Source organism: Crinia signifera, chromosome 9, assembly GCF_055691185.1.
Source record: "Crinia signifera chromosome 9, ASM5569118v1, whole genome shotgun sequence".
NCBI classification, from domain to species: domain Eukaryota; kingdom Metazoa; phylum Chordata; class Amphibia; order Anura; family Myobatrachidae; genus Crinia; species Crinia signifera.
This window is the reverse complement of record NC_139225.1, coordinates 18,882,945-18,954,800: the sequence shown is the minus strand read 5'-3', so window position 1 is coordinate 18,954,800 and position 71,856 is coordinate 18,882,945. Positions and strand designations below refer to the sequence as shown.

Sequence of the window (71,856 nt, the reverse complement as noted above, 5' to 3'; positions counted from 1 at the left end):
ATGACAAAATTGCGGAATATAGTTGATTATGAAAAATTGCTACTTGATATATGAACCCCTAATATCTCCTTTTGTTTTAATTATAACAAAGACCTGTGTCTGATTATTTGGTAACCCTGTTCTTATCAGCTGGGTAGAGGCGTTTATTTAAGCCCCCCTAGTTACAGTGCAGACTTGCTCTGCAGGCACAGTGCTACTCAGTGCACGAAGCAGAGCTGACCTATGTCATATCCAAGGCAGTGGTCAAAAAAGTTGAATTGGTTGCTCTGGGCCACTCCCCCGCGTGATCTCTTTAGAAGGCTTGATACATTGGGCATAATTCAGCTAACCAATTAGCTAAGCTGTTGCACTGCAGGTGGGGCAGATGTAACATGTGCAGAGATAATTCGATTTGGGGGAGTTACTTCATGGTTGCCTACCTGACTCTCTCCTTCAGGGAGAAAATGCTCTGTTCCTGGACTTCCCTGGTAATGTAGGATTGCCATCACCTGTAGGGAAACACCTTTCTTATCAATTACCTAGCTCCCCACAGGTGCTGGCAATCCTACATTACCAGGGAAGTCCAGGAACAGAGCATTTTCTCCCTGAAGGAGAGAGTCAGGTAGGCAACCATGAGTTACTTTCTGTTTCTGTGCAGGGTAAATACTGGCTGCTTTATTCTTATACCCCTTTCAGACAGAAAAATCCCAAAAACCCAGGTATTTCCCGGATACAAAAACCCGGGTAAAACTAGGCAGCAAGGTGCTGACCCCCTTTCACACAGGAGCAAAAACCCGGGTGTTTCCCGTGTCGACCTCTTTCACACAGAAGCCGGATTTTTCCTGCAAAACTCTGTGTGTCATAAGAATAGGACAGTTTTAAAGGCACACAGAGATGAGTTCATCAAAAGTGCGTGGTGACTGCTCACTGCAATGCATTAACCATGGCATGACACAAGGATATGTTGTAAACAAGTTTTATTGTTTTTATATACTGGAAGGTACATGTTACCTCACATGGCTGTCAGTATATTTGCAATGTTTGAGTACACTGTGGCATCTATGACTGTCCCAGTCATCTGTTTGCCGATATCCTCCTCCCCTCTCACTGCCAGCAGCTCTCACCTCTTGCTTCTACCAGTGGGCCATGCTATCCTTTTTTCAGCTCCCTAATGACCTCAGAGGCCAGCTCCATTGCCATGCCCTCCCAGCCAATCAGAGAAGCCTATCCTCACAACCAATCAGCCAGCACCCCACCAGGAGAGCCAATCAGTCCTAACAATGTGTAATAATCCCCAAAACCCGGGTCGTTTCCTTTCACACAGCCGGCGACCCGGGTTTTTGGAATACAGACCCGGGAAAAACCCAGGTAAATACCTGGGTCGAAGTCCCGAAACTTTAGACCCGTGTTGACCCTTTCAGACAGAAGAAAAACCCAGGTCGACACGGCAAGAGCAGGGAAATTCCCGGGTCTTTTTTTCTGTCTGAAAGGGGTGTTACTCTACAATTTAGATTTCAGTTTGAACACACCCCACTCAAATCTAACGCTCTCTGCACCTCTTACATCTGCCCGACCTGCAGTGCAGCATGGTTTTGTGCATTTGCTACAAAAGCAGCTTTGCGATCAGGTCTATATTAGGCCCATTGCACCATCGGTTCTTAGTAACTAGCGGTGTGATGGATAATTCTAGTGCAAGGAGCTTACATACCTGTAGTGTAATAGGAGTCTCTGCTTCAGAATGTCATACAATATTAGGACGACCACGTTCAGAATTTCGGGATTATAGATTTCTTTTTTTTCCCTTTTAATTAGGCGTCATTTATGTACCAACTACAGGCGAGATATCTGCAGAACCAGGTACGGACCGAGAGCAGTAATGTGTTGTGGTATTGTATATTGTGTACAAGTGCTGCCAATTATCCCTGTACTATGTGTAAGCTGCGACAGGGGGTCCGTAGGGGCCACTCTGAGTCTGTACCTGTACTATAGTAAAGCTGCAATGGGGTGTACGTAGGAGCCACTCTGAGTCTGCACCTGTACTATAGTTAAGCTGCGATGGGGTGTCCGTAGGGGCCACTCTGAGTCTGTACCTGTACTATAGTTAAGCTGCGACGGGGTGTCCGTAGGGGCCACTCTGACTCTGTACCTGTACTATAGTAAAGCTGCGATGGGGTTTCCGTAGGGGCCACTCTGAGTCTTTACCTGTACTATAGTAAAGCTGCGATGGGGTGTCCGTAGGGGCCACTCTGAGTCTGTACCTGTACTATAGTAAAGCTGCGATGGGGTTTCCGTAGGGGCCACTCTGAGTCTGTACCTGTACTATAGTAAAGCTGCGATGGGGTTTCCGTAGGGGCCAATCTGAGTCTTTACCTGTACTATAGTAAAGCTGCGACGGGGTGTCCGTAGGGGCCACTCTGAGTCTGTACCTGTACTATAGTAAAGCTGCGATGGGGTGTCCGTATGGGCCACTCTGAGTCTGTACCTGTACTATAGTAAAGCTGCGATGGGGTGTCCGTATGGGCCACTCTGAGGGTGGTATGCAATCCCGGGTTCTGTCATGTTTGCGTTTTGCTCGACAGCAAATTGGCAGGCTGGATTCAATGTCCCACCTGCCGATCGGCAAAAAGCCTTGAGCGCGACAATCCACGGCCATTCTCGGCAAAACGAGCTGACTGCTTTTAAAGTCGCTCTCGTTTTGCCGAGATGCCTGTTCAATGATGTCAGGAAAGACAGCACTGAATAGGCGCCTGACGCTATTTCCCCCGTCAGATATAGCAGCGGGGATTGTATACCCCCCCTGAGTCTGTATCTGTAGTTTGACGACTTACAAAGTTAACATTGACAAAGGGTAAACATGTACAATGTTGACAGTCACAAAAGGGTTGACACTTGAAAAATGTCGACATATGAAGAGGTCACCATAAGTTGTTCAGGGTTTTTTTTTTCTTCAAAAAGGGGAGATACAGTGGAGAGAGATAAAGTAGCAGGCAATCCGTCCCTAACTGACATGTTACAGGCTGTGTTTGGAATAAGTTACTTTATCTCTCTCCCGTTTCCCACTCCCCAGTACATCTGTATTCATACATATTAGCCAGTGGTGTGACCTCTCAGTAAATGGGCTTGCCCTGGGCCTATTTAGGAATGGGGCGTAAGTTGTCCCATTTTTGTCAGTCAGGGCTGCTAGGGGTTAAATAAAGGGGTATCCTGGACTAACTCTTCCTTCTAATTACAGGGGATCGTATTTCCTCAAGTTTTAACCGGATTCATTGCAAATGTCTTCAATGCACTAATTAACTACATCTTCCTGCACGTGCTGGGGCTGGGGGTGATGTAAGTATACTTATAATATACGTATCGGGGTGATTCAGGTTGGTGTGCAAAAGCAAACTCCTTCTTTAATGGACAAAATCATGCTGCACTGCAGGGGGGGGGGGGGATGTAACAGGTGCAGAGAGTGTAAAGATAAAGCAGTCCATATTTTCCCTGCACAGAAACAGTATAACCCACCCAAATGTAACTCTCTCTCTGCACATGTTACATCTGCCCCATCTGCAGTGCAGCATGGTTTTGTCCATTAAAGAAGGAAACCAACCTGAGTCACCCCCATAATCCGGAGGGAATCAGGAGGAAATTAAGGTTTAATACACATACAATACGCATGTAGAGTATTACACATCCTATATACTTTACAGGCTCACACGGCTCCTCACCTCTATGGGGGCGAATTCACGTGTTTTGATCATCGAGAGAGGCTTTTGCTTTTGTACATGTGCCCAACACAGAATTAGGCCCTTTATATGTGGCACTACTGTTCCCAGCATGCCTGTGGTTGCCAAAACCAGTTTGCCTCTCTGGGACTTGTAGTGCCACTGAAATATTTACAGTAAAAAAATATAAACAGCAAAGATTACGATGTGAAACTTTTGCTAAGAGGGAGGGAAGGTCCAGGGGAAGATGTACAAAATACATGAGGGACACCCTCACAATGTGACTTCACTGGAACATAACGCTTCCCAAAGGAATCATTACGCCGGGTACACAAACCTGGTAGAACCACAGCTGACCTATGAAATAAGACTTTAGCCTGAAATTGCCTGTTGAAATCCGGAAAACACACTTCATTAGTCAGATATGATTGGAGGAACAGACCTTCCTTAGCGATATCAGTGACCATGGAACAAACCAAGGAACGCAATGATAATGGCCAAGGTTAGAGATCTTGGCATGGGCACACATCTGCCAAACACGGACAGCAGCTGGGCTTATGTCATGTTGAATGCAAACACATCTATGGGCGTAATACCAATGTGTGCATGAAGGGCACAGGGCCCACTGAATCACAGGTGACCCATACTGACAGTATGCTGTCTGGGATTGCACCATAATGTAAATGAACTGCGTACTGATTTCTGAGTATCCTTTACTATAGCCGTGAAGCCACGCCTCCTGCTGCAATCCTGGTGCGTTTGCTCCTGTTGTCTGCATGAGTAGGGCTGGCGAATGTGCCATGTCGTCCCTATGTCACATTTATGACCAGCTCAGCATGCTTGTGAGTCAGACGTCATTTCCGTCCAGCTCTAGGAGTCGGAGTGTGTTTCCGAGGCTTCAGCAGGCAATTTCAGGCAGTTATCGGGGTCATGATTTTTAAGCGGAGTTACAATTTAAAATGGATTTTTACAGATTATGGTATATTTGAGCTACAATGTCTAGGTCGACCACTAATGGTTGACAGTCAATAAATAACAGTCAAGAATTAAGGATCAAATATGGTTTGAGGTAACATGTTTAAAAAAGGGGCAGACTAGATGGGGCCAAGTGGTTCTTATCTGCCGTCACATTCTAGGTTTCCAAAAGGTCTACAGGGTTCAAAGGTCGACAGTCAAAAGGTCGACAGGGTCCAAAGGTCGACATTCGAATGTTTAACTTGGAAAAGGTCGACATGCAGTTTTTTGGGTCGACATTAGGTCGACATGGACACCGTCTAAGTGTACCACGTCCCCTCGCATGGCACGCTTTGCTTTGGGCTCAGTACCTTGCGGGGCTCTGCATGTCGACCTTTTTATGTCGACCTTTTCAACATGTCGACCTTTCTGTCTGTTGACCTTTTGTCTGTCGTCCTTTGGACCCTGTCGACCTTTTTGACTGTCAACTATTTGACCCTGTCAACCTTTTGACTGTCGACCAAAAGGGGTCGACCTTTTGACTGTTAATCTATCTTGATACCATTTTTACATTGTATCTGTTGTATGTGGGCATGAGTACGAGGAACTAGTGAGGTCACTGTCTATGAAGTATCAATGAAAATGACAGCAATGGTGATAATTCTGTCTCTCCCCCCAGGGGCTCGGCGTGGGCTAATACTATCTCTCAGTTTACTCAGGCGATCCTGTTATTTGCTTACATCAGGTGGAAGAAGCTTCATGTGGAGACCTGGGGAGGTACTGACCGCTGAATCTGATGTTATATAGCACTGATTGGCTGGTACTTTATCTCCAATGGGGCCCCAACACATTGTGGGGCCCCCATACATAGCTGTACCCCCAGCGTAGGGTGCACTGTGGCATAATAATAACTGGGGTTCTGTATGGTACAACACTACAGTGTATGTAACACATGTGCAGTGTCTGGACCATTACAAGCATATCACATTGACAATTGTATTAATAGGGGCCCTCACAAGTTCGTTGCCCCCTCAAACCTTAGTCCGTCCCTGATGCCATTAATAGGTGGGTGGATGAACAGCAGGTGCATGGCCGTTGCAGTTTATATGGGGAGCTACGTGATTTGCTCTGCTTTGCCGTTTCAGCTTTTTGACTTGTATACAGCAGAGAAGGATAATCTTGTATATACCGTTATTACATGTTTGTGAGTGACTCAGTATTTGGCAGCAAGCGCGATGAGTGAAGTCCCTATTCCAGCGCATAAACCGGGAACTGGTTCCGTGCCAGGCGGCAGTTACAGAGACAGCTGACCTCCATACACAGACTGTGAGGAACCGGCTCTCTAGAACCGGTCTCTTTAACTCTTTGTTAGGTAGAGAGTTGCAAAATGAATAATACGTAGTAATGCTATTTTAATAGGTACGTCAATAGTGAACGTTATTAACTTTTTATTAAAATGACAGTTGGGGGCTGATTTATCTATCAAAATTGTATATCTTGGAGCTTTGATAAATACCTGCCTCAGTAGATTAACAGACCGGAGTTGGCCATATTGCGCTGTCTCTTTCACCAGGGACTCATACCAAACATTAGAATCACAGTATAATGTTACACTATATCACGTCTTGGATTCACTGATTGAGACATACTTTAATTACCTGTGTCTGCAGGGTGGACCTCTGACTGCTTTGAGGACTGGGGGTCTTTCACCCGGCTTGCAATTCCCAGCATGCTCATGCTCTGTATCGAATGGTGGGCATTCGAAATTGGGATCATACTGTCAGGTTAGTGCACAGAATCAGTTGTTTTCTTGTCTGTCTCTCCGTGATGTTCTGTCTTTTTTTTAATTCTATTCTGTCTCTGTGACTGTGTCTGGTCTGTCTCTTTATGATATTGCATTCTTCAAAAGGCTTAGTTACATATTGCGAAACGCGTGATTGCTGTGTGTATTGTTTGAGGAAGTCAGGATGGGTAAACCTCTTATGAAGCCTTATTTTTCTATGTGGGTGTAATTCAAGGTCGATTCTTGTACACGTCCCACTATCAGCTCTTCCCAGTGATATGATACTTCTGCAGTTACATCTATAATAACACGCATTTCACCGTATTTAGCTATATGGAAACGCACAATCATACAATACATTAGTGTTTTTGGTTCATACTTTAGACCAGTGGTGTCAAACTCATGGCCCTCCAGCTGTTGTGGAACTACACATCCCAGCATGCCCTGCTACAGTTTTAGCAATCCATTATATAAAATCTGTGGCAGGGCATGCTGGGAAGTGTAGTTCCACAACAGCTGGGGGGGGGGCATGAGTTTGACACCACTGCTTTAGACTATACCTTTAATTACACCTTTTATGTTTTATCAGTTTAAAGTGTAACCGACAGTTATACGTACTTTATCTCTCCCGTAGGAATAATTGGCGTGGAAGACCTTGGGGCTCAGGCCATCATTTACCAGATGGCTAATATCGTGTTTTTGGTAACAACCTACTAATGATGGCACACGTCTGGCTGTTTGGCAACATTATAGTAACAGACCTTTTTTTCTAGAATATTAATCATGAAACGCGTTAGTTGCTTAGATGTTACCCTATAAGCGATACTATCATACAGGAAATTTGTGATCATTTTGTACATATGCTACCCTAGCTGGGAACATGTGAGTTATGAAACGAGTTACGAGGTCACAAATGTTACCATAGTAGAACAGATATTGGTCACGAAACGCGTTCAGGTGTAACCCTGAAAAAAGACTGGAAATCTGTTATCATTTACTAAGCCTTAGAGCAGTGGTTCTCAACTTCGGTCCTCAGGACCCCACACAGGGCATGTTTTGCAGGTCTCAGTCACAGGTGAAATAATTAGCTCCACCTGTGATCTTTTAAAATGTGTCCCTGAGTAATGAGCGCACCTGTGACCTGGAAAACGTGAACTTTGTGGGGGTCTTGAGGACTGAGGTTTAGAACCACTGCCTTAGAGAGAGATAAAGTACCATTTAGTAAGCTCCTAACTACCATGCTACAGTCTGGATTTGAACAATTAGTTAGGGGCTGATTTGATTGGTACGTTATCTCTGCCCACTTTAGCGCTCTTCATAGCTTAGTCCATATCCCCATATCTCTCTCTCCAAGCTTTGAAACATCTCCCCCAAGAAAGTGAGAATTCGGAGATAGGTGTGAACAGGTAAATGTTGCCCCACAGAGCCCCTCTCCTTCCCGCCCCTGTGCAGGACTGAGAATGCGTTCGCTCTGGGAAAATCACTCACCAGCAAATGATTTTCTCCCTGTCCGCAGCGCTGAGTAAGTCTAGACACTCAGCGCTGCGAAGGCCGTGGGGAGGAGGAGGCAGCTGATGACATCACCAGCCGGGGGAACCCCTGCTGGCGAATTACTGCTGAATTACTGCTCCCAAATGGTCGCAGGGTGTCAATCACCCTGGGGCCCTTAGTCCAGTGAATACCAATTAGATGGCTGATAAAGGCATGGCGATACACTGTATACATATACAAGCGCCAGTATTGGTGACTTGTGCTCATTGGTTGGGGACAGCCCAAGGGTTCAGCTTACCAGGCAGAGTAATATTGTGGGTTCTCCGTTCCGCAGGTGCCGCTGGGGTTCAGTGTTGCCGCCAGTGTCCTTGTAGGACAGGCGCTGGGGGCAGGTGACATCACACAAGCCAAGAAATCCATGGTGGTGGCCCTAATAATGACAGGTACTAGAAATGCTGCATATGGTTCTGGGTAACTATAGACATAATGTTCTCGTGTTCACCTTGGGTAGGACAATGGTTCGGGCCGGGTTATTTATAAAGGCTGGTAGTCCTTACAGCTGCAACTAGCAGCCAGTCATCCAGAGTAAATGGGGGCTAATTCTGAGTGGGGAGCAATGCAAAACAGCACCGGGAACAAGTCATGCTGCGCTGCAGGGGAAGCACATACGTACATTGTTCTTGCATGCAGGGTAAATACTGGCTGCTTCTGCATGTAGCCTACAATTGCTGGACAGCTTTATTTTTACACTGAAATGTAGCTCGGAGCTAGGATATGCCCCTCCAATACCAAGTGCTCTGCACATGTTGCATCTGCCCCCTACAGTGCAGCATGGTGTTACCCAAGTGCTTAGTTACTGGCTTCTTTTGCTTACATGCAGCCATGTCCTCACTGACACATCACCCGTCTCCTGATATATTCTGTGCTGCTGGGCACTCTGCTCCCCCCACTATATAACTCTCAGTCTGTGGCTTCCTGCTGCCTTCATTCCCCTCCTCACATCATGTCACTGCCTCTGTCACATACAGCCCTGTCCTCACAGACACATCACTCATCTCCTGATATACTCTGTGCTGCCTTCGTTCATATTGGGGACACAGATTTGCATGAATAAGTAAGTGGTGGCCCTGAAGAGACACTCCCCAATCCCTCCTTGATTACTGTTGCAGAGATCTGTGCCCTGGCATGCTGCATTCTGCTCATCAGCCTGAAGGACGTGATTGCCTACATCTTTACCTCAGAGCAGTAAGTCGGCCATTTTGTTTCCATTATTCAGGGCAGTGGAATAAGTCGCTCCCTCCACCATAACATTGCTGTACCAATACAATGTGAATGGAATGAGTTCTTGTCCTTGTAGATGGGTCATAGATCTGTGGTCTTGGAGATTTCGGAACATGACATCTCATGGGCAGGGCCAGTGTAAGGCTTTTCAGCACCCTAGGCAAAACTTGAACCTACTCCCCCTCCCACACCCATACTGCCACCAATACCCAATTTCCAACCCCTTTAAGGCATACTTGCCTAACATTCCGGAATGGCAGGGAAGCTCCCAAAAGTCGGGTGGTCCTCCCAGCACCACGGAAACATGGGCAGGTCACCTGATTTCTCTGGAGGCCTACCTTTGCCACCCACAACAGAGTGCAAGGAGGGAGCAGCAAAGTAGGGATGTATGCCTCAAGGGAACGTATGGAGGTGAGGTCTTAGAAGTTCCACAGCAGCCACCTGCATTAAGTACCACAAGGATCCTTATAGACATCCTTCATTATTTGATAGGCAGACTTGGTGGCGCTCCCCCAGATACTGGCGCCCTAGGCAGCTGCCTAATGGTAGAGCTGGCCCTGCTCATGGGGGCCCCTAACGAGAATTGGTGTGGGGCCCCCCTGAGCCAGCTCCGTCCCTGCTCAGAAGGAAGTGGGGACCTGGGGTGGGTACATTTCCCTGGACCAGCCTGTGCTATAGGACACTGCCCAAAACCCATTAACTCAGCAGAGGAGAACGGAGCAGCCTTGGGAGGGTCGACCCACCAGCCATGGCGCCATAGTGACCGCTGTCCCTGCAATGGCTGGAGATTGGGTTTGCACTCTCCAGGTACAGGGGGCCACAAGTGCAAGCTACGTATAGGTCTAATTACCACCTCAAGGTGTGCGTCGGCACAATTTTGCACCGTACTTGCCAACTTCATAAAACGCCTCTTCGGGAGAAGCCCGGAGAGGAGTGAGAGGGGGGTGGGAAGAGGCTAAGTTTTGGGGGCGAGGCCAACGTCACTAAGCCCCACCCCCATGACTGGTAGCTGTAACAATATGTGGGTCTGGGGATAGTGGGAGGGGCTAAAATGATGCAAATCGTGTCATTTTAGCCCGCCCCCTCCCAGCGGATCTGTGAAATTCTGAGTTTTATACTGCGGGGAAGGAGGGAACTGGGGCTGTAGCGAAAATGCGGGAGACTTGCCCACCTTTCCGGGGGGCCTGGAGTGGGACCCGATTTGCCTTCCCTGGGCAGCAACAGCAGCACACACTTCTACAGCAGGCTCAGCATGAGCGTCTCACTAACAGCGTGAGAGCTCATGCTGAGCCTGCTGTCAGCACAGCACATGCTGTAGGTGTGTGCTGCTGAGTTTAGAGTTTTTAGAGTTTTCTTTCACCCCCTGTAAACATGTTGGGGGCGTGGCATAAGTGTGGGAGATGGCCACACCTTCCACACTTAGGCCACGCCCCCAAATTTTCCCGGGACCCGGCATTCCTCTCGGCTGCCCTGGACCTGGTGACCTACGGACGAATCTCTCTGCTCTCTCCATAGGTCTATAGTGACCCTTGTCAGCTACGTGCTTCCCGTCTATGCCGGAAGCCATCTCTTCGATGGATGTGTGGTAAGTTCACCGCTAAAATATCCAAAGCTGTGTTCCACTGTGATGTCCCCAACAGCTATGGTCAGCCAGGCGCCCACAGTTCCAAGCAGCAAACCGCTCTATACTAGCGTGTATATCTCCTCCAGCATCCCAAATCCACCAAGTGATAGTATTGCGCTTCTTCTGAGACTCATTGGCATTATTATATACCCCGTCTCATTGCTGTTGGACTTTGACCCAAAGACCCGCCAGGTCACACACGCGTTGTCGCCAGGTCACACACGCATTGTCGCCAGGCCTTTGCTGCAGCTCAAATCTTGTTTGTAAATCTACTTTTCAATTGCACCATAGGCTACGTGCGGGGGAATTCTCCGCGGTACCGGAAAGCAGAAAGTTGGAGCCATTTTTAACGCCATTGGCTATTATGTTATTGGCCTTCCCGTTGGAATCTCGCTGATGTTTGCAGCTAACATGGGCATAATAGGTGAGACGTTTCTCTGGCACTACTGTGGTTATATGGCCCGCGCCGCAAGTTACTGCGTTAATAAAACTGTGCAACATCTAACCCTCCCCACTAGTGCCTATCCCCCATAGCCCACCACCTAAACCTAACCACCCACTCACTGCAGCCTAAACCCTAACCTCCCCACTAGTGTCAGAACCGAATGTAGCACATACATTTATGAGATATTGCATACAATCATTCGATTTCGACCACATCTGTTTGATAAATCAAATGATTGTATGCACAATGTGTGTACCATGCGGCGCCATGCACGGGCCCGCCAGGCGACACATAATATCTCTCAAATTGCAGGAGCGATCGCATGTGGTTTTTAACCACATGTGATCGCTTGACTGCAGATGGTTGGTGGTGGGTGGAGGGAGCGCTTTTGGTGGGCGTCGGGCTAGGGGAGAGGGGGCCAGAGGGAGCCCTGGCGGCATCCATCGGAGTAGTGTAGCATTGTGAAGGAGCGCTGGTGGGTGGTAGGGGTCAACGGCGGCAGAAGAATTTGAAAAAAACAGTTTAAAACACTGGGCGGCTCTGAATCTCACATTTTCTCTCAGTCAATCAGAGGGCGCCCCATGTTTTACACTGTTTTTTCAAATTATGCCACTGCTGCTGACTCCGCCTCCCACCCTCTTCCAGCCCCCGATATGGCATGCCACATTGGGTGCTGGAAGAGGGCACTTTAGGCACCATAAGATGCGATCTGATGTGAGTAGTAGTAGTAGTACGTTTATTTATGTGAGGTCCTATTGCATCCGATCGCATAAGTGTCGATCCCCCCCCCCCTTCCCTGGGCCTAACTGTAACCCACCCCAGCATTTTTAAGTTCACCATTCGGGCAGTTAGGGTTTCAGCGTCAGCTTCCTCATCAATGTTAGAATTTCAAGGGGGTCTCCTCTCTTTTGTCGGATGCCTGCATCGGTATATAGAACACCAGGATCCCCACCACAGGGATGCTGAACGCATCCCTACTACTCATCAGTGTGTTTCCATGGTGATAGTAAGTTATTAACATCTGTCTGTTAAAACATCTGTCTGCCTGACATTGGCTACTGAAAACTCAGATAAACATCTGAGTTTTCAGTAGCCAATTTCAGGCTGATTTCCAGCCATTTCTACTTTTTAACAGGATTATTTTCATTGCACAATTTTATATTTGACTAAAACACACCAGTATTGATGGGAATAAACTTGGCGATGAATAGGAATGTGACAGACAAAAGCTGAGCTATCAGCGCGTCTGCCAGTTACCTCGCTGCGTCTTCCCAGATGACCGCTCACTGTTTCTCCTCAGGGTTCTGGCTGGGAATCCTGCTCTGCGCACTGATACAAAGCATCATATTCCTGGTATTTGTGTTTAAGATCGACTGGAAAAAGTCTTCGCAAGAGGTCAGTTTTCACCACTTTCTCTTATGGGTCCTTAAAGCTGTAAATGGGCTTTTAGAGGAGCTCAGGTTTACACCTCCAGTTGTTCGAGCAGCAAGAGAATTGTATTCATTCTGTTTCAGGCACAAGAAAGAGCCAAAGAGAGGAGAACAAAGACACAAGACCTCAATGGCAAATCAGTTACGTACCAGAGTGACACCACAATGGGTATGTGAGCCAGCACATGATTGTCTAATGTCATCCATGTAATTTATGATATGAGAACAGACAGACTCAGGGCCGGGACTCAATACATAGGGATCTCTGTGGGCATAACTATAATGGGTGCCTTTGCTATGGGGCCCAGAGCCTTAGGGGGCCTGGACCCAGGTTATAAAGGGGCATACCTATTTCCCAGATTTGCCTGCTAAGCAATGGGGTCTGATTCACAATGCTACTGACACGGGGGGGACGGTACTGACCAGGCCGCTTGCCTCCAGGCCGCATCCTGCACCGCCACGGGTCCATGAGCAACCAGCCCCACTAAGTGACGTCACCCAAGAGCGACCAGCCTGATTATAAAGATGGGTAGCGGCATTTCCCAAAACAAATATGGCCGCAAGTATCTTCCCCATAGGATGATGTCATCTCTCCAGCGCCCGCCGGCCCTGGTAGCACGGTCGGTGGCCCAGCCAGGGAGGAAAGCGGACAAATCTGGACCGGCCCACCGGGAAATGGCCCAGTTTCCCGGTGGGCCAATCCGCCTCCTGGTGTACCCCCAAGACCATGGTGACTCTCCCCCCAATCTCCTATCTGACCCATTGTCCCCAAAAATATTTCTGACCGCATCTCCTCTTACTTTATCAACAACACCCCTTGAGACACATCCACCTTCACACATTGGTGTGCCTTTAAGGTGGTCATCTGAGGTGCGGCTCTCCAAGCCAGTGCTACAATTAAAAAACAAAATGTCCAGAAACAGGCAGACCTAGAAAAGTTTAAAGACTTAGAACGTAAAAATCAATCCTCCCCTTCCGTTACCCTACGGAAAGAGCTTTCGAAAGCTCGCAGACAATTGCAGAAGATGCTACTGACTCAGACTCAGTCGTCCTTGAATAGACTATGCCAAAAATGTTACCTATCTGGAAATAAATCCGGTAAAATGCTAGCCCATACATTGAGAATGCAACATGCAAATAATAGAGCTTATCCACTCCTAATCCAATGATAAACTTTTGAACCCGCAAGATATTTCTAACCAATTTGCTAGGTACTACTCTCAACTATATAACTTGATTTAGAAACCCCTCAACCTTCTAAAACCTGTGATATATATTTAATTGATGAAGGGTTAATTCCGAAATTCTTTTGCCGGAATGGATCCGGCATTCATTATTGAATGCAGAAGCCAAATCCGACGTCGGATTTGGCTGCTGATTGATGCTCACCCGGCCAGCGCGGGGACCGGTGAGCGCGGCGGCGGGAGGCAGCAGGAGCCGGGACAGTAGTGGTAGGTACGGGTGGTGGACGGCGCTGTGTAAGCTGCTCCTGCTCACCCGGCGCCGTCCTCCCTGCCTCAATCTGGCATCTTTTTATGTCAGATTGAGATTAAGGAAACACGGCTATTCCATCAATCCACCTGCGTTTTGGTGGAAAAACCAAACATTTCGACCTTCCCGGTAAAAAACAAATGGCATAGAATAGATCAGAACCCCTTCAGATCTATTCATGTCGAAAACTGCTGTCTTTTCGGCAAGACGGCAGTTTCGACACTCATTGAATATATATAACAATTTTTACATCACTTTCCGCAAAACCCTTATGCCCCATTTGACTAATATTTTGAACAATATCACTTCCTTAAGCTCCCTCCCCAAAGAAATGTTGGAAGTACAGATAGAAACCCTACCCAAGCCTGTAAACGACCCAACCTATTGCCAAAACTACCGCCTGGTAGCTCTACTAAACGGAGATACCAAAACTTATAGCTCTCCGAACCCGCTGGTTCTCTTAGGGATGATCGTGGGGCCTTCTGCTGCTGACCTGACCCTCTACCATGACGATTGTAAACTAGCCCAGATTAAAAACTTTCTTCGACACGCGCTCAGAGTTAAGGTGGGTGTGTCCCGTCGACAATCTTTTTAGGATACCTAAACCACTCAGACCTGATATCCACTTGCTCCTCCCCTCCACCCGTGTCTCTCTCCTGACATGGGATACCATGATCGCTAAACTCCCTACATCGCAACTCCCACCTCTCTCACTGGGATCGATATCTAAACTACTACCCAATCTATGCCCCATACATTGGATTGCCTTAGGAATGTCTAAACTAAGTGATATTTTAGATGGCCGGAGTATACTACTTTTTTCATACCTTCAACAAAAATTCTCCCTGCCTGAATCTGAACTCTTACATTATTTCCAAATCTGCCACTGTCCCTACTCAGACTAGTCCACTAACCTAGCTTCACATATATACTCGCCTCACCCTATCGAATTCCAGAGGGGATATTACATTTCGGTACAGAAGAATTCTAGACATGCCAGATACCCCTAAATCAAATAAAGAAAAAAAAATGGGGAGCTGACTTGGGTCTAACTCTTTCAGATTCCCAACGGAGTCAAATTTTCCTCTCCTCCTATTCCATGTCAAGAAGCCTGAACCCTACCGAGATGCACATATAACTGGTCCACAGGCTATACTTGACCCCAGACAGACTAAACTCCTTCTGGCCCACATGTCCTAAGTTTTGCTGGAGACAATGTGGAGATATTGGTCATATATATATATATATATATATATATATATCATATATTGTGGTCCTGCCCCCTTATTATTTATTGAAAGGAAGTATATGACCTAGCTAACGAGGTCCTAGATAGCTCATTACCCCCTACCCCCTCAGTAGCGTTACTCAATATGTTTCCCAACATTGTTCTGCCTCAGAAAAGCTATATTCTAGGTCACATTTTTTAAAAACCGCTCCCCCTCCGCTCTCGAAAGTTATTAAAAAAAAAATTAACTTTAACTTTACTATGGAAACAGAATATTTACCATACTCTTATTCAGCCTCTTCCCCGTTGGTTCGTTGGTCTCTCTCTGGCACGATTATGTCACCGATGGGGAGGGTTCACTGAACTTCCCCAAACTATCCCAATGCGACCCCCTCCAAGTCAGCCTTAATGAGTAGCAATCAGACTACAAACTCTCTGTGATTCTCTAACCCACCACTCTACCACCTCATTTTTTCCTAGTACATTGATTGGCTGTATACTCAGTGATGTCACTGGTCTCTAGTAAATTGATTGGTTGCCGTGCTAGTGATGGGATCATATGCACAAACTTGCTCGCAGGGATCACAATTTTTTTTTTTCTTTAAAATATGAATATGAAGGAATATTTCACTAACACCTTTCTCTTATGCTAAATGCTCCGCAATAATATTGCCACAATTCCCTCCTCCCCCTACACCCCCCCCCCCCCGCTCCCCCCCGCTGTACTATATACTGTGTACGGGAACTGATGTTCTCTCAAATCTTGCTTTCACAGTAGACCCAGAAGAGTCCACTAGGGTGGTACTCATGGACCCAGACAACAGCCAAAGACCAGACCCTCAACAGAATGAGACCCACCCGAGCAACATCACGCATCCGAACAAACTTTCGTCCAAGAGGAAGCTGATTCTGCACCGGTCTCTGCTCCTTATTGGTGCAGTTACTATATTGATGGTCGGTATACTGATCAGGCTCCACGTGTGATCACCAGAAAGGACGTAATGACATCACTGTTACACGAAGTAGAACGAGAGCGATGGTGTCCACGCTGAAGAATTATCCTGCCACAAGTTGGGTCTAATTACCGTTTCAGGAATTGACGTTGGCGCAGGTTGGAGGATATCGGGAGGTTATCACAGCAGAGACAGATTACACCCTGCAGACATGTACTGATCACATAACGCCTTATTAGCTTTTTACGGTTTATTATATCTATTTATTTAGAATGAAAATAAATCACGTGCCAGCTCCAATATTTGTACGGGAAGAGGAGGAGAACGATAAATAATAGTTCTAGAGGTTCTGGCTGAACTGAATACAAAAATAAAATTCTAGTGGACTTATTAATAATAAATACATTGTACAAAGTTCCACTTACAGCAAAGACAGAGAGAGTTATCGCGTTCTGTGCTAAGAACTTCCATTGTACTCTATGGTAAATGTAGCGTTTACTGTAAATGTTTTGATTATCAGTGTTCTTTAGGCATTTACTGCATGGCACTACAAGTCTCATCAGGTTGACAGTTAGATGTGCAGTACGATGGGCCCATCAACCCTGAGGTGGCATGGCCACCCACCATCTGCATTAAGAGATAGAGGACACTACAAGTTCTAGATTTTGGCTCTGCTCCAGAAGTCTGTGATTCAACTCTGTGACTCACCTAAATGTCCCACTTAAAGGTCTATCTTCCTTCTCAACTGGATGTTAAAATGTATGCTAAAATCTTGGTCGACGGGCTCAAGCAGGTTCACTATGGCCAAGGAGATTTCATACCAGGGGAAAACACATGGCGGAACATCAGTATAACAGAGAACTATGTGACTAGTGTTATGGTCCTTTTTGCATGCCCCCCCCCCCCCCCCCCCCTCTAGGGTCTCCAGGCACCAGACAGGGCTTTCCATTGTCCTCTCTGATGTCCCCCATGGTCATTGAACTTGTAGCCTCTCATCAGAATGGATCCCAACATCCCAGGAGTATGAGTGGGAGATTTAACCTTCTAGTGAGGTGTCGGGATTCCTCCACACAATTTTCCACCATCCCTAGTACAGGGGTCTGATAGGAATATTTACAGCAGTCAATATTTCAAGAATGTTGATGACCCACCTGCATAGTAGAGACATTATGGATACAAACAATAAACACAAAACATTTATCACAGGTTGTAATACCAGGATCTGAGCGGCATTTGTGTAATGATTGTGTACCTGACAATGTGACCGGTGAGCAAAGATGCTACTGACCCTGAAATATTAGTAGGCTGCTAGAATTGACACCTGATTTGTGTTTGTCCATTGAACCACAGGGGAACTTATGTTTACTGGAATAGTAAAATTAACAAAGACAATGTATTTATTTAGCCCTGAAGTGCAGTGTTCTGCATTCACAAAGGAATATGACTTAACTATGCTAATAAAATATACCTAATTTGTTGGTCCTTAATCTGCTGTTTTCAGATCCCCAGGAGATTGCACTGGCTCTACTAGCTGCACCACATAAGGGACTAACTCCTCTTCCCCCATGAGGGACTAACTCCTCTTCCCCATGAGTATTGGTTGCTCTTCTCCATGAGGGTCTATCTCCTCTACCCCATGAGGGACTAACTCCTCTTCCCCATGAGTATTGGTTGCTCTTCTCCATGAGGGTCTATCTCCTCTACCCCATGAGGGACTAATTCCTCTTTCACGTGAGTACTGGTTCTTCTCCCCGATAAGGAACTCACTCCTCTTCCCCATGAGGGTCTAAATCTTCTTCCCCATCTCTGGGACTAACTTCTCTTCCCTATAAGTCTATGGATCCTCATCCTCATGCAGGACTAACTCCTCTTCCCCATGAGGGTCTGGCTATATTTTAGTGAAATTATCCCATGGTATCAGAAATGTACTGGAAAAGTGCAATGTGTTAATGGGCGGTTACTGGGAGGAAGTGGTGCGCACATCATATGAATACTTTCTTTAATCATAAAAATACTTTTTTCTAACAAATGGTCAGTGACCATTGAATCAAAAGATTCAATGCCGGATGTCCAGCCATCATTTGATGGTGGGTTTCCGATGTCCATCCCTAGTTATATGTAGCTGGTTGTCTTCACTGATTAATCTCGAGAGTAGGGCAGGTGGTCTCACTGTCCTATATTCCAATTGCTCGCTACATGCTGGACTCTAAACATTCAAATAATGAAACATATGCCAGTGATCACGCCAACGCGCGTTTCACACATCAGGTTTTTCAAGGTGAACTCAATCGTCCTGCCTGAAGGGGATTTGAAAGGAGGTGAGGACCAATCAGGTACCGTTTTGCTGGTGACGTGATATTTCCAGTTTAAATTATTGGTACATATTAGATATTTGCAGGTGGGGAGGTACTGCGCTCACCTTCTAAGGTGCTTATACAGTCTGTGATTGGCCTATAAGCACCCCTTGAATGTCGGGATGAGTATCACTGAGGTGTATCCTGTGGTGTACCAATGGGTTTAATTGCTGCCAACTTGTGATCAATAATATGAGGAAATGCTGGGTTAGTGCAAAGTATATTTATTGATGTGAATAATTAATAGGGAAATGGGGCTGGTTGCTGTGTAACTTCCACTCGGTATGAGTGGTGTCCATTACTGGCGGGTGTGGGGGACGCAGGTATGGACAGTCTCTATCCTGCGGTGGGTCAGGGGGAGGGTGGGTGGGTGGCGGAATGAACAAATAGTCCCGAATAATGTCCAGAATCACTGAGGTATGAAGATGTCACCGGAGGCTGGCGTCCCAAGACACTCCAGTGGTGCAACCAACATACCTTAGTGCTACCGCTGTTGAGGGAAGTATTCTGTGCCGATGCTGACGATGATCCCGCTGGCGTCCTGCTGTCCCGGGGTGGGGACGCCAGTTGTAGAACCACTGACTAGGCTTACCGGGGACAGAGATGCAACACTACAGTAGTTACTTGTTTAGTTTCACGGCGGGAGCCTACACTGATAACCTAGCTGACGCTGCTGCCATTAATCTACACAAGTAAGGCAGCCGTTGGGCTGATCTTAGCGTAGCGCTGCTGCCGGCGCTAAGCTGATGACGTTGCTTACAGAAGTACGGCAGCCGTTGGCATGCTGCCAAGATTCAAACATAGCGTAGCGTACAGTTGCCGCCGTGAAACTAAACAAGTACCCTAAAAAAGATTATCCAACTCTCTAAAGGGAGATATACCTTCACTGGTAGATAGATTCTAAAATCAGGCAGGGAAGTAGATTTCTTTTCTTTAGTTTGCTACTATCAAAGGGTTGTATGATTTGACTGCAATCTTCTAGGCCAGATTCCAGTTCCTCCAGTTGCCGCAATTATTGATTGATAAATACGGCCCTAAGTGCAGTCAAATCTTCAGTTGGAGGAGGGATTCTCAGTTGTTCCATATTGTTCTTGTATTGTTTTCTGGGTACAAAATCATTTTTTTTAGAAGGATTTTGCAGGCAAGAATTTGGATATCCTTTTCACATTCGAATCAATCTGGTTTATTGACGGATGAGGATAAGCCTTTTGGAGAGACGACCAACAGGATATATTCAATATATCATACGAGTGCAATTATGCCCTATATCTTTTTTGCTAATGTCTACTCTACACCAATGGATTATACATAACGGAGTAAACCTGCATTTCTGCAGTACTCCTATGCTCTGTCCGAATGGACTATACATAATAAGGATATCCATAAAACACGTGATTGGCTGGAAATATCACATGACCAGCTACAGGGAAGATCAGAAGATGCAGCTAAAGATTTGTGGGACTCAGGTGTTCAGGTATCCTTTGGAGAATCGGGCGCATTCCTATTATTGGGCGTTTGGGTATGCTCCTGCATTTGGCGCATCCCTGTGCTCAGGCACTCCATTCTTGCACTCCGTCATCTTCCTGCATTTGGAGTGTTCCTGCGTTTGGGTGTTGGCGGTGCGCTCAGGCATTCGGCGCATTCCTGCATTAGATGAGTTTCTGCACTCGGGCATTTGGGGGTTTTCCTGCGCTCGGGCATTTGGGCAATTTCCTGCGTTTAGACGCGTTCCTGTGCTCAGGTGTTTGGGTGTCCAGGCGCTCAGGTATTTGGCATGTTCATATGCGCAGGTGTTTTGGGGTGTTCATATGCCCAGGTGTTCGGTTGCGTTCGGGTATTCAGGCACTCATACCCAGGTGATCGGTGCGGGGGGGGGGGGGTTTGTGGGGGAGAGATGACGGGCGCACATCGCAGCATACCACCAAAGGGAACTCTTAAGATAAATCTTTGTTACAATGGGGGTTATTTTGGTTCACTCTTTCTGACAAATTCCTTCTTAGATGGACAAAACCATGTGCACTGCGGGTGGGGCAGATGTAACTTGTGCAGAGAGAATTAGATTTAGGTGGGGTTTTACTTCAAAGTGAGATCTATATTGCAGTGTAAAAATAAAGCAGTCAGTATTTTCCCTGCACAGAAACAAAATAACTCACCCAAATCTAATTCTATCTGCACATTTTACATCTGCCCCCCCCCCCCCCTGCAGTGCACATGGTTTTGTCTATCTAAGAAGGAATTTGTCAGAAAGAATGAACCAAAATAACCCCCAATGTTCTCTGTGCACAAAATCTTCTGACCAGGTCTGATGGAGAGATCAAGGGAAATGATAAGATCACAGATCTTTCCTAGTGTTTAGGCCGAAATCTGTCTGCCTGCACATAACTGGCACTGGCTGCTCTTAGTCTAACAGTCAATCCAGGAGCAGCAGCAACATCACACAGGGAAGGAAGTAGTGCATAATCCCCCCACCCCCCCTTTCCGGAACGGACGGGAGCACGCATAACAAATATACACTCGCTGCAGTGAGCCGGACAGAGCTGGTCCATTCTGGTCTTCATCTAATCCCCATTACCAGCAAAAATGGAATTGTGATGGTCCGTCTGTATCATTCCTTCTTTATCATCATCTACTTCCTCTTCTCCTTTCCCTTGCGCTTTTATTTTCTTCCTATTATGCTGCTTCTGCTGTTTGTTGTTAGGTTGCAAAATACTGTAAAGGGCCATACACACAGAGAGATTTGTGCCAGAGATTCATAACAGGAGATTCAGCATGAAAGATTTCAAATCTCTCAGGCAACTTCGGGGGAATAAAAAAAAAAAGTCTTCAGATTTGGATATAATAGAAAAATAGGTTCTTGTGTATTAGCATGGCGCCCACTAAGCAAATTGCTTAGTGGGCGATTCTGCATAAAATAAATTGCATCGCATGCGATTTTTGCGTGCAATGCGTTTTTCCTATGTAATTTATTCACTGCTTTTTTGCCCACGGGCTGTGCAATGCGATCGCATGTGATTTTATAGGGTGCGATGCCATTTACTTTACTATAAACTTATATGAGATGCAATGAGATTTAGGCACCCCCCACGAAGCAGGGCGGAACACGTCCACCCGTCCTTTTCATACCCCACTATCCACGTCGGCGTGGAATTGATTTTCTATAGTATGGCAAGCGCAGTGAGCCCCGCGAGGGGATGCAGAATACATGTAACGTAATCCGCGTCTGCTCGCCACACTATATAAAATAAACTCCATGCCGACGTGGATAGTGGGGGTATGAAAAGGTCGGGAGGACGTATTCCGCTGCCGCTCGCTACGCGTGCACAGTGCGAGGGGGGGGGGGGGGAATGGAGGTGAATAAATTACATAGGAAAGTCACATTCCACGCAAAAAAAATGCATGCGATTTGCCTACGGTGCCGCAAGTATGCAAATTGGGCGCCGTGATAATACACAAGTACCTATTACAGTAATAAAACTGCAATGCTTACAGTCTATAGATCAACGGCTTCCAAACCTGGTCTTCCAGGCAGCTTTATCACTCCAGGTTTCAAGGTTATCCATGCCTGAGCACATATGGTTACATCAAATATATTGTTACTAGTTAAATCACCTGGGCACAAGCTTGGTTATCCATAAAACCTGGTCTGTTGGGGTACCTAGAGAGCCGCATTTGGGAACTGGATTGATAGGTGATTTGATGTTGAACCTCTTTGTACGTGCGGACCGTAGTTCTGGGAGTCACCTGTTGGTGTCACTGTCCTCATTCTCCATCAGGTGTCTCCAGGACTGGGAGAACATTCCCTTCATTCTTTCCTTGTAACTTGTGGTTGTGTAAACTACTGAGATCCTCACTGGTCAATGACCCCCCTAAATTATAGGGCAATTTACATGTACTCCACAGATAAGTAATATTGTCAACCGAAGACCTCTTGGTGGAAAAATAGAGTAAAATTAAGATGATCAGCCTAATTTGTTGGCAAAAATATGGGCCTGCCAACCACAGCAATGTAACGTCATCTAGCAGGTCCATAACATTCCTCGGGTTCAAGTCCAGAGCACAGGACCACCCGGGAAAGCACAACCCAACCGCCCCAAGCCTGTTGTCTAACCCAAAATTCACCCCTAGTGCCTAAAACTAACCCCCCCCCCCCCCTCAACCCCTTTCCTTGCCTAACCTTTATCTACCTCAACATACTCACCTTCAGCAGTCGGTATTCCTCTGCTGGCATTCTCATTGATGTTGGGATTTCTGCGCCCGACGGTAGTCGAGAATACCGGCGTTGGTCTTATGAATGCCAGGATGCTATACGCATCCCATCCTCACAAAGAACACACATTGGGGATACCCTTGTAGGACAACACTGATGCGTACATAACCACAAAACACCACATCGTCAGTTTTCATCCAACTCGCTTTTTCTTGCAAGCAACAATATAAAACATATTCTTTAAATCAAACGAGTTATTCTCTGAAGGAGGCAGGTCTCTAACTGTCCATTTAGGCCCCGGGCGGCCAGCAGGTTGGATGTTTCATAAACCACAATGTACCTCAACCATTAAATGCTTACTGGAGTCACAGATTATAGTTGTAGGGTGGCAGGACTATGGTGCTAGCAGTGCCAATAAAAAGCAACCATGCCCATCCAGACACTAGAAAAGAGTGACATCACTGAGTGTTCAGCCTATCCAGTCACTAGGAACCAGTGACATCACTGAAAGTGCAGCCCTTCCTGTCACTAGACACCAGTGACGTCACTGAGTGCAGCCTATCCAGACACCAGTGACGTCACAGAGTGCAGCCTATCCAGTCACTAGGAACCAGTGACATCACTGAAAGTGCAGCCCTTCCTGTCACTAGACACCAGTGACGTTACTGAGAGTGCAGCCTATCCAGACACCAGTGATGTCACAGAGTGCAGCCTATCCAGTCACTAGGAGCCCGTGACATCACTGAGGGTGCAGCCTATTCAGTCACTAGACACCAGTGGCGTCAATGAGAGTGCAGCCTATCCAGTCACTAGGAACCCATGACCGGTCATTAGACGGTACCTAGCTATTGCTGACTCAGGTAAAATGGCATTGAACCCTATAAAATCACATGCGATCTCATCGCCCTGCAAAAAAAAAAGCAGTGAATAAATGACATAGAAAAATCGCATGCGATTTTTTTTACGCAGAATCCGTGCTAATACCCTGTAATATGCTGGCACTATACTGTATACACAACAACATCTTCATGTCTAGTGATACTGAGGAGATCTGGAAAACATGTATGGTTAGGACAGCGGTGGGGAACCACTGGTTTAGACAACTGTTATGTTTACAGATCCGAGTATTACACATCTTATCAAAGCTGCTGATTGGCATTAGTCTCTAAGCCAGGCATGTCCAAACTGTGGCCCTCCAGCTGTGGTGAAACTACAAGTCCCATCATGCCTTGCCCCAGTTTTTCTATTAGGGGATGCTAAAACTATGGCAAGCCATGCTGGGATGTGTAGTTTCACAATAGCCTGCTCTAAGCGATCTCAGGCCAACTATATAGACACTGACACCAGAGATGAGCTTCGGTAACATGTCCCATCTGGAGGCACCTGGTGGAAATAATGACGATCAGCCATTGTTACAAGTGTGTACAGCGGGTACTGCAGACTGATGCCGCTACTCTGTAATGAGTTTACAGTCTTATATGCCCATATATTATATACACCATGTACAGGATATGCCCATATAATATGTACAGCTGTATAACTATTCCCTCATTATGCAGCACGGTAACTGGAGTCCAGGGACATGTCTGAGTAACAGGAAGCTCCGTTAACATCTTGCCTTTGTCCTGACGAATCAGGGGAACCACTGTCATACCTGCCATCTGCGCTGCTCCCAGAGCGTCCCACTACCAGCGCTGCTCCAAGAGAACCCCACTACCCGCCATCTGCGCCGCTCCCAAAGCAATCCACTAACCACCGTCGGCACCGCAACCACATTCAGTACACTCCACTACCCGCCACCTGCTTCTAGAGTGCTCCACTACCTGCCATCTGCACCAGAGCACTACACTACCTGCCATCTGCGCCGCTCCCAAAGCACTCCACTAACCACCATCTGCACCGCAAGCAGAGGTTCACTACCCGCCATCTTGGCCACATTCAGTGCACTCCATTACCCGCCACCTGCTCTTAGAGTGCTCCACTACCTGCCATCTGCACCAGAGCACTACGCTACCCGCCATCTGCGCCGCTCCCAAAGCAATCCACTAACCACATTCAGTACACTCCACTAATCGCCACCTGCTCCTAGAGTGCTCCACTACCTGCCATCTGCACCAGAGCACTACGCTACCTGCCATCTTGGCCACATTCAGTGCACTCCATTACCTGCCACCTGCTCCTAGAGTGCTCCCCTACCTGCCCTCTGCACCAGAGCACTACACTACCCATCTGCGCGCGCTCCCAAAGCAATCCACTAACCACCATCTGCACCGCAAGCAGAGGTTCACTACCCGCCATCTTGGCCAGATTCAGTGCACTCCATTACCTGCCACTTGCTCCTAGAGTGCTCCACTACCTGCCATCTGCACCAGAGCACTACACTACCTGCCATCTTGGCCACATTCAGTGCACTCCATTACCTGCCCTCTGCACCAGAGCACTACACTACCCATCTGCGCGCGCTCCCAAAGCAATCCACTAACCACCGTCTGCACCGCAAGCAGAGGTTCACTACCCGCCATCTTGGCCACATTCAGTGCACTCCATTACCTGCCACCTGCTCCTAGAGTGCTCCACTACCTGCCCTCTGCACCAGAGCACTACACTACCCATCTGCGCGCGCTCCCAAAGCAATCCACTAACCACCATCTGCACCGCAAGCAGAGGTTCACTACCCGCCATCTTGGCCACATTCAGTGCACTCCATTACCTGCCACTTGCTCCTAGAGTGCTCCACTACCTGCCATCTGCACCAGAGCACTACACTACCTGCCATCTGCACCAGAGCACTACACTACCTGTCATCCGCGCCACACACAGAGCATTATAATACCCACCCATCATTATATCCTTACTCCTCTCAGTAGAGGATCTGGATTTACCATATACACTTGTATAATTACTACAGGATGTATATGTGCAATGGATAACCCGAGGGGCCACCGACAGACCCCGATACACAGTCCTGGTCTATAAAATCAGGACGCAGGTTTCTAAAACATGACTACACAGTTTTATTGTGAAATTCCGCTTGCTGAGAGAGTGTATATTCAGACAATATCATCAACATGAAAAGAGGAATAAAATTAGACAGCTTTAAAAACACACAGAAAGAGAGACTGCTGGGCCCAAACCTTGTAGAGACAGAGGAACAGGATGGGGGCGATATGATATGGCACAGAGACATTTAGAGCGCATCGGCACTCTTCTGCAATCCGCTTCCTGTTCCTGGGGCTACATCGCACCCCGACATCAGAGGCTCGAGGCCTGCGCGGAGGAGTGTTCCCCTCTAGGACAGACAGGAGCTGCCTGCGGCCCGCCAGGTGAGAGGAACCAGGACTCCCAGCAGGGTATATGCTGGAGTGCCACAGGCTGCCCATCTCTGCGCTGTAGGAGATTTAGCCCAGCTTGCTCATGTACAAAACATCCGAGACACATATATATATGTATAGAAAGGGAAGATCAGTTTTTGTGAAGCAGAATAAAAATAAAAAATAAATTCTGCTGCTCTGCAACCCAGAACCAGCGCTGATTCCTGGAGAGGACAAGCAGAACATGGCACCGCCGGCCGCCCCATGAAGATGGCACTGCCTGCCCAACTCCTTCAAGTCCTAGAAAACATGGCACTGGAGCCCAAACCCTTTCTTGAAAGTGTCCTGACAAACATGGCACTGCGCACGTCCCCAGCAACAGGGCCCGCAGGACATGGCGAGGACCTTATCCCGGGTGGAGGGGACCGCCTCCCTCCTTGTGAGGTCCCTTCCAGTAAGGCAGTGTGGCTAACATAGAAGGAGAGGTGCGCGGCTTCATCACGGGACCCCCTTCTCAGCCCGAGGTGTAGAACAGAGCTGGAGCCGCGTTGGGCAGAGAGGGGAGCAGGCGGAGTGCGTGAGGAAAGGGGGGGCGGTGGGGGAGGCCGTTTCCATTCGCAATTCGGATGCGCCTTAGAGCAAATCACATGTGTTCTTCTTGCGACCGCGCTTGGCCTGGAGAGCAGCTCTTGTCGCCATCTCAAACACTTCCCGCACACCGTCCTTAGTTTTAGCGGAGCACTCCAGGTAGCCAAAAGCACTGATCCTATTAGCCATATCACGGCCTTCTTCTGGCTTCACCGGCTCCTACGTGGAAAAGCAACGTCAGGCGCATAAAACCAGAACTCTCCTTATGATGTAGTAGTAGTAGTATTATTATTATCCCCCCCCCCCCCTCCTGATCACTCCCTTTCTCTTACCAATTGGACATGCCCCAGACTGCCACCTTCCCTTTACTAATGTCCAGGCCCCCGGCTGTCCCAAGGTCTGGCCACTCCCATTCTGTTCTATTCACACCTGCTAATGGCCAGGCCCATCCCGCCTAACTGAATGTGTACAAAGTGACCGCAACCTTCCCCGTTCTAATGTCCAGGTCCCAACCCTAACATCATGTCTGGGCCCCGGGGCATTCCCTTCTAATTACCATGTCCCAGGCTTCTAATGTCAGGGCCTTGAGTTCCTCTTAAATGTCCAGGCCCTGACCAGACTATTCACCCCTACTAATGCCCAACTGCTGTCTTCCCATACAAATGCCCAGGCACCTGACCAATACGGTCATACCTGTTAATGACCAGACTCCTCCACCCCAATATCCAGGTCCCAACTACCTCTCCTAAAGACCAGGATCCTCCCCCCTAACATCCAGGTCCAAACTACCACCTGCACCTGCCTAATGTCCAGGCTCCTCTCCCCTAACATCCAGGTCCCAACTACCACCTGCCTCTCCTAATGTCCAGGCTCCTCTCCCCTAACATCCAGGTCCCAACTACCACCTGCCTCCTCTCCCCTAACATCCAAGTCCCAACTATTACCTGCCTCTCCTAATGTCCAGGCTCCTCCCCCTAACATCCAGGTCCCAACTACCACCTGCCTCCTCTCCCCTAACATCCAGGTCCCAACTATTACCTGCCTCTCCTAATGTCCAGGCTCCTCTCCCCTAACATCCAGGTCCCAACTACCACCTGCCTCCTCTCCCCTAACATCCAGGTCCCAACTATTACCTGCCTCTCCTAATGTCCAGGCTCCTCCCCCTAACATCCAGGTCCCAACTACCACCTGCCTCCTCTCCCCTAACATCCAGGTCCCAACTATTACCTGCCTCTCCTAATGTCCAGGCTCCTCCCCCTAACATCCAGGTCCCAACTATTACCTGCCTCTCCTAATGTCCAGGCTCCTCAGCCCTAACATCCAGGTCCCAACTATTACCTGCCTCTCCTAATGTCCAGGCTCCTCAGCCCTAACATCCAGGTCCCAACTATTACCTGCCTCTCCTAATGTCCAGGCTCCTCAGCCCTAACATCCAGTTCCCAACTACCACCTGCCTCTCCTAATGTCCAGGCCCTACCACTTTTTTTAGACTAATGTCTCCTTTCCAAACCCCTTCCCCTTTAAATTTCCAGGCCCCGGGCCACTACCTTCCCTTCCTGGTGCCCAAGCTCCAACCCTTCCTTAAGTCTCAACTATTCCTGTCCATATGAGCAGGGAATAATCATCCAGTTTGCCTGCCTGATGACCAGTTCCATGACCTCGGCCTTACTAACGACCCTGACCAATCCAGTCCTTACAGAAACCCACCTAACATCACTACACATACATATATGCATATTCTGTGCTACGCACCTGCTTCATTTTGGCCAGCTCCCGGCGGGTGTGCTCGTCATTCCTCAGATCCTTCTTGTTTCCCACCAGTATTATGGGCACATTGGGACAGAAATGTTTTACCTCCGGAGTCCACTTCTCAGGGATGTTTTCTGAAGACAAGATACATCATTAGTTACCCACAAGTGAGCAGGAGGAAAATTTAGTATAAAAAAAAAATATATATATATATATATATATATATATATATATATATATATATATATATATATATATATATATATATATATATATATATATATATATATATATATATAATTTACACACCTAGGGGGTTTCTTGCACCACCAACATGGCAGGCCTGACCAATCAGTGGTTCTCCATTTGTTGTGAAATTACACATCCCAGCATGCCTTGCCACAGTTTTAGCATACCCCAATAATCAAAACTGTGGCAAAGCATGCTGGGACTTGTAGTTTCACAACAGCTGGAGAGCCAGTTATTCAGACCTGATCACTGCAGAGGCCTGTGGTCAGATAACTGACGCCCCGCCATAGTGAAATCCTGCCCCATGCAAGTCTGTAAATGGCTTGCGAATCGATCACCATTCAGCAAATCTACAAGAGACCGGCTGATCGAGGATGGAGCGGACGTCAAACTCGCATTTTTCCTGATACTCCCCACAATCGGCGACTTCCAGTCAGTCAAACTGCGGCTGGGTTGCGAAAAAAAATAATATTTTGCTGATTTCTGTCACGCATATGCGCTGCGGCCCAGACACTTGTTGTCATTCAATAAATCGATCAGCTTTCAAAAACAACAGAAATCAGGTCTGAATAACCCCCAATGTCTCCCTGGGAAGTCGCTAAAGTGCACAACATGAGACGGGAATATTGTACTCAGATTTAGCCGATTGCAGGTCTGAAGCTGTTTCCTAACTCATGCCTCTTACACCAATATAGATAAAATTCCCATAGACTCACCCAAACTATCGGGACTGTCGATGGAGAAACACATGAGGATGACATCAGTATCGGGATATGACAGTGGTCGGAGGCGATCGTAATCTTCCTGGCCAGCTGTATCCCACAGAGCCAGCTCAACCTGCAAAAACGCCGGAGTTAGGATCAGCTGTAACAGAGCTTATGCTGCGCTCAGTCCACGGAACGCTGGCCTCATGCCTTACCTGTTTGGTGTCAACCTCAATGTCAGCCACATAATTCTCAAACACGGTGGGCACGTAGACCTCCGGGAACTGGTCTTTGCTGAATACGATGAGAAGGCAGGTCTTCCCGCATGCTCCATCCCCAACAATCACTAGCTTTTTACGTATTGCAGCCATTCCTGGGAATAGAGACAGGAGTCGTCACACGCGGCAGTTGTTGGGAGAAAACTCTTTTACCAGATCACCATCAAAACTGACGTCACTTGTACTCAACATGCAAAACGTGCCTGCGTGTAACACAGCGTCCTGTCTTTGCCGCAATGATACACAGTGCCTGTGACACAATGAGGGCGAGGCTAGAGGAAATTGTGAATGTCCTTTGTTTAGCCTTATTCTGATTGCTATTAAATATGTGCTGACAGGTGCTAAAATCATGAAAGGTAGCAGGGCAAATATGGAGGACAACGAACATAAGTGGGGGCCCCAGAACTATGGCTCTACTGAAAGCATGGCATACCAACGCATGGGGGCCCCGGAACCATGATAATGGACGTTACTTATTTTTATTAACAAACACATCCACATTTATTATTATCATTATATATCAGCTTGAAAGAAGTTCCAAAGAGGAAAATTGTGCTCACCCATTATATACAGTACAGTATATTCCTATCGTAAAGGCATCACAATGAGGTCACACCTCCCCTTTGTGACTCCATAACCCACTAATGACATCAGTGATGAGGTTACACACCTTTCTGTGTCTCCAGTATGTCACCAATGACATAGTGACGAGTTCACACCTCCTTATAATGTCACCTGTAGGCTATTGACATCACAGTAATGAGGCCACACCTCCCTTGGCCTCTCCTGTATCTCACGCATGACATCACATTGATGAGGCCTCACCTCCCTTGGCATCTCCTGTTTCTCACTCATGACATCACATTGATGAGGCCACACCTCCCTTGGCATCTCCTGCATGACATCACATTGATGAGGCCACACCTCCCTTGGCATCTCCTGTATCTCACGCATGACATCACACTGATGAGGCCACACCTCCCTTAACATTTCCCGTAACCCACAAATGACGTCACGGTGATAAAATCGGGCCCGGAAACTACTCCGACCCAATTTTGTGTTCATTTGCCCCCGTCTGACCCCGGCTCTATAGCCACACCCACACAGACCATGACGTCAGGCCTACCCCGTGACGTCATCACAGTGTAACCAACACACACAAACTTCTCTATACGGGTCCTCTCACACCCGGAGACTGCCACGCACCGTGCTCCCATGAAGTCACAAACTCCGATTTTACGTCATACGACCCTCGGGCGGGAAACACCCTAATCGCGCGCTCCCGTTTAATCACACAGCCTCTCGCCTGACGGGCACGCTCAGCCACTCCTACACTCCCCCTATACAGAGAATGACACGCGGCCCGAGCTCTACGCTCGAGGAAAGGGCACCTACCGTCAGCTCTGTCCCGCTGCTTCCACCCGTCCGACCAGCCGTGACGTGTCAGCTACCCCGCCTTCTACGCCAATGGCAGCGAGCGCCGCCCAAGACTGGCAGCCCAGCCAGCCAATAGCCGGCAGCCCCCGGGGAGCGTACAAGTGACAGGAAGCGGATGTGATTGACGCTTCAAAAGAGCCAATCACAGGCCTGAAAGCTTAGCCAATCACCGCAGCAGCTTGGTGATGACATCGAGCGGCCGCGCCGGTCACATGACAAGCCGGAAGCATATCCATATATGGGGAATATGAAACCTGTCTATGTGTGATCAGTGGTGGAGCAACCCTAACCTGGGATGAAGTCAGAGCTCAGGTGGGGTGGACACGGCTGTGGTTCCCCTCACTCTTTAGAATCCTGCTCGACATTGGGGGCTCATTTACTAACACTGACCTGTAGTAGCCAATAGGACACAGTCTTATTGTGTAACATGGATGCTAAGCTGTCACCCACTGGTGGATTGGGTCCCACCATGTCCACGCCGAGGCTTGTGGTTGCCACCATGGGTCGCCGCTTTCTGGCTCCGGTATCATGACTTGGTTATGGCATAAAGGCTTGTCAGTCAATATGTTGATACCAAACAGTCGACACAGTCAACTGTTTAACTAACATACATAAGGTCTACATGTTAATGGTCAACACCCACTAAGTGGGTGGCAGGGGGGACTACCAACTTTGATCGAAAAGAGGAACACTGCCACCATATCGAAATTGAGGGTACTCCGGTAGCTAGGCATGCTACGGCAACTGAAGCTCTATAATAAGTGCTTTCACATCGCAAAATGTAGGGTCGCACGCACCAGGACTTTGAAACGGTTCAGTCATGTTGCGAGCCTGCATTCTGCTCTTTTTGGCCCCTTCAGGGACAGGTCAATATTGCCGGTTCGCTGATGTCATTTGGGGGAGGGGCAGAGCATCATCAGGGGAGGGAGAGGAGGCAGCACTTGGATCAAACGCTGCTCCACGGTCGCTCGACCCGATTAACCCTTACACTGCATGGCAACCCGGCAATGAATGAACCGGTGAAGCCCTGCTTTTTTTTTACCAGTTCGTAATGCTGGTTTGTTGAACCCGGTAAGCCCTTTCAGATTGCACCGGGTCGAACCAGCAACAAACCGACATGAACCTGGTAGTTAAGTGCAATCTGAAAGGGGTAGTAGTAGTACGTTTATTTATAAGGCGCCACAAGGTGTCCACAGCGCCGTACATAGCAAACAAAAAAAATAAATTACAAAGGTAACGTGCAGGGTGTGTTGATAAAATACAGCATAAATAGGGGTATAGCTGGTAGAACTAAAATCAGCATCAGTTCTGAAGTTGTCAAGGAGACTGAAGATGAAGTAGAGGAGGGGTAAAGAGGTAGGGTGAGTACGTGAGGAAGGAGGACTCTACTCATAAGAGTTAACAGACTAAAAGGAGGTGGGTGGACGAACGAAAAACAATAGGATAAGTAGGAACGGATGGAGGGGTAGGGTAGGCAGTAGGGTGGCCAATCCCGGGATCGGGATCGGCGGGATCCCGGGATTTGGCCCCCAAAACGACGGGATTTCAATCCCGGGATTGGAGTTTCCAATCCCGGGATTTCGGGATTAGACGGCGCATGCGCCGTCTAAATCCGGGCAGCGTCTGAGCACTCGCTCAGACACTGCCCGGCTTCTCCCATACCCGGAAACGTAGCACTGCACAGCGTGACGAGGTCACGCTGCGCAGGGCACAGCCCGCCCATCCGCCCCGGCTCCTGGCCAGCACCCCGCCTCCAACCCAACAGCTCTCCCAACCCTGCTCCCGGCAGCACCCTGCACCAGCCCGGCCGCCCACTCTGCAAAATGTAAGTAAATAGTGGGCGGCCAGGGCGTTTTAGGCAGCTAATAATAGCGCTATGCGTGTAGGTGGTATAATGGATGCATTTCCCATTAAATAGCCATATTTCAGGCGTCTGTCCGCACTAGGGATGCCAATCCCGGGATCCCGGGAATCCCGGGATTGAGCATTTTTCAATCCCGGGATTGAAAAAATGCCCCGGGATTGGCATCCCTAGTAGGCAGGATAGGAGAAGCAAAAGAGGTTAGGAGGAGGAGGGATAGGCTAGTCGGAAGTGGGTTTTGAGGGAGCGCTTGAAGGAGGTAAGGGAATCAGCAGTGTTAAGAATGGATTGGAGAGGGGTGAGAGGTAGCCCAGAGAGAAGGATGTTGCAGTAGTCAAGGCGGGAGATGACAAGAGAGTGAATGAGAATTTTGGTCGCGTCAGTGGAGAGGAATGGTCTAATGAGCAAGATGTTGCGGAGGTGAAAGCGGCAAGACTGTGAGAGAGCACGAATGTGGGGGGTGAAAGAGGGAGGAGTCAATGATGACACAGAGGCAGCGCGTTTGGTCAGTGGAGGTGATCTCGGTTTCACAGGTTTCTCAGAGTTCTTCTTGGTGGCTCGTCTTTGAAGATCAGCTTTAACCATGTCCATTTTATTTATTTTTTTAAAAAACCTTAGGCATGTTAAGGACCGAACTCACGAGGTTACTGGGACATGGTGGGTTGGCCACTACTTTTGGCCAAAATTATGCAAAGAAACTGAATTGTACTTAATGAAACTGCAGGTATTCAGAATAGAAGTGTTTGGAACAAGCACCTGCACTTATTTTTGGTGTGTGAAGAAATCATCATCATCATCATCATCATCATCATCATCATCATCATCCCTGCTGGAGATCAGTGTGTTTTACTATGGATCATGCTAGCAGATGGAGTAGACCTCTTCATCTGGAAGTGGTAAGACAAGGGTGGCCAATAGGTTGTCACTTTATAGAAGATGCTTAACGTAGTTGGGTTGAAAGGTCGACATATTAGGCCAACACGGCTAAGGTCGACAGGGTTCGAAGGTCAACACAAGGATTAGGCCAACAATGGTAAAGTCGAAAGTCAAAAGGTTGACGTGTTTTACACATTTTTTTGCCCCGAATGTCAACATAGTCACTGTGAAACTGTACCGCTGCACTCGCCATGCTTCGGTCAGAGTGCTACGCTGCACTCGGAACACTATTATCTTCTCCCTCCGCGATATAATGGATGGTAGAGCATGATATACCACCCGTCCGCACAGGTCAGCTGAAAAAACAGGATTTCTGTCTTAAGGTGGCCATACATCTACAGGGATGCGGTATGAAATCCCAACGGTCACAATACAGACAAGGAAAATACCGACATATAGAATGTACAGGTAAAAGAGTCAACATGACTTTCGGTTGACAGGTCGCAAGGTCAACATGGTTTTTTTTCACTTTTTTTTACACGAATGTCAACACAGTCGACATGCACACAGTTGAAAGTGAACCACTTCGCTCGCTATGCTTAGGACATGATGCTGAAGCCATGGTGGTACACTGGGAACATTGGGGTATCCTTCTGGTTTCAGACCAGGCACCAAGGAGTTAACTTCTCCTCCTTATGCCCAGCCTCCAGTTATTTACTTAATAAGCCAAGAGAGGAAAGGAGAAGCAAGAACCCAGACACACAGAATCTGACAAGGCTGTCTTTTACAACAAACATAAGAGAGGTTGGCCGGCTTCAAAGCAATTGATTGGCCACTGGATTAAGACCGCTATCCATCAGGCTTATCTGCTATCTGAGAAGCCGGTTCCCGCATCTATCAAGCATCACCTATGGCAGAAGAACCATCTCAACTCTCTAAACGTAGGGCGGGCGCCCCCTGTACCACCATGGCTTCAGAAAAACGGATTTTACAGGGAAGACAAAAATCCTGTTTTATTCTGTCAGCAAATGGTGGGACGTCCTAAAGTAGTCCCATTACGGGCGGGAATGCTCCCGAGCTGCACTGAGAATGCGACACCCATAAGCCGCAGAGGCAAAGGTGTCAAAATGGTAATATTTAATGTAGGTATTTGCAGAGGACCACGTAGCTGCCCGACAGATCTGCTCTGCCAAGTCCCTCCGACGAAAAGCCCATGAAGATTCAATGGATCTAGTAGAGTGAGCCTTGATAGATGCGGGAACCGGCTTCTCAGATAGCAGATAAGCCTGATGGATAGCGGTCTTAATCCAGTGGCCAATTAATTGCTTTGAAGCCGGCCAACCTCTCTTATGTTTGTTGTAAAAGACAAAGAGTCCTTTTACGGAAAGGTTTGGTGCGGTCCACATAGGCACGCAAGGCCCGAACATCGTACAAGGTGGCAAAAACATCACCGTCCGCTGAATAACTTTCTGCACGAAACGCTAGTCCAGACATGTGGGCAGAACAGCTGCTGGCTGAGGACGTCGGCTTCCCAATTCAACAGACCTGGTATGTAAACAGCTGAGAGCCGGCAGGTACTTCTCCACCCAAAGAAGAACGTTAGTAACCTCAAGCATGGCCGCTCTGCTGTGAGTGCCCCCCTGGTGGTTGATGTAAGCCACTGCCGTGGCGTTGTCATACTGGATTTTTACCGGCCAGCACTGGATGGAGGATCCCTCCTGACGGAGTCCGATAGACTGCTCGGAGTTCCAACACTTTTATAGAAAAACGTGGCTCCTGAGGTGTCCAACGACCCTGAAACAAGAGGTTCTCGACTACAGCACACCAACCCTGCGGCGGGAAGCCCATAAAGGGATCAGTCTGCAGGGTTGTGGGGGCGGGGATACAGGTACCGCTGACCTCCACCTCTGGAGCCTCCATGGGACCTGCTACAAACAAGTGACCGTCCCAGGTGGCGGGTCAGCATGAGCTGAGCCCCACTGCCAGGATCAAGCAGCGATGCCCCCCACGCCGCTTGGTCGAACAGCTGTAATGGAACACCCACAAACGTGTCTACTTACCCATCCTGTGCTGCAAGCGGCCTCCCCCAGTGCCTGAGGGGAGTTGCTGGACGTGGATAACGGACCCGGCGACAGACACAGGAGGAGCATCAGCTCATGAAGCAGCAGGAAAAACCTGGAGGCTGGCCGGGGATGGGGAGGAGGTGTCTCTCCCCTGCACACAAGAAAGTAATTCCTTGGTGCCCAGCTTGAGACCAGAAGGGTACCCCAATGTTCCCAGTGTACCACCATTGGCTGACAGAATAAATGTCGACCTAATGCTTTTCGATCTTCCAACCCTGTCGACCTAAGCCATGTCAACCTCCAGTGGTCAACTTAATGACCGTACACCATGTAGCTGCTGCTGGAAAAATAGGAGAGTCACTCAATGGGAAGAGGAAAAAGGGGAGCAGACTATTTTATCAGTCAATCCAATCTCACAAGTATTTATATCAAATACTTTTCCCTCTAGCCCAGGCATTCCCAACCACGGTCCTCAAGGCACACCAACAGTGCAGGTTTTAGTGATAGCCAGACTTCAGCACAGATGGTTTAATCAGAATCCCTCAGATACTAATTAAGTCACCTGTGCGCAAGCCTGGATATTTACAAAACCTGCACTGTTGGTGTGCCTTGAGGACCGTGGTTGGGAAAGCCTGCTCTAGCCAAAGTTCTCATGGTTGTGGTCCTCTCCCTTCCTACCTTAATTGGGAATGAATAGAGAACAGGATTTTAGTACACATGGTGAATCCTTTTTTAAATGGTTTGCTGCCATTTACATGGTTATTTCATTCTAGGTTTCCATGTTGGACAAGTGTTCCCGGTTGTTAAAGTTTAGGGCAGCACAGCTGGTGTAGTGCAGAGGTTCCCGAACGCGGTCCTCAAGGCACCCCAACAGTCCAGGTTTTAGGTATATCCATGGCTCAGCACCCCCTTTGAAAAAGCTGCATCCCTCAAGCAGTGAAACGCGTTAGGAGTATTCTCTGGACCGGACCAGCTGACATCGACTGGACCCCACTCCCCCTGCCCCTTGCCATTTGGATCATCATTGTCACGTTTTTGCCCAAGCTCTCCCAGCCTGTCCCCCATCACAGTGGAACTCTCCCATCTCCATCTATTCCACAATTGCTGGCTACCATCCCAGCCGGATAGCCATTGTGCAGCGAGTGAAGGAATTGTGGTTGGCTACTTCTATTCAACATCATCAAGTCCACCAACCCTGAGGACACCTGCCCCCCACCTTCTTCAGTTGGGACCTCTAGCGAAGTGGGAAACTGTGGCTATATACCATCTTAGCCCCCGTCATCATCGGGTCATTGCCCATTGTGGCCCCACTGCCGCATTCAATTGAGGACACCCTCGCAATTTTGCACCTGGGATTGGACTATCCAAGACACTGTGTGGTAATTATCAGCCCATTGGGCTCCTTGACTTACTCCATCCACTGTTATACTTCACGATCCATTGGGATTATTTCCAGTATTTATCCCACCAATTCAGCCTCCGGTCCAGATCTATCAATTTTATTATATTAACCCGCTTATTATTTTAATTTTCTCATATTGTGCTATGTATTCATGATTTTTAACGTTATTAAATATTTGTATACCTTTTCATCAAACCAGCGCCATGGCTCAGCACAGATGGCTAAATCAGACTGACTAAGTTACTAATTAAGTCACCTGTGGCCAAGCATGGATATACTTAATACCTGGACCGTTGGGGTGCCTTGAGGACCGCGTTTGGGAACCTCTGGTGTAGTGATTAGCATTACTGCCTCACAGCACTGAGGTCATAGGTCCCAATCCCACCATGGCCCCAACTGTGTGGAGTTTGTATATTCTCCCCGTACTTGTGTGGGTTTCCTCCGGGTACTCCGGTTTCCTCCCACAAACCAAAAATATACTGGTAGCCTAATTGGCTCACAACAAATTAACCCTAGAATGTCTTTGTGTACATGTGGTAGGGAATAGAAATTGTAAGCTCCACTGGGGCAGGGACTGATGTGAATGTTCATATATTCTCTGTACAGCGCCGCGGTATATGAGTGCGCTATATAAGAAATTGTTAATATTCTCTGTACAGCGCTGCCGAAGATGTGTGCGCTATATAAATACCTGGTGATAAAATATTCTCTCTGCAGCATTACAGAATTATGTGTGCGCTATATAAAGAACTGGTGGTAATAGTCTCTGTACAGCGATGCAGAATATGTGCGCGCTATATAAATAACTGGTAATAAATAATAATTATTATTGTACCAGTCCCTGGGGCTCAGTTAATAATAGAGGTTTTCAGAAGGTAAAGAGAACCTTTCAAATTTGTGTATAAAACTCCTATAGCAGCTTCTAAGCCCCAAACAGCTTTCTAAGACGAGTTCTCTCCTTTAACCCCAATCCTATACACCAACACTAAAAACAGGATTCTTTAAGATTATTGTACTAATAATTACCTAATACCTCAACAGATTTGAGATAGAGCTACAAATGTAGCTCTACAAATCAGTGCCTGTTTTATACACCTATTCTACTTTAAGTGCATAAAACCTGGGTTTTTCAAGGAACACACATCGACCCTGGTTTTTCTCTCAGTGGAAAAGGGTTAAAACATAAAAAAAAAAAAAATAGAAAAAAAACGCACACCAGACCAAATACCTGGGAATCCAACTCTGGGAACGACCATATTTTGACATGGGTAGAACACAGGGTAAGGGGCAGTGTAAATGGGTTACCCAGGTCTGATCCAGGATCCGTTACAGCACCCCGAGAGCCCTTACCCCCTGAACTGAAGGAGGTTGGAGGACACTGCACGCCCTGTCATCGCTACAGTCCCAGGCAAGCATTGGAGTGAAGTGAGCCAGCAAGGATACATGTGTGTGCAGATGGTGGTCACATAACATGGAATATATAGGATACAAATGTGTGTAGACTACGGTCATGTGGATCTTTTGAACTGGTTGACCGAATACATGTTTACAGACGTTGTAGATTATACCACATCCATATTTATGACAGTCCAAGCTCAGTACGGGTAGCCTGTTATACATACTCAGGACAGTTCCAGCTCAGGAATGGAAGCCTGGCTGTAGATCATTACCCTTCCTCGGCCAATAGCAGGATTCGGCAAATAATGATTGGTGCATAATCCCAAAACCGTTAAAGCATTCACAGTAGTTTTTTGATGCAGAAACTCACTTACGAAATATGAACGATTTGCATTAGATCCAAGTAATAACCGGAACTTAATAAAAACTTGCGAAAAAAATATATGGTTTAATTTTTTATTATTTTCAGATTTCAAACACAGTATAAAGAAACATTTCTACAAGATCAGCAGTGCTGTATTTCTCATTACACTAAAGCTGTATCTTACTGGTCTGGTAGCCCTCGGGTAACTGGCACGGTCTGGGTGTTGGTGTGGGCAAGGCAAAAACACGCTCTCCCATGCAGCGGGCGTTAACGGTATGAGCGCTGTTCTCTTCAGCTCAACTTTCGACTGCCAATAACCCCCTCCCCCCGGCAGAAGATTCTGGAGCGGCGGAAGAGTTTAAGCAAACTACAGCAACTAACGATATGAGTACATTGGGCGGATGATTTATCGGTAGTCTGTACCTCTAGAAAAGAAGCACTTCGGCCACTGGATAAGTTTAGGGGGAAGAGAACCAGGCTTGCAAGTGAGCACCTTTGCAGGTGTTGGAGTGTGGGGGAAAGGGAGGGTGCAGGTAAGGTGATCTAGGTGTCGAGAATAGTAATGATCACAGAAAATGCTCACTAAACCCACACAATACCAGACAGGTGATAGGATAAGTTACAATGAGGCTCGTGCACCCCCTTTGCAATGGTCCCCTTCGCTGCATCGAAGGGTTTAATATCTAGCAGTAGAACAGTCGTCCCATATCTTTAACTCCTCCCCCTAAATCACGTGCACCCATTCCAATCAGCGCCAGGATCCCCCCCCCTCCCCCCATACGCATCGCTGGTGGAGATGCGATGATGCTCAGCGCATGGTGTAACGCACATAAGGGACCTCCACGTCTTCTCCATTGTTGTCATTGCAGCACAGCTCGAACACCAGAGCTTTCACGTGTTTCCCAATCCTCTTCTTGGACACTTTATTCACTATTTCGGTCATTCTGCGAGATGAGGGATTGCACAATCATTAAGATTTACAGAACATGCCCCATAGGAAAATGGATCGGATAAAACTGGCAGCTCTACAACTGTACACAGGAGGGCAGTTGCCTCCAATGAGGAGGAGCCTATGCTGCATGTCTCTTATTCAAAACTAGATAACGCTTTGGCACCCAGCACTCCTGCGCCTCCACTATACCCAAGGTCTCTAGTGTCACCCTTTTTTTTTTTTGCACAATTACCCATGCAGCAATGTTAAAAAAAAAATAAAGGATCAAATAAGGTCTGTATGCTACTGACTGGTCATTGTAACGGCCTCAAATTAATCACTTTGGCAGTGAGGTGGGTGACACCGTGTACTGCATTTTTGGACATGTGGCTCCTTGTGCATTTTCCTTTGGTAGGTATGAAATGCATCAGCTGAAGACAGAACATGAGATTACGGAACATGAAAGATACTTACGGTAGCTCAAGGCGTTCCTTCAGCTTGGCAGCTTGCATGAAGAAAGAGTACAGCATAGAAACTCCTTGGGACAACATTGTGATCTCCAGCTTGTGTTCATTCTGCAGGCGAAACACAGGTAAAACGTCAGTTTGTTTATCCAATGAATTATACGCATTATACATAATGTGACGGAACAGGACTAAGTCAGAAGAAAACAGAAAAGGACGGAACGAATCTAGGATAGACACTCATCAAAAGTCTACAGAGAAGACCTGGGGCCGGTCGGGATAGCGAGAGAGTTCAGCGGCCATGCGGGATGTCAGACAATTTATTTTATTTTTTTAAAGGGGCAATTATTTACAAAGCACGGTTTTGCCTTGTATACGATTGCCATTAAAATAAAATATCCAAGATCGATGGGCAATCCGCACGGATGCTGAATTCAAACGGCATTCTCGGTCCTGGTCTTATTGCCAAGAAGAACACACGCCACTTTTTGCCTTAACCGCTTAGGGAAACCAAGACAGCTTACCTTAAAATAGTCTAGGAACTGCTTTAACGTCATCTCGTTTCCATTATCTTGGACCCCTTTCACCTCAAACCGGTCCCAGAGCGTCCATTCATTTTCATAGTACTATAGAGGAGGAAGATGAGAAAGATCTTACACAGGTTACGTGTAGGAGGGGGGAAAAGGGCATTTATGTAACGGAAAACACTCACCTTGTGCTTCGGGGCAGCAATGGGCTCAGAGAAGCCAAAGAATGGGAGGGCCAGGTTCATGAAACCATTCTTGAAGGATTCAAGCTTCTGGTGCCCCTGCACAATCTTATAGAGCTCCAGGCACACCAACCCCACAACAGCAGCGGTCGTGGTGGCTATTGCCGGGATGATCTTTCCAGCTATCAACTTGCTCTGCAAATCGGAAGGAAGTCAGAATGGAACAACATCCAAAAGCCATGAAATAAGCTCGAGGCAGAACAGGGTTCTATTACAAGGCTCTCGCCAGCAGGACAGATATCAAACCACAGAATCCGCTCATTACCGCGCATCTGCTAACCCTTGGCACTCTTGGCCTGAAATATCATCATGAAACGTTTCCTCTCTGCACCAAATCAAACCGTACCCGCTCCACATCAACCTATCGTATTCCATGGCCTAATAAAACAGGATACATATGCTACCCGTGTGTTTAGGGGGTGCCGGCGGTCAGAATACCAACTCCAGCATTGTTTTAGATAATATTATTTTGGAAGTTGTTGGGGTGCGCTACCGCTGGACAAGATTTTAACAGATATGCAAAACAAGTAGAAAAAAGGTGGTCACTGTGTGGTGCGCCAAACAGCAAAGAACTCGTAAAATATAACCTTTATTAGCGAAAAATAAAAACTACACAAATACACAAGTGGGTGGGACAAAAACAAATTTAAAATTGCTCTGTGGGTGTTTCAATGTACTCAATCTTATTATAGAATGAGTTAGATTGCCAACATCTTATTGTTTATAGTCCGGGTATATGTATAGGTAATAATTTTAGGCTTTCCAGCAGGATCCTAAATACATATACTCAGGTATAGGGTAGTTTTATTTTAGGATTTTTCAAAATTCACCTACCGATTGGTATGTTTAAGCAAATATATGCTCTTATATTGCAGCTGCAGCCAGTAATAGGTAACAATTTTATTCTGCTACATAGAGTCAGTAATTAATGTGACATGAATTGATAAGCAACAATTGTTGCAACTTGTGTAGCTATGTTCATAAGGTTCTAGGAGTCACCTTAGTACAGAGATTCTTCAGTATTTTGACCACTATCCGCTCTGTGGTTCAGCAGCTCACATATTGCTGCATAGGCCAGTGCAGTAAGTACGCTGTATGTGACACTATTTCGTCAGTGAGAAGGCTGTCTCATTATATAATAAAATTGAGTACATTGAAACACCCACAGAGCAAATTTAAATTTGTGTTTGTCCCACCCACTTGTGTATTTTTATATTACCAACCAATAAAAGGTTATATTTTAGGAGTTCTTTCCTGTTTGGTGCACCACAACGCGAGAAACCTTTTTCTTCTTGTTTTGCATATTGTATTTGGAATTCCAGTGCCAGCGTTGTGAGGGCAGTCGGGATGCAGGCATTGGCATACTGAACACCGGCATCACAACCGCATGAATGTTACCCGTATTCCCCATCAAGCTACCATGTCATCTGACCACCTAAGAAATGATCCATTTTTTATTTTAAAGTCACCCATCGGACAATGCTTTCTGGTCCCCCCCTAAGCAGCAAACTGAAACAGTCCCCCCCCCGCCCGCCACCAGCTGTTGCGTTACAATGCCACCAAAACCACTATGACCCCAGCTTCCAGGTTATACCTAGTTCTTTTACCAGGTCTACCGAGGTCACGTACCTTGTGGCGGTCTGCTGGTGGGATGTCATAATTCTCGGCTCTCAGGTTAGAAGCGGCCACAATAAAGTCCATGTGGAAATTTGAGTCATCATCCTGCGACATAAAAAAATATTATACTGTAGGGTGGAAAAGGTTTTATTTAAAAAAACAAAAAAACTGTGGACCAGCTGGATGGCCCGGAAACTATGGGGTAGATTTATTAAACTCGGTGAAGTGATTAAGTGTCTGGTTTTTATCACCGGCCAATCAGGCTCCTACCTGTCCTTTTTCAAACCAAGCATGTAAATTCAGGTAGGAGCTGATTGGCCGGCGATAAAAAACAGACACCTTATCACTTCACCGAGCTTAATAAATCTGCCCCTCGAACAATTATTGCAGACACCAACTAAGCAGGAATTTTTTGAAATTTGACTAAGGGCGAAAAAAAAAGGGGTAAAAAAAAATGTTCCGCCCCACAAACCTTTGCCCAGTTGGACTTGGGCACATAAGCTGGTAACCGAGAACTCACCTTTTCGAAGTCTATAGGAAACATTTTGAATCCGCCCAGACTGTCTACCGTCGGGAGACCCTGCTTCAGTTCTTCCAGACGACTGTCATCTAGAACATATGCAAATTGGTTATTTTTTTCCCCAGCTTCCATTGTTAATAGCTACCACCCGACGAAAGAACACATGTAATATGTACCAAGGGAGGCGTGTGCATTCTGCATCTCTTGGTCTGACAAATGGATCTGCACTCCGGATTTGGGGGTAAATACTGCCACTTCGATATTTGAGAGGGTTTCTAAGAGCCCCGCCCGGTCGGTGGACACCGGAATACCGTAGGATTGTGCAAAAAGGTTGGCAGCTGCCAGAATGTAGTCCAAGTGCAAGGGCTGCGGAGAACAGAGTATCGAATTAATTCAAATAGTCAGCACCCCTGGTTGTAACCGCCAAACCAGACCACCGCACAGCACTTACTACGTGTTCATTAAAAACCAATGGGTGAGGACATCTTTTGGGGCCGGACCAGAAAAGAGTACCGGAAGAGGTCTCCTAAAAAGAAAAAAAAAAAACTTTATTAGTATACAGATTACACCGACATTTATAGCAATCCAGAAACGGGAGTGGTGGTGGTGACCGAAAGCCTCTCTAGGGCCACTGACCTGGTTCGGGGGGAAGTTGTGCAGCAGCTGACGGATGTTGTTGGAGTACTGAGTGTGCCAGTGATTATAGGCCCAGGACACACATTCTCTCCAGCTCTTGGGCCGCTCAGTAATTAGGCTTTTGTAGACTGCTTCGATGACCTCCAGAGGCTGAGATCCAGGCAACTTAAGTGTCCTCTCCATGAATTTGGGGTCTCTGCGGAACAGGGTGAACTAATGACCTACAAGTATAGACCTCATCTTTTACAGTAGCTCTATTGGAAGCTCATTATAGTGAACTGGTTTATTATCTGCTGTGTATGGACAACATTTTTACTAGGGATGTACGAGGTGGCACATCTGCATACTGTTGGCTAAATGTTATTATTGCCTCAGCTCAGCAGCAGCACAGAATGCTCCTTGTGAGCCATTTCCCCTATAAAACAACTGTGGAGTCAGTCAGGCAACCCATGCGGCCGCCTATTACATATCTCTATGCAGAACTCCTAATGCGCTTTCAGGGTGATATCGGAGAACTTGGGAAAATGATAAAAGCGCCCTTTGGTAACTCACGTTAAATACTGATTGACGTTGTCTGCTGGTTGCTTAAAGAGACCTTCAAATTCATCCCGAGCCCACTGTCAGGAGACACAGAGGTTTGGTTAATGTCACTGCCCGTCAATATTTCACATAAATAGGACACATTTAGCGGGTGAATTGATTACACTACTGACTGATTGTTTGTAGTCTGTCCGGGGAGACAGTCACACACCACGTTCCCCAATACATGTCACCCGCAGCCTGCTCGCTGTCAATATATATGCCCACCTGTAATGTGTGCTCAATGGCATTGGGGAAGTTTTTCAGGGTACAGATGGGTATAGACTTCTCCGGAGGGTCCTGGCTGGAGCTGTATGACTCAGTGAGGAAAGGTATAACGACTTGTACATTCCCTTTCGTTCCCAATGTTCCGGACTCCAGAAGTGGCTTACGGTAGTACACACAGCGCCGGTCCATATACATTCCTGAAGGGGGAATGGGGAGGAAGAAAAAAAAAATATATAAATGAAGAGTCAGAGTATTGTCCATTACCATCTTAGGGGCCAGATTCAATTAGCAGTGGGGGGGGTTTAAACTCTCAGGTTAAGTGACAGTCGCCATTTAATTATTCCCCGTGGTACCCCATAGCTGCTGGGCTTAGTGCAATTGCCACCCGTGGTAAGTCATTGGTTCCTGAACAATGTGCATTGGCACACGGTGGTGCATCAGGTTACTGGATAAAGACCAATCTAAATTGTTTAAAGGTCAATGTTATAGGCAACACCAGCGCCGGAGGCTGCCAATCAAACTATACAGACTAACACAAGTGAACCCTGACACCCAAGTCAGACTTCGACAGGCAGGCCTGCCCACTTCTGGTGGCGGCGGCAGACTGGCCCGCCCTAGTGATATTGCAGGGCGGGCCCGCCCACACTAGTGACATCGATGGGCCGGCCCCGCCACATTCAAAGTGCCCATTTTCCTCCAGCACCCTGCCCTCCTGCTGGAGGGAACACTATACTCCTAATATAGGGGAATCTATCCTGTCCTCGGTTTTGTGACGTAGGCCATGCACCATTTTAGTTGCCTTTGTTTTTACCATCTCTAAATGTATTTATAGCCATCTGGAGATATGGCTCCAGAACTGGGCATAGTGACCTATACAGAACTGGGCACAGTGTTGTAGATGAGGCCGCACCAGTGACCTATACAGAACTGGGCACAGTATCTAGATGAGGCCGCACCAGCGACCTATACAGAACTGGGCACAGTATCTAGATGAGGCCGCACCAGTGACCTATACAGAACTGGGCACAGTGTCTAGATGAGGCCGCACCAGTGACCTATACAGAACTGGACACAGTATCTAGATGAGGCCGCACCAGTGACCTATACAGAACTGAACACAGTATCTAGATGAGGCCGTACAAATGACCTATACAGAACTGGACACAGTATCTAGATGAGGCCGCACCAGTGACCTATACAGAACTGAACACAGTATCTAGATGAGGCCGTACAAATGACCTATACAGAACTGGACACAATATCTAGATGAGGCCGTACCAGTGACCTATACAGAACTGGGCACAGTGTCTAGATGAGGCCGCACCAGTGACCTATACAGAACTGGACACAGTACTCTAGATGAGGCCGCACCAGTGACCTATACAGAACTGGGCACAGTATCTAGATGAGGCCGCACCAGTGACCTATACAGAACTGGGCACAGTGTCTAGATGAGGCCGCACCAGTGACCTATACAGAACTGGACACAGTATCTAGATGAGGCCGCACCAGTGACCTATACAGAACTGGGCACAGTGTTCTATATGAGGCCGCACCAGTGACCTATACAGAACTGGGCACAGTGTTCTATATGAGGCCGCACCAGTGACCTATACAGAACTGGGCACAGTATCTAGATGAGGCCGCACCAGTGACCTATACAGAACTGGGCACAGTGTCTAGATGAGACAGCACCAGTGACCTATACAGAACTGAACACAGTATCTAGATGAGGCCGCACCAGCGACCTATACAGAACTGGGCACAGTATCTAGATGAGGCCGCACCAGTGACCTATACAGAACTGGGCACAGTGTCTAGATGAGGCCACACCAGTGACCTATACAGAACTGGACACAATATCTAGATGAGGCCGCACCAGTGACCTATACAGAACTGGGCACAGTGTCTAGATGAGGCCGCACCAGTGACCTATACAGAACTGGACACAGTATCTAGATGAGGCCGCACCAGTGACCTATACAGAACTGAACACAGTATCTAGATGAGGCCGTACAAATGACCTATACAGAACTGGACACAGTATCTAGATGAGGCCGCACCAGTGACCTATACAGAACTGAACACAGTATCTAGATGAGGCCGTACAAATGACCTATACAGAACTGGACACAATATCTAGATGAGGCCGTACCAGTGACCTATACAGAACTGGGCACAGTGTCTAGATGAGGCCGCACCAGTGACCTATACAGAACTGGACACAGTACTCTAGATGAGGCCGCACCAGTGACCTATACAGAACTGGGTACAGTATCTAGATGAGGCCTCACCAGTGACCTATACAGTAATATTACTTCTTTCATTCTGCTCCCGATTCCTCTCCCTATGCATTCATCTTGCCTTCCCCATTACTCTATGGCATTAGGACCCTTTTTACAACTAAAGTTTGCAGCACAAAAATACACAGCCACATTGCAGGACTCCTTCGACAGTGATGGAGAAAAAATGGCGTTCCACATAATCAATGGACAAGCTTCTGGATGTCTTCAGTCATTACTCGCAGCAGCCCTCCATTAGAGACGTCATTGCTGTTGTGCTCTCCGTCCTCTGGGCGAGCATCTCACCAGGGACCCTTCTACCCACCCACCAAAGATGGCTCAATACGCAATCTAGATTTTCATTTCACCATTAACCCTTTGAGAGCCAACTTTGCGGTGAGAGATGTGCAAAGCATTTCACAGCGAGGCTTTTTTTGGGCGCAATATTTAATTAATTGCCTTCAGATCATCTGCCGGCAACAACTAAAGCGATTCACATTCCTTCGACTCCACATCGGTATTTTGGAATAAAAAAAAAAAAAATGGTTACTACTCACTGGCATCCACATTATCGAGTGCATTGGCGACACCGTCCAGAGCGTCAAAGAAGTCGTCATCGTAGACCTTCTCGGTATCTGTGCCCACGCGATTCTGGTGCCCGGTGACATGCAAGTGTGGGTTCATCTGCTTAACCGCTGCTGCCGCGGTCTCGGATTTCATTTTCTGACGGTTGGATAGGAAAGGACGGTGAATTAAAATTCACAGTGCGGACGCGCTCACCTTCTACACTTTGGTCAAAATAGTGGTTTCCTAAATATTCTAGAGGCCATTTTACACTACAGACTTTTCTGAAGGCACAATGCGAAGCGAGGAACCTTGTATGTGGCCAGCAGCTGAACGGGTGTCTTCACCGACTCACCGTGACGTCCCAGGGTCTGAAGAGGAACTGTCTATTCAAGTTAGACTTCTCTATGGTGTCCATGTCTGTCACAGTGATTTCTCCTCCTTCTCCAGCGCCCAGACCGATCATGGCAAAGTTCTTCAGTAGCTCACAGCCAATGGCACCGGCACCAACCTTCAGAAGGATTATATAGAAGTCAGTCAGAGTACAGCAAACTAGCAACAGTCACCATCGTAAAAGACAGACATTGAGACGTACCAGAAAATACTTCTGCTTGCCCAATTTGCTCTGCAGGTCAGATCCGAAAACAGCAACTTGCCCGTCATAGCGAGACTGTTTCTGTAAAATGGCAAAGAAGAAACCGATTCATGTGTAAGGGCAACAGGTGGAGACCAGAGAAGCCGGATCACTTTAATACAAGCAGACTTACAGGGCTGCAGTTCTCCTCCGTTAGCAACGTCTCCTCGTTCTCTTCAGGCAAACACTCTAAGGCATCGAAATACAACCACTGCATGACTGGCGTGAATTTCCCTGACAAGGCCTGCAGGCAAAAAGGGACCGTCAGGGTATCCAAAAATGGATTAAGAGATTAGAGTATGACTGGGAGTGGGGTGGCCAATCCCAGGATCTGGACCCAAAAACACTGGGATTTCAATCCCGGAATTGTGTTTCCAATCCCAGGATGCGCAGTCTAAAGCTGGCCATACATCTACAGATCGACTTTCAGATCTGGCTGGTTGGAACAAAATCCCGGTAATGGATGAGAGCAAATAACAGTTAACCATTTGCTTTGAAATGCTGGAACACTGCCAAAAACGGTCATTCAGATATTACCAGGATTTTGTGCCAACCAGCCCAATCTGACAATCAATCTGTAAATGTATGGCCAACTTAATGCCAGGCAGCATCTGAACGCTTGCTCAGACGCTGCCCGGCAGTTCCCAATGCCCGGTCAAGCTGCGCAGGCCAAACAGTCAATCCACCCAGCCTTGCTCCAGCAGACCACTCTCCCGCCCGCCAGACACACCTCCACAACGCTCCCCGCCAAGCTCACAGCTGCCCGCCAGCAGGTAAATATGTGGGTCATTTTTTAAAAACATTTTTATTAGGAAAGCCAATCCCGGGATCGAGCATTTTTCAATCCCAATCTTCTGGATTGAAAAAAATGCCACAGGATTGGCTTCCCTAGCTGGGAGCACTTGTTACCTTCATGGCCTCTTGTGCTGCCAGTCCCCCAATGAAAGCATTAACAGGGGCAATATTCCCGGTGGCCTGGTAGGAAAGCTTCTTCAGGAGACATTCTTTCAGCTCCTCCAGCTTTGCAGATCCAGGTAAGGTCTCGTTGATCTCTTTGGTCAGAGCCAGCATCTCACTTGCATCCGCCTGGGAACGAGAACAGAACACAGAGATATAGAGAATGGAATCCATAAACACAGTGCCTTAATGTCCCGTGTGCGGGGCGCGTGCTCCGACACTCACGTCGTTGCGAGGTTTTGGAAGTCTGCCATTTTTCTTCTGAAAGGCATGAATACCCTGGAATCCCACGTGCAACTGGGACGGGTGGTCGAACTTTGCAAAGTCTGTTATAACGAACTCCGGTTCCTGAATAGATTTTCTAAGGGGTTTCTAGAGGACAAAATGATTTTTTTTTTATTTATAGCATGGGACAGTCACAACATAATTGCGTAGAAGAGAAAGCGCTGCAGCCACTTCAGGGTCACTTACAAAGCTGATCTTTTTCGGCATTTTCACTTGGCTGACGATTCCCCCACGCACGTAGTCGGAGAACTTTGTTGTGTCGCAGATGCTGAAGGTGTATGGCCCTGAGAGGGGGAAGGAGGACATTAAGTATCTCAGCATAGCCGAACACGTAGAGTGGGGACACTTGGCTCTGATGCCTTAATTAAAGGGTAACACCATAAGGTGAACAACTGGGGGGGATGGGTAGGGTTGAGTATCTTTTTGGGTACATGGTACTTACCTAGAACTTTAATTTCCACTGGATCATAGTTATTCAGCTCGGTCATGCCCTGGATTTCAGTGAAAGTTACAAAGTCGCCACTTTCGAAGCCGTGGCGAGCCTCATCCAGGCAGGTGACCACGCCTGCGTTATCCTACAACAAGAACAAGCTGTCAGATATGAAGGGTAACAATACAAGACCGACTGTCTTTTAGTGGACTCAATTATCAATTCACCAGGAAAAAGAAAATACAACATCGCTGTCTCCTAGACGGGAGGTTCCAGGGGAACATCTCGTGCTATAACTAATAAGGCAGGAATAACCCTCCTGTAATTACCGGCAACGTGCTCAATAAAATCTCTACAAAAATATTGCCTCAGCTTTTCTTCCTGATCTCTGCCAACTGCGCTCAGGTATAATGCACAGATGGCGCATTGTGACGCTCCAATACGAGTAAAGAAGAAAATCTTTTTTTCAAACTTTTGCCTACTAGTTACGTCACAACAACAGACAAAGCCGCGCGCGGTCCACCGGAATGGACAGGCTGCAATTTCTGCTGCACAGGAACTGGTATAAGCGGTGTAGTCAAAGATTTATCGTTCCAATCTGTCTTTTGGGAACAAAAATCTGGTAACGTATGGGAGAAAATTACAACCATTTGCTCCCAAACGCTGTATAAAAGGATAAAAATACATTTGGATAAATTTCGTTGCTTTTGTTCCCATCAGGCAGACTGGACTGATAAAGCTTTAGGTCCGTACCCAGCTTAAGTGGCAGATGGAGTGCAACAGAAAGGGGCAGAAGGAATATGCATGATGCTTTATATCAGAACTCTTAAGAAAGAATTGAGCCGCACACAGGCGCCGCATTCCCCAGTGTATGCATCAATGTTGTTTTTGATGCTCCTGGTTGTATCAGCAGGGAGAATAAAGCCAGCCAGACACACACACACACACACACACACACACACACACACACTCAAAAAGGTGGTGATCTTGTGTATCCCTGCGCACCCCCTTGCTGCCTGGGTCAAAACTTTCTGGTGTCTTCCCACAAGGCACCAAAAAGACTGAAATAGGGAGGGTAGATGGAAGTGACCTTTGGCGCACTGGGTGTAGGAATTTCTTCTAATTAACAGTGGAGTAGGTTGATTGAAATCCAAAATTTATTTAATGAACATGAGACACAGAAATGATAAAAGGCAATACAATATCACATATCCTTCCTCACCCAGCTAGAGAGGTGGAGCCAGGATGGTGTAAACAGTGTTCCAATAGGGTACACCCTGTAGGCTCCACAGACTTTAGACTGGGTAGTACTTGGCACACGTGGAGTTAAAAGCACGAAAAAGCACAGAAAACATCAAACGATATAATGAGTGGAATTATCTAAATCCTTCTCACTTAGCTGAGGAAATGGAGCCAGGATGGTATAAAAACAGGGTGTCCAGGAAGAGGGCTCACCCTGTCGGCTCCACAAGCTTATGGCTGGGCAGAGGTCCTCCGTGGTAGGCTGCAATCCTGTAGGGCCAACAGGATTGCAGCCTACCACGGAGGACCTCTGCCCAGCCATAAGCTTGTGGAGCCGACAGGGTGAGCCCTCTTCCTGGACACCCTGTTTTTATACCATCCTGGCTCCATTTCCTCAGCTAAGTGAGAAGGATTTAGATAATTCCACTCATTATATCGTTTGATGTTTTCTGTGCTTTTTCGTGCTTTTAACTCCACGTGTGCCAAGTACTACCCAGTCTAAAGTCTGTGGAGCCTACAGGATGTACCCTGTTGGAACACTGTTTACACCATCCTGGCTCCACCTCTCTAGCTGGGTGAGGAAGGATAGGTGATATTGTATTGCCTTTTATCATTTCTGTGTCTCATGTTCATTAAATACATTTTGGATTTCAATCAACCTACTCCACTGTTAATTAGAAGAAATTCCTACACCCAGTGCGCCAAAGGTCACTTCCATCTACCCTCCCTACACACACACTAAACAATTCGCTCAGAGTGATATTGTGAACTATATGACAGCGGCCGGGCAAATAAATGCTCAGTGACATTACCGGCCCTCCACTTCTAGCATGTATCTTTAATGATACGTTAACACTGAGCATCTAGCACAGATGACAATACCGTTAATATAGTTAACGATATTTCACTTAGTGTGCTTAACACACACACACACAAGTCAACAAGATGCTCGGCACGGCTGAGCGAAATCTGGCACGCTGGGGGGGTATATTTGGTGCCACCTGTGTCAGTGTATGAGGACACATCTGTAAACATGGTCATCATTTCTAAGTAAAAATAGAAAAAAAAAAAAAAAAAATCACCAGACACAGTTTGCCCAGTAAAGCATGTGAGCGCCTAGTGTGTCTAGGAAACAATAGCCTCACACTGGACTAATCAAACACAAATTTCTGACATTATGGATCACCACCAGGCTTCTCCTACACCAGTTGCCCTCACACAGTAGAAGCAGGACCCGTATCGCTCCAATGCTGCACCTTTGGCTGTCTGTTACTCCCCAATGATGTAGCCAGGTTGCAGAACCCAATGCTATGCTGCAATGTACTTCCACCTGTTGCCAAGTGATTAAGGCACAGCTGTGTATGTCTCTAGGATACCTTTGTAATCATTGAAATCATGGCACTCAGCGGCTGCTCTCCATTGGGATCCAACACGGCCATTTCATCACCAAAGTCGCAAAACAGTTGCCTGTAACAAACAGAGAGACAGTCAGCGCAAACAAAGACCAACACTATGAAAATCCGACAGACTACCTGTCGGACCACCAATGCCACTTCTGTAGGTGAAACCGTATATTCCATACACAATGCAGACAGATAAAAGATCTGAGAGAGACAAAAACTACAACAATTCCCCCTCCAGCGCGTTCCGTTCATCCGTTAGAATGTAAAAAAAAAAAAAAACACTCACCCAAACAAGCCCCTGGTGTCTGCCACGATGAACTTGATGTTGTGACTGTGGCAGAAGTCCCCTACGCGCAGCTGCTCCTCTATGGTGGAGCTAGAGAGGATCACCAGCTGGGGAAAGAGAAGAAAATGGAGGTGGTGACCGGGACTGAGGGGTTTACAGGCAAAAAGGATCAACTAAAAAAAGGGGGCTTCACCAGCATTTAGTGCCTTCCGTTCTTAAGGTGGCCATAAATCTACAGATCAATTGTCAGATTGGGCTGGTTGGAACAAAATCCTGGTAATGGATGAGTGACAGTTTTTGGCAGTTTTCCAGCATTTCAAAGCAAATAGTCAACGGTCATTACCAGGATTTTGTTCCAACCAGACAGATTTGACAATCAATCTGTAGATTTATGGCTGGCTTTAGAGGGAAATTTACCAAGATGGGAATTCTATTCAACACGGGATGTTGCTATGGGCTACCATGTGCTATTTATAATCTCGTAGAAGGCAACAAATAAAGTAGATTAGGGTTGTTGCCTATATTCCATGTGATAAAGAACTCCCATCTTCATAGTTTTACTCCCTAGTGTTCATTCCAGCACCTGGCAAAATCCATGCAGTTCATTTCCTGGCTGGGGCGTCGCTCGCTGCTGTGGTGCTTCAACCACAGTCTGGCACATATCTCTACTGAAATACAGATCATAGAGCGACGCCCCAGGCAGAAAAAGGAACTGTACAGATTTGGAAAGGTGCAGGATGCTAGAATGATCACTACAATCCTGTATAAGCAACACCACCTGAGAGAAGAGTATATTTTATGAATTGCTGGGACTTTTTTTTTTTTTTTAATAACGCGAATATCAGGGGTGCGCATACTCGTGGTAATACAAAACTAGGCACGGGGTAATAAAAGATTTTTAACCTTGGGCATAATTGAATATGCCCCATAGACCTTTATTAAAGGCCTGGTCTGCTTCAGCCTCTTCCCACCATGGCCTAAACTGCAATCAATCTCCAGCACTATCAGACTCCTCGCTCACACGCCAATATTAACCCTTTGGGGTGTATTCAATCCCCGCCTCTTTCTGCCAGGGGAAATAGCGGCAGGTGCCTATTCAATGCTCTCATTTTTGAGAGCATTGAAGGCGCAGCTCGACAGAACGAATACAATTTCAAAACCAGTCGGATCCATTTTTTCGGCCGGATCTCGACAATCCATGGCCTTTACGCCAGCACGTCCCCTTTTGGCTGCTCGACAGGTGGCCCATTGAATTCCGCCGGGTCAAAATGGGGGACAATTATTTTTATTTATATTTTTATTATACAGAGAAAAATCACGAAAGTTAGTTGCTTAAACAGTCATTTCAGTTACAAATAGTTGTACTGGGGGGGGGGGGGGGGGGGGGGAGGGGGGGAAGGACTTTGACTGTCAGAACGTTCAGACAGACAATCAGAAACCGGGGTTGAACACCCCCCTCTGAGTGCCAACATTGCGGTGAGCGATCCTCAAAATACGCTAAAAAATTACAGCGCCGCTCACAGCGACTGTTCTTTTCATATAAATACATATGCCTTCGGCACGCACTATCCCTCTTATTTTATCTGCCTCCTAGATTTTAAATAAATTGGTCAAGCCCTGTTTGAGGATCTCTCAGGGCAACGTTGGCATTAAAAAAAAAAAAAAATACACTTTTTCGCAAAGGGTTAAAGCCCCGGAAAGCAGACAGAGCAAACTGGGATTCAGGAAGCTGAACACAGCATGAAAATCAGCTGGTGTGACACCACCTAGACATTTATTTAAATTCAAAAGCATTTAACAATGCAACTGATGACGAGGAGATATTAGATGGTCCAGGTGCACCACTCATTGCCCAGTCTCCGCTCAAAAACTGGGGTGAACCCTGTGTCGTAATCCCAGGACTTTATCCACCACTTAAGAGCGGCCTTGGAGTTGCCAGGAATAACTATGACTCACACGTTATTTCTGGGATTGGAGGGGGCTTTCTTCTGAGAATTGTTATCTATAGGATATTAGAGAGGAAACGGTGTATGATCTAGACCTGGTGGCACATGATGCCCACTGGTTTAATCGCAAACTTACATATTTAAAGCAGGGTCTGATTCAGTCAGTGGGATGGAGATAAGTATTAAGAAAGTAAGCGGAAACAGAGGCGGCCATCATTGCCTGCTCTCAGTGAGCTGCACCGATTCAGAGGCCTCGGGGGGGGGGGGGGGGGGACACTTAACAGAATGAAGATTTGGTTTAGGATTTGGAACGTAATAAAACGATCATTCACATTTGCTCCTCATAGTGTAAGAAGCAGCTGACTCTTGAGGCAGCAGGTTCAGGGTGTGGATTACAATGGGAGATGCAGAAGGGTTTATTTTAGACAGGGGAACTCCAGATCGAGCACCATTTGTTTATTTCCCTGGGAGACGGTCAGATCTGTTCAGCCGATAAAATGGGCTTAACTGCAGGCACAGCAAAGGGCCGCTGCTTTATCCAACACCCATGGGGCTTTAGGCTAAACAGACTCCTGGCAGATGTGTGTCCGGCATTTTCCCAGGTGCCTGACCAGCCCATACACAGGGACGTCACCTAAAATAGCGTTCCCTAAATTAGCTGGGCTCCACGATTTGCCCAATTTTTAAAAGGTGCAAACTGCGCCCTGCCCCTCTAGCAGCGCCCTGCTAGAACAGCCTGCTGCCGATGCACCCGGGGAAGCCCAGAGCTCATGTTGAAGCCCGGCGCTTCCCTGGCAGTTACTTCGGCGGGGCCTGGCCCACCCACTTTGTTGATGTGGCGGGCCGGCCCCCGCCCCCTTTGACGGCGGTGAGCACGTTATGCCCCTTTCTTTCTGCCCCCGCCCAGTTCCTAGAAGGAACACTATAAAACGTTCACGATACGGACGTGAGCCAAGTTAATATTCGGGAAAATGAAAGGCAGCCACATAATATCACCAAAGTAAAAGCTTTGCTGGCTTTTAGCTCTCGGCGCTATTCAAGAATATCTTCCAACAGCCTAGACTCAACGGAATATGCTGCGCTACATAAGAAACGTAATAAATAAATAAATAGACTGAGGGTTAAGTTACTGCAATTATGTAGTAAGCACGGAGGGTGCAAACACAAACCTGCTTTCAGCGCCCCCTCTGCCTTCCCAATGGCAGCAAATGAAACTTACGGCGGGAGCTAAACGTTTGTGTTGGGTCCAGCAGTGATCTAAATCCCCCTTTGTAGTGGGGTGGAAAGGGTCAGCACAACACAGAATAATGGGCAGCATTCATGAAAACGAACCCAGGCTTTGGCTTTGAGGTTTTCTAAACCGCACAAAATGTAGCCAGCTGCTGTACAGTAATCCTCTATCTCTACAGTTATCTTTAATAAAAATAGAATTTAACCCTTAAGAACGATGTCTTATGTAAAGAGAATAAATAATAAACACTGGAGGTCCAGAAAGCCCAATTTCAGCAAATGCGACACAATAGAAGACCCGGACACATCATACGGAAAGGGATACGGAAGCCACAAAGCAGAACCAGCCGCATTCAGGCCTCTGGTGACGCACCTGGAACTCTGAGAGGAAATCCTCGGTCAGGGGGCTGGTGGAGGAAGACACCGGTACGTAGGTGTTCAGCTCAGCCAGTCTCGGGTGAGAAACCTCCGCTCGATTTTTGCCAATGTCTCCCTCACGGAGGTAGAACTGTTGGGGAGAGAGAATTACGAATCAATTCCAAACCGACGCCGAGCAGGACTGCCCTCAGCATGGTGTAGTGGCCTCCTTACCTGAGAGGATAGATCTCCCCACTCTGTGTTCGCCTGGTCATGGATGGTGACGGACTTTACTCCCCCTAGAATAATGTTCTTGGCGATCTCCACGCCGAGACCACCCATCCCGGAGACGAGGACGTTGGAGTTCTGCATCCGCTTCATTGCCTCATGACCCAACACGTAGCTGGAACATGAAACCAAGCACAATGAATGTCACTGGGATGCCAGCAACGCAATGTAGCTTTAGAACAGGACTCGACCAAACCTGGGGGATAGGTCACCATGGTGACCAGATTTGCCAGGATGCGGAATGCGCCGGGCAGAGTGGCGGCTTGCGTTAATGGCAACAATTGGGCAGAGCAGTGGACAACCCACCACCTGGCGTGGCTATTTCAAAACTCCAGACGCCTCATGTGCCAATCGGAGCTTGCGGTTCTGTAGCCAATCAGGAGCAGCAGTGGTAACTCCTGATTGGCTGTCGGACCGCGAGGCAAAAATCACGCAACCCCCTGGCATCAAAGAGCATGTAGGTAAGCGGCACTTATGTGGCATAATATGTAAGAGGTATTATGGCGTGTGGCATAACATGTAATGGGCACTATTGCATGTGATATAATATGTAATGAGTATGTGACATGTGTAATAGGCATTACTGTGTCAATTTCTGGTGTACACGTCCCTATTTTTAGATTGTCTGGCACTTAAACTTTCATCCTGGCTCCAAGATTTAAATTATTTTTTTTTTTTAAATGTCTAGCCCTGCTTTAGAAGGGGCTAGCCTGGCTGCCAAAGCCACTGAACACTACTACGTTATAATACAGATTATTAACGGACATCAGTTACCAGGAAAATGAGAGCAACTGTCAAGGCAGCTCTGTACCAAACTAGACCACTGCCATTATACAGAAGGCAAGCTCAGCCCATCTCCAGCTTGCGCGCACCCAAGTGCATCGCTCATACTTACAGCTGACGCGAGTACAGGCCCTCATCGATCTCCGCTTCATTCCCGTTCCGAGCCATGCCCTGCAATAAACCGGTATTGTTAATGGCTGGAGATAACAGCATGGTTAGAGAGAAGAATGGGAAGGGGGAGGGGGGGGGGGCGGCACTTACGTTGGCTGGCGTCTGTCCTGTGCTCACAGAATTGGAGGATGAGCAGTTTGAACCCGTCTTTGTATCAGTTACGGCCACGCGACGCTTCTTGGACAGCGGCGAGCTGGACATCTAGCCAAAAGGAAAGGAAGAAGATTAATCAACCCATCTAGACGTAGATATGGTACCTTCTGCTGTACTGATCTGTGTTTGGGGGTCAAATAGTCACCAATGTGCGGGCAGTAAGAGCTACAGCAGGAAAAGTCACTTTAAAACACTAAGGGGGGTTAATCCTATTAGCCAAAATGATTTTGGTAGCGTGAATCATTGTGGTAGCAACCGCATGTTACAGCAGCCGCAATTCAGACAAAAGCTTTTGCTGCCCCATAGCCTGAAAACGGTGCCATTTATCCATTCCAGACAATAAGTTATCTGTGTGGAGTTTATATGTTGTATGAGTGTGCACCAAATCCATCCTACAAGCCAGAAACATACTAAAGCTGGGTACACAGAGGGTGATATATTGTGGAATACAAAATTAACGATATATTGTGCATATCGCCCAGCGTGCCCGTTTAATATCGTTAACGATGCACGTGGCCGTGGGATGTTAATGACGCCCCCTGGCATCTGTACATGCAGCTCAATCTGAACTGAATATATGGAGCGAGGGGGGGGGGTGGCGAGGGGAGAGCATTGACGTCCCATATTGGTCACTGTGCATACACTATATTGTTCTGCAGCTCCCTCAATATGGTTAACTATATTGGTGGCCATGGGAACCGACAAGCATGTAGCCACCATTGGCCTTCCATATGTTATCTTAGTATTTGTGCACCTGGTGCTATGGGATATAGGGGAGGATATACTTCAGTACACTAGTCAGGTACTTATGGTAGTGCCCGCATCACACAGTAGGTGCAAGGAGAACCAAACAGCCTGTTCCCAACTGCACGCGATAGGGAGGACCAAACTCCTTCTGTAGAGTGTAAGCTCCACCGTATATAAAGTCCAATTGGAGAAAGAGCACTAAACACATACAATTATTGAAGCAATGAATTAAAAAAAATATATATATAAAAAAAATTCCCAGTACATATCCACCTGCATTGAACACGACTGTGGCCCAGTGAGGCGTTGCCATGCGTTACAGCTTTCACTTCACAGGGAGATTAATAATCCATGACTTCCTTGTGCTTTACAAGCATTAGTCAGCATTGTCACAAGAACAGAGAACCTCAGGATAATGCCCGCAGCAGCAGCAGGGAGTGACAGCCGTCATACGGTCACCTACTGGGACGCAGCCTAAGGATCCAGAGGGATGGAGAGGGACGGGTCCGGTGACGATGAAACTCCCTAACCTGCTCTAGAAAAAAAACAGAATGACGGCATTCTATCCTACACCCCCCCCCCCCCCTCCCCCTCCTGGAGGGAGGTCTTCTGATATATGTAATAGGATCTCATGTGCAGCTGGGCCACATGTACCGGCAGGGATAAGCCCCCCCACACTGCATCATCAGAGCAGTGGCATGGGCAGGTAGGGGTTAACCAGTGCCAGGAAGAGAGAATGGAGCACAGGGCGGCGACCGGCTGGCCGGCGTCAGGTTCACACAACACACGCCTGGGGCAGCAATCTATACGTGATGACCTATTAAAGTCAGGATGTCGTCCATGATCAGGGTGGCCTCCATGTATACACGGTACAAACTACATATATCACTAAAATATTATAATATATATATATATATATATATATATATACATACATATACACACACACACACACACACACACACACACAGTAGCTAGTACACAGCGCTGCTGACAGACACACACCGGCTGTACATGACACACTCACACCTATATACACACATATTACTACTCCCTGTCAGCCATTGGGATGACTCAGTCAGTGTCAGTGACCCGGCCGGGAACCCTCAGACAACCCCCCCAGCCCGCGCCCCTCCCTCCCCCCTCGGCACTCACCAATCCCCCCGGGGCGCGCCCCGCTCTCTGCTCACTGATCCCGCACACACCGGCTCCGGCCTAACACAAAAACAAGATGGCGGCCGCCCGGAACACGGCAGAAAAGAGCGCAGCGCGCCCGGCCTCATTAATATACGGCGGAGGCGGAGCCAGTCGCGTCCAATGGGAGGCGAGGGAGGGAAACTGCCAGGACGCGCCCCACTTGCGTCAGCGCTGACAACACGTGCTCGGTTTTGTCAGAGGGCGGCTCCTTCTGCTTCAACTCCGCCCCCCCATCCTTACGTGAGGCGCGCCTGTGTGAGACTGAGCAGTGAGTGACGCCGGGAACACGGGCGCACTGCGCAGCTAAGATGGCGCCGCACTCCAGGGTGGAACGCACAGCATTATCTGTAATGTGCCATGTAGTATGGAGAGAATACATACATAGATGTACACATCCTATATATTAAGTCAAAACGCTGCTCCTCACCTCTACAGGGGAAGTGTCTTGCACGTTGGAGGCCAATACACACATACATATGCAGGCACAAATGATTAGTTATTGCTCTATATAGGGATCATTGATCGCTATTCTTAGCTGCACCCAAACTGAGCTTACAGAGTTGTCAAACTGTTCCTTTGTGCTAACCCCGTGGTTCCCAAACACATTTAGGGGCCCATTTATCAAGTAATATTTGCGGTTAAATCCCCGAAAACATCGGTTTATGGGGGTTAACCGCAAATATTAAGTAGCACCGAGATGTATTAAGGGGGACCGCAGCAGCAATCTCCGATCCCTGCAGCGCCGCCGGCCGCATCCCCCATAGGTTTCTATGGGGGATGCGAAGCTGCCTGATGTATCAACATCGGGCAGCCCGGCATCGCACCCCTGGCCTATCACCATTCTGATATGGCAATAGCCCATTGTAGCCTATGGCTACACATCGTACTGCACGAGTGGCAGAGCGGTCACAGGGGGGGGGGGTCAGCGCATAACCGCGCATGCGCAGACCCCTCGGCTACAGGCATCGCAGGGACGTGCTCCTTTCGGAGCCCTGTCCCTGCGCCCTGCCAGGTAATACATTCGGCCGAAATAATCGCCCTGGGTGGTAATATTCCGCCCAGATCGCATTGTAAATGTGATCAATGATAAATGGGGGCCTTAAGGTGCTACAACAGTCCGGGATTTAAGTATATTCATGCTTAGGCACAGGCGACCTTTACCGCTTTCAGACTGCAAAGCCAGGTCGGACCCAGTATTTTGATCCCATATCCAACCCTTTCACACTTAATCCTTCCTATAACCCAGATCGAATTGCCAGGTAATATCCCTTTCACACCAGAAAATGCAGGGACTTTCACGGGAATATGGTCCCTGGATCATGCAGGGACATTCCCGAGTTGGGCCCTTTCACACTGGCCTAGTCCCTGCAGTTTCTGGTGTGAGGGGGCAGCTGGGTCCAGACTGTGGGGATCCAGCAGCGGCGGCGGCTGGGTGCTTGTAGTGCAATTGGCCGGGCAGCGGGGTGGGAGAATTTGAACATTTTTGAAAAGACTGTCCGGACGCGGATTGGCTGAGAGCGTCCGTCCAGTCTTTTTTAAATCCAGCAGTGCTTCCCACCCCGCTGCCTGGCAAATAGCACTATAAGCACCCAGGCTGGTGTGAAAGGGGTATTAATCGACCCGGGTTATTCAGTTTGGTGCTTTCACACCACGCTTCAACCTGGGTCAACCCGACCACAACCCAGCAATAACCCGGGTTTAAGAGGCAACGTGAAAGGGTATTAGTACCTCGGTCAGTTTGCTACTTTCAGACCGCAAATGCCGTGTCGCACACGGGATTAGGACACGGGTCCCATCCCCAGAGCAACACGGCAATGCGGTCTGAAAGTTCCGACACCGACACGGCATATTGCCGAGTCGGTGACGTCACAGGAGTGGGAGCTGGGCGGCGGCGCGTCATCGGGGGCTCTGGAGGAGGCAGTACTTGGAGCTGACAGTGCTGCCTCCTCCATACTGAGAACGGGACACGGGTCGCTCGACCCAGGCACCCGTTCACACTGCACTTGACATGGGTCATAGCCGTGTTCAACCCTGGTCATTACCAGGGTTGAACACCCGTATTGCTCGACCAGTGGTGGCCTTTTGAGACCGCACCTTGACCCTTGTTGGGGCCGCAAGAACACGGCAATAACCCAGGTCTAGAGTGCGGTCTGAAAGCGGTATTATATATAATCTGTTCACAAGCAGGGAAATCACTGAAACTGTACTGTTAGTGGACCTTCAGGAACCGTGTTTGGGAGCCACTGTGCTAACTTTATACATTTATATTCATACATAGATTTGCCCTCGCTACATGTAATGGTTGTTAGGGAAACTCTGCTTTACAGTATAAAAATTTATAACGCTGCCATTACAGTCCAGGATTTAAGGATTTCAAGGATGGTTAAATCAAATTGATACTAATTAAGTCTCCTGCGCTCAAGTATAGATATCCTTAAAACATGGACGGCCCCTTTTTCTTTTCATTACTGGAGTTCCCAGGAACCCCTAGCAGTGCATGTTTTCCAAGTCTCCACTGTACAAAATGACATAATTAGCATCTACAGAAAACATGCACTGTAAGGGATTCCTGTGGACTGGAACTGCAAGAGACCAAACCTAATCTCTTCTTTTCCATACTTCATCTTCACTATTTCTACCACTAGCGCCACTACTAACCAGACTGGGCTGACTGGTACAGTAACAGTGAGTAGCTACAAAAGGGTCATTGCTAACAAACATGAGCCACACAAACGAAAGCAGGGTACACTTCAGTGTGATGTCATAAAGTGCCGGCAGAGATGATAAACGATGGAGGAGAGATGGAGGTAGCAGGGACCATCCTGCATTACCGATATCCACCAGCGTACTCTATGTACAGATGATGGAGGACATTGCGAGTCGTATAGGAGCACTGTGCGCTGATAGGGATGGGTAGATAAGACACACTGGAATGGATGTGGGTCTCATGGCTGTTGTAAAACTGCAAGTCCCAGCATTCCCTAATAACAAAACTGGGGCAGGGCATGCTGGGACTTGCAGTCTCACAATAGGTTGGCCAGGCCTGCATTACGCATATATTGTACATTCCAGTTATCAGGGATTCTCAACCCTAGTGCTCAAGTACCACCAACAGGTCACGTTTTGTGGATTACTTTAATCATGCTCAAGTGGGTTCATCTATTAATCTGGATCGTTATTTATGCCACCAGCTGCCAGACAGAAATCCTGAAAACATAACCTGTTGGGAATAACTGAGTGAGAAGCACTGACTTATATCGTCCCTGCCTTATCATATATTACCAGTATAGAGTGCCTGATCCAGCATCACACCAGTAATACAGCCAACATTCTAGATAACATCTCCAGTCCTTCCCATACTCTATAGTAATCTCCTGGGCATTAGGTTTCCATTTTACACAGTAAAGCCTATGGGGATATGTAATCGCTTCAGAGATCATGTAACCGATGGTATTTCATAGTTACCGTTGCAATACGTTACAAGGCTGGATAATTGGTTCTTTAAATTTAGCGACAAACTCCCTGAAATGCCACCAGTACTTTTGTCTTGGAACCATTATACAACCCCCTATAGTTATATACCATCTCACTGCTATTGTGCTGCAGATACCCTTCCCACAATACTATTACATCCACTGTACATTATACATTCCATCACAGAATATTTATTGCACGCCTAGTCTGGATGGCACAGAGGATGCGCTGTATATCACCCCTGGTATGTTCCCCCACCAGGCACAGTAGGTACATCCCTCCCCACTCTACTCAGTGCAAGCACCATACCCTTACATAACCACCCCCCTCCCCGGTACAAATAGCACAGGGCCCCTACCTCAACCCCCCACCCCGGTACAGATGGCACATGGCCCCTACATCACCCCCCCCCCTGGTACAGATGGCACAGGGACAATACCAAAGATGGCAAAGGGCACCTACCTCACCCCCCCCCCCGAATACAGATGGCACAGGGCCCCTACCTTACCCCCACCGGAGTAAGAGCCAGATGTATCAAGCTTCAAAAGTGATAAAATGGAGAGTGATAAACAGCCAGCCAATCAGCTCCTACCTGCCATGTCACAGACTGTGTTTGAAAAATGTTAGGCAGAAGCTGATTGATTGGTTGTTTATCACTCTACATTTTATCACTTTTGATGCTTAGTGAATCTGGCCCAAAAGATGGCACAGGGCCCCTACCTCATCCCCCCGGGTAAAAATGGCACAGTGCCCCTACCTCACCCCCCCGGGCACGGAGGCACTACCTCACCCCCCGGGACAGGATACAGCCCCCTAGCCCATATCTCCGGTATGTGCCTCTTACACATCCCCCAGGGCCCGGCGGCTGCCCCTGTACCTGCGAGCGTGTGTCACACAATGGGATGTCACTGTCCCTCGCCGGCCGGTCCTCCATGTCTCCCGCGTCGCGCAATTTGACGTCAGATCTCGGGCTCACCAGTGTGACGTCAGTAAAGTTTGGGGCCGCACGTCACTGAGGCGCGACCACCCCCCTCAGTGGTGCTGGGAGGGGGAGGGGTATAACTGGGGGCCCCGCTGTCCCTCACAGTCGGGGTGCGGGGTGCCGTGCAGGAAAGCGGAGTGGGGGTTAAATACTGTATATCGGGGTCTCCATATACTCCCGCCCCCCAACATCTCTCCAGCCTGACCTGTCCTGCACCCCACAGATACACCTACATCAGCAGCCCCCCAAATCTCTCCAGTCTGACCTGCATCCCACATACACCACTACACCAGCAGCTCTCCACCCTGACCTGCACCCCATATTCACCTGCAGCCCCCCAACATCTCTCCAGTCTGACCTGCACCCCACATACACCCCTACACCTGCAGCCCCCCAACATCTCCAGCCTCTCCTCCTGTAGCCCCCAACATCTCCAGTCTGCACCCCACATAAAACCCTATACCAGCAGCCTGTCCCCCTGCAGCCCCCCAACATCTCTCCAGCCTGATATATACCCTACACCAGCAGCCTGTATCCCTGCAGCCCCCCAACATCTCTCCAGTCTGACTTGCACCCCTACTCCCTGCAGCCCCCCAACATCTCTCCAGGCTGCACAAAATATACACCTCACACAAGCAGCCTGTAATCCCCCCTACCTAATACTAATACCCATACAATGACACTTATGCCCCCTCCGCTAATATCCCCCCTGCAATGCCACTTATCCCCCCTCACCGAATACTAAAACAAATAAAGTGCCACTTATCCCCCCTCCGTTAATATCTCCCCTGCAATGTCACTCACTCCTCCCATAGTTATGCCAGTTATTGTTGCAGAGGGTGACATACTAAGCCTTAGAAAGAGATAAAGTACCAGACAATCACTTCACTGCAAGCAGGGCCCTCTCTCCTCCTGGCTGCTTGTTTGCTCTGATATGCGGTCATTAGGTTGACAGTCAAAATACGTCAACAAATGAAAAAGATTGACATGCATATTGTATTGGGTTTTGGATTTTTTTTTTTTAACCGACTTGTTCATACTTTACTATCCCAGTGGGAACAGAGGGAGAATAAAATAGTTATAAATAGTTATACAGTGTACATGTAAAACCTCTAACAGCAAAAAAAAAAAAAAAAAAACCATGAGAAACTCATGATTGACTATCAGTTTGCTCCTGGGATGGACATCAACCATCAAGAATTCCAAATCTTCCATTTCTTAAGGCTGATGCTGAAAGCTTTTACAGTTGTTAAACTAGATGGTTTTCTAACATTGATTTTTTTATTTTTTTTTGGGGGGGGGGGGGGGTGCTGGAGTTGGTAAGACTTTCCACACACTGGGCCTTATTCTAGTTCACTCTTTCTGACAACATCTTTCTTAGATGGACAAAACCATGTGCACTGCAGGTGGGGCAGATGTTATTTGTGCATAGAGAATTAGATTTGGGTGGGGTTTTACTTCAAGGTGAGATCTATATTTCAGTGTAAAAATAAAGCGGCCAGTATTTACCCTGCACAGAAACAAAATAACTCACCAAATCTAATTCTCTCTGCACATGTTACATCTGCCCCCCTGCAGTGCACATGGTTTTGTCCATCTAAGAAGGAATTTGTCAGAAAGAGTGAACTAGAATAAGGCCCACTGTTACACATTCTTCTTCAAACAAGGAGCATTATAAGGACCAGTCACTAGAAATTTGATGCATTTGTAAAGCGCAACAGAATCTGCTGCGCTATATAAGAAACTGTAAATAAATAAAATAAAAATAGAGGTCAAAATAATACTTAAGGGGAGATTTGGTTAGCCAGGAGGTTTTTTTTTTTTTTTTTTAAACCTTGCACGCTAAAGGTCCATACACACTTGGCGACTTTGAGTTGAAAGCAGCTTAGTTTTGCCTTTGGGCTGCTTTCAGTGCAAAAGCCGCCCAGTGTGTACTGGGCAGCAGTGAGCGCTGCTGCGCGCTCCCACATCATCGCCGGTGGCCGCCGCTCATCTGCTGGTATTACCAACAGATGAGCAATGGGGTGGATGGCTTTCCATCCATAGCGTCCTGCTATGGAAAGTTGTCCACCCCTGGGAAAATCACTAAAACGGGTGTTTTTCAGCCCAGCAATTTTCCCCATCATCGCTGTGCATACACGCTGGGCAAAATAGCCCAGTGTGTGTGGACCTTAAAACCTCTTTTGGATGTCGTATTTCTGACTGCTTACCTGGTGTTAATAGAACACTAGGTGGCACTAGTGCACTTAGCTGCAATGTGTGCATCCACACAACCAACAACCCTGGCTTTAATCACACCTCCCCATCAGTACGAGGCTAAAGTTGGCTTCTTATTCGAACTCCAGATTCTTATTCAGGACATTCACTTATACAAGGGTTAATAAGTTTTGGGCCACAAATTTGACACCTGAAATCAACAGAGGGGGGCCACTTACACTTACATGACCCATTTTAACTTTGTCTGGCCCAACACTAATTTGGGCATGAAATATGCTGGCAAAGTAGGCACCATATTATAATTTACCATTATAAATAAGTACAGCAGCTGTAGTTTGCAGGGGTCACCTGGTAGATGACCTGGCAGACCGTGGGAATCCCAAATCCCACTAAGCAGGACATTGGCCCTCATTGTAATTCCTTCGGTTCCCGACAGGGATGCTGACTACACTGGCCCCGGGAACACTATGCTGATTCTGACAGAGACGCTACGCTGACTACCTAACTGCCGCCGTGAAACTACACAAGTACCATAATATATATATATATATATATATATATATGTATACACAAACTCCATAGGGTAATGGCACTCAAGATACAATAAACGTCGTCTTCAATAAGCTTTCGGGTTTGACCCCCTTCTTCAGGACATCAAAAAAGTACAACACATATGCATTAACCCCACCACAACTGATGATGCTACAGACCAGGGGGTCCCTTTAGGGCATGCGGCCCCTTCTACAAGTCAAACCATAAGAGGCCGGCCACCCGCCGGGGTAAACAAAACAAGTGATGTAAGACGAAACCCGCCGCGTCTAGAGGTCACGAAGAAACCCTAATATTCAATTTGTCAAGACGGACCCTATTGTCCACGGAATTGGCCGTGTTGAGGAGGCTTGTCATATGGGCCAACCAATTTTTTTGACCAGTTTGACTGGAAATGTGACCAACACAATCTGATGAGGAAGTTGCGACTAAAAGAGTTCTTTCAACATAAACCAGCGCAAGCATGTTGCGGCATTTTTTATGATTTTTTGTCCTCCAGTTCGAGGTCTACGTTTGACCCGGTATCAAATAACTCATCCCTCAAAACTTTTGGTAGATTACTGGATGATTCGGTTAATAGATTTATTGCTGCCCCCCGGTAAAGTCTCGAAAAATCGATCTCAAGAGGAATCTGTGGCACTCAAACAACTGAGTGGTTACCAGGATGTCATCATTAGGCCCGCCGACAAGGGTGGGCCATAGTAATTCAAGATATCACAGACTATCGAGACGAAATTTACCATCAATTGGCCGATTCAGCAGTATACCAGAAATTATCCGGCAACCCTACCAGTAAATACCAAAAAGAACGATCTTCTATTTTGTCAACTGCAGTTGCTGAAGGGATGTTACCAGCTAAAGCCTGGGATCAGATGTATGTGACAGCTCCGGCGGTACCTGTACTATATAAATTACACAAAGACGTCAGGAAGCCACCTGGGCGTCCGATTATTGCTGCTAGGAACTCTTTATTTCAGTTGGTATCAAAGCTACTTGATTATGTACACCCAACCTTTATTATCACATAAAGGATCATTTTTGAAAGACACCACAAGTTTTTTAAATCTGCTTTTGGGTATTTCTACAGTTCCACCTGGTACTGTTATGTGCTGTTTAGACGTTGCTAGTCTGTATACGTCAATCCCCCATGCTGGTGGATTACGGGCGGTACAGTCTTTTCTAAGGCAATATCTTGATAATACTGTGTTCAATCATGATTTATTTCTCAAATGATTTGAGTCTTACATTGGAACAGAATTTCTTTCTGTTCGACGGTAGGTATTATTTACAGCTACGGGGGTGCACCATGGGTTCCGCGGTAGCCCCCTCGTATGCTAATATCTACATGTTCGAACAGGAGAAATGGATGTTTTGGGGTAGGCCGGAGATTAAGAAGCACATGCTCCTGTACACCCGTTACATAGATGATATTTTTGTCTTGTGGATGGGTGGACGGGAGCTATTTGATTCTTTGATGGCGGAAGTCAAATCCAGGGACTCTACCATCAAGTTTACTTATTCCTTCAATGAAACCATGACACAATTTCTCGATGTGGCGGTGTGTATGTATTATCCACGAATGTGTATTATAAAAATGTTGACAGAAACACTTTTGATGGCTTCCAGCCATCATCCGCCGACCCTCAAGAGAGGCCTCCCTCGTTCCCAAATGATGAGGGTAGCGAGGGTGACGATTGATCCATCTAAGATATCTGATCGGCTGGATCACTTGATTGAGAAATTTATGGTCAGAGGGTATGACCCTGTACTTTTACAAAGACAAAAACAGGAAGTGTTGTTGATGCCCCGGTCAAAACTGTTAAATCCTAAGAAACCTAAATTCTCCAATGTTCTTCCATGGACCAGTACTTACTCTGTAGCTAGCCCGTCTGTACATTATGCATCCAAAGCATTATGGCCCATCGTAAAAAGTGATCCCGATTTGGGAGCCCTTAATGCTGTACGCCCCCTAGCTGCGTTCAAGAGAGGACGTAACCTGAAGGATCGCCCCAAGAAAACGGATATTACGGGGATGTGTGTTCCCAGAGCCCTGAATGTCTATGTGAAACCACTGGGCTGTTACAACTGCACTACGTGCAAGTACATGATTACATGCAAAAAATGTAAACACCCTCATGTAATCCGTCATGTGTTAACTTGCAAGTCAGAGTTTATAGTCTATGTCAGGCATTCCCAACCACGGTCCTCAAGGCACACCAACAGTGCAGGTTTTAGTGATATCCAGGCTTGAGCACAGGTAACTTAATTAGTACCTGAGTGATTCTTATTAAACCATCTGTGCTGAAGCCTGGATATCACTAAAACCTGCACTGTTGGTGTGCCTTAAGGACCGTGCTTGGGAATGCCTGGTCTATGTGATTATGTGTCCCTGTGGGTACGGTTATGTAGGCCAAACCACTAGATCCTTTCGTGAAAGGATGGCGCTGCACAGCTCGGCCATCAACCTATTCTTAGGGGGTAGGTCTGTGGACCAACCTGTGGCACGCCATTTTGCGGCCATGGGACATGCATTGTTTTCATTGAAATACTTTATCATTGATCAAATTCCTGACTCTCTACGAGGTGGTGATAAGGCTAAACGGTTGCTATTAGCTGAAGACAGATGGATCTTCAGATTGAACACCATTCATCCTAAGGGCTGTTTCACACAGTACGGTTCCTGCCGCACGGTGAAATCCCGTACGGCCAGGGAGCCGTGCCGCACTCAGCAGTTGTGAATGGACACTATTGTGTCCATTCACACGGGACGGCCACGGCCCGGCCGCACGGCTGCAGCCGGATCCCCCCACTGGAAGGGACGGCTGCCGGGCTGTGGCCATCCCTGCCATTATAAAATTCTGAGTGCGGCGCGGCTCCCTGACCGTACGGGATTTCACCGTGCGGCAGGAACCGTACTGTGTGAAACAGCCCTAAAGGGTTGAATGATAAGATCAACTGGAATACTGTTGTGTAACCAGTTTTGTACATATTTGGTCCATATTCTTGTTCTATGTACAGTGTATTGTCTTTGTTTATGCTGTATTTTATATGTTTTTCACGCCCCTCCTCATAGGTCATCTGTGGGCCAGCATCACTGAGGCTGTGGATGACAGGCGGCTCCTGAGCGCCAAGATGGAACGCAAGCGGCTGGCATTGCTATGCGACGCTGCTGCTCCCTGCCGGAAGCGGGAGGCCGGACGTCCGTCTTCTGGTCCCGGCGGTGTGGGTGCGTGCAGAGCGGACTGTGTGGGGAGCGACATCTACACTATGTATATATATATTTTGTTGGGGTTAATGCATATGTGTTGTACTTTTTTGATGTCCTGAAGAAGGGGGTCAAACCCCGAAAGCTTGACATAATACATTTCACTTATTGAAGATGTTGTTTATTGCCTCTTGAGTGCCATTACCCTTTGGAGTTTGTATGTATCTTTCATCACCACCCCACCCCCCCCAATTGGTGAGAGGGCAACGGACTTTGTTTGGTGCATGTTGACAAATACACTTTAGATGGGCACCCCACTGCTGAAAGGTTGGGTGAGAGTGCAGGCTTTTCGCTCTCTCTCTATATCTATATATTAGATATTTGTATATATACAGTGGTCAAAGTGGGCCGGTATGTGGCAGTATGGCATACCAGGACTTCTTTTCACTGACCTGAAAATGTTGTGCAGTGTCATGCTGCACTTACAGGATGCTGTTCTTGGGTGCCGCTGTCACTGGAAACCCACCGCGCACCACCACTAAACTCCTGGTAGATTTCACAGGAAATAGCCTGCTATAGTGCTTCACTGTCCCTGTATCCCCTCCACCACTGTCCTTGCATCACCCCACCATCTGTCCCTGGGTCACACCACCTCCACTGTCCCTGAGTCACCCCGCCGTCTTTGTCCCTGCTGTGTGGCTTAACGTGAATTTTGTCATATTCCATGTGGCATAATGTGAATATTGGCTAAATCTGTGCGGCATATTGTCAATTTTGGCTCAATCCAGGTAGCATTATGTAAATTTTGGCTCATTCTGGGTGGCATAATGTCAATTTTGGCTCAATTCGAGTGGCATAATGTCAATTTTGGCTCAATCCGGGTGGCATAATGTCAATTTTGGTGTAATATGGGTGAATTTAGGCTCATTCCATGTGGCTTTATGTGTTAGGGGCAGGTATAAAGGGGGGTCTACTACTTTGTTGCATAATGTGTATAAGGGGTATATGGTGTGGGGGGAAGGGTTAGTCACTTACAAGGGGTGGTTAGGGTAAGGCTGCAGGGTATGGCTAGGGGTTTATGCATCAGGGTATGGGGATTAGGCTGTGTGTGGGGGGGGGGGGAATTTAGGGTTAAACTGATGTTGCCTGTGCCCAACATCATAACCTAGGTGACTGACCTTGGCGTAAAACTCAGAGGAGATTTCCTTGTCCAAATAAGGATTCGTTTTTTGCTCACAACATTCATTCATTCTCTGATTTCAGGTGGCAAATTTGTGGTCCAAGATTTGTTAACCCTTGCATAAATACAGGTACTTTTTCAAATGAAATATTATGATGTCTATGTGCCCACTTTGTTTATGTATTTCATGCCCAAATCAGCACTGGGCCAGGCAAAATACAATTGGGTAATATATAACACCCATCTGTTGATTTTAGGCGTTAAATTAGTGGCCCAAGACGTGTTAGCCCTTGTAAAAGTGAATGCCCTGCATAAGAAGCTGGAGCTCGAATAAGAAGCTAAC

At 47.4% G+C, this 71,856-nt stretch overlaps 3 protein-coding genes across 5 annotated transcripts in view; 1 reads left to right on the top strand and 2 right to left on the bottom strand.

The window, feature by feature from the left end:
- SLC47A1 (solute carrier family 47 member 1) overlaps positions 1-17,853 on the top strand; it is a 45,647-nt gene extending 27,794 nt beyond the window's left edge. The window contains exons 8-19 of the mRNA XM_083161287.1: positions 1,792-1,836; positions 3,212-3,309; positions 5,320-5,417; positions 6,311-6,424; positions 7,058-7,125; positions 8,249-8,357; positions 9,084-9,159; positions 10,711-10,780; positions 11,111-11,243; positions 12,565-12,659; positions 12,779-12,863; positions 16,189-17,853. Of these exons, the coding sequence (XP_083017413.1) occupies positions 1,792-1,836; positions 3,212-3,309; positions 5,320-5,417; positions 6,311-6,424; positions 7,058-7,125; positions 8,249-8,357; positions 9,084-9,159; positions 10,711-10,780; positions 11,111-11,243; positions 12,565-12,659; positions 12,779-12,863; positions 16,189-16,397 (1,200 nt within the window). The 3' untranslated portion in view covers positions 16,398-17,853. The remainder of the gene's footprint in view (positions 1-1,791; positions 1,837-3,211; positions 3,310-5,319; positions 5,418-6,310; positions 6,425-7,057; positions 7,126-8,248; positions 8,358-9,083; positions 9,160-10,710; positions 10,781-11,110; positions 11,244-12,564; positions 12,660-12,778; positions 12,864-16,188) is intronic.
- Positions 17,854-25,917: 8,064 nt separating this feature from the next.
- Positions 25,918-31,352, bottom strand: LOC146037259 (transforming protein RhoA-like). Its single transcript, XM_083161286.1, has 5 exons — positions 31,202-31,352; positions 29,744-29,901; positions 29,541-29,661; positions 28,579-28,709; positions 25,918-27,045 (listed from the first exon to the last, which is right to left on the bottom strand). Exons 2-5 carry the CDS (start codon positions 29,897-29,899, stop codon positions 26,872-26,874), a joined length of 582 nt encoding a protein of 193 aa, XP_083017412.1. The 5' UTR covers positions 29,900-29,901; positions 31,202-31,352; the 3' UTR covers positions 25,918-26,871.
- Positions 31,353-39,285: 7,933 nt separating this feature from the next.
- UBA1 (ubiquitin like modifier activating enzyme 1) lies at positions 39,286-64,402 on the bottom strand. Of its 3 annotated transcripts, none has more exons than XM_083161282.1 (26): positions 64,258-64,402; positions 57,900-58,010; positions 57,751-57,809; positions 56,802-56,970; positions 56,584-56,718; positions 53,035-53,141; positions 52,722-52,812; positions 50,116-50,248; positions 49,860-49,957; positions 49,614-49,760; positions 49,341-49,517; positions 48,565-48,675; positions 48,393-48,473; positions 48,153-48,308; positions 47,791-47,956; positions 44,952-45,148; positions 44,697-44,761; positions 44,145-44,340; positions 43,960-44,034; positions 43,685-43,874; positions 43,509-43,597; positions 43,001-43,093; positions 41,315-41,506; positions 41,127-41,228; positions 40,613-40,713; positions 39,286-40,151 (listed from the first exon to the last, which is right to left on the bottom strand). In XM_083161282.1, exons 1-26 carry the CDS (start codon positions 64,312-64,314, stop codon positions 40,016-40,018), a joined length of 3,234 nt encoding a protein of 1,077 aa, XP_083017408.1. In that variant the 5' UTR covers positions 64,315-64,402; the 3' UTR covers positions 39,286-40,015. The 3 variants fall into 3 exon arrangements, with proteins under 3 accessions (XP_083017408.1, XP_083017411.1, XP_083017410.1); XM_083161285.1 differs by lacking the exon at positions 64,258-64,402 and adding an exon at positions 59,865-60,015; XM_083161284.1 differs by lacking the exon at positions 64,258-64,402 and adding an exon at positions 58,983-59,161.
- Positions 64,403-71,856: the final 7,454 nt, after the last annotated feature.

Coding starts and splice junctions, on each gene's coding strand:
- UBA1 (XM_083161282.1), bottom strand. CDS start 64,314: ATGGAGGACCGGCCGGCGAGGGACAGTGACATCCCATTGTGTGACACA. Junction 58,011..64,257: donor TGTGTGACACACGCTCGCAG/GTACAGGGGCAG, acceptor CCTTTTGGCTAG/ATGTCCAGCTCGCCGCTGTC. Junction 41,229..41,314: donor TTGCTGCCCCGAAGCACAAG/GTGAGTGTTTTC, acceptor CCTCCTCTATAG/TACTATGAAAATGAATGGAC.
- LOC146037259 (XM_083161286.1), bottom strand. CDS start 29,899: ATGGCTGCAATACGTAAAAAGCTAGTGATTGTTGGGGATGGAGCATGC. Junction 29,662..29,743: donor TTGAGGTTGACACCAAACAG/GTAAGGCATGAG, acceptor GCGTTTTTGCAG/GTTGAGCTGGCTCTGTGGGA. Junction 27,046..28,578: donor AGCTGGCCAAAATGAAGCAG/GTGCGTAGCACA, acceptor TTTTCCACGTAG/GAGCCGGTGAAGCCAGAAGA.